Source organism: Ascaphus truei, chromosome 4, assembly GCF_040206685.1.
Source record: "Ascaphus truei isolate aAscTru1 chromosome 4, aAscTru1.hap1, whole genome shotgun sequence".
NCBI lineage: Eukaryota > Metazoa > Chordata > Amphibia > Anura > Ascaphidae > Ascaphus > Ascaphus truei.
Window position 1 is genome coordinate 4,121,697 of NC_134486.1, and position 72,089 is coordinate 4,193,785.

The 72,089-nt window shown below is 44.7% G+C and overlaps 1 protein-coding gene and 1 long non-coding RNA gene across 2 annotated transcripts; both read left to right on the forward strand.

Moving 5' to 3' along the window:
- The first annotated feature begins 4,422 nt into the window (after nucleotides 1-4,422).
- On the forward strand, nucleotides 4,423-47,161 carry LOC142491883 (extracellular calcium-sensing receptor-like). Its single transcript, XM_075594703.1, has 7 exons — nucleotides 4,423-4,541; nucleotides 7,665-7,993; nucleotides 28,045-28,309; nucleotides 34,658-35,500; nucleotides 36,208-36,426; nucleotides 45,276-45,399; nucleotides 46,243-47,161. The coding sequence occupies exons 2-7, from the start codon at nucleotides 7,788-7,790 to the stop codon at nucleotides 47,151-47,153; spliced, it is 2,568 nt and encodes an 855-aa protein (XP_075450818.1). The 5' UTR covers nucleotides 4,423-4,541; nucleotides 7,665-7,787; the 3' UTR covers nucleotides 47,154-47,161.
- Nucleotides 47,162-56,697: 9,536 nt separating this feature from the next.
- LOC142491884 (uncharacterized) lies at nucleotides 56,698-58,437 on the forward strand. The gene is made up of 3 exons (XR_012800569.1): nucleotides 56,698-56,997; nucleotides 57,387-57,479; nucleotides 57,900-58,437. It is a non-coding gene; the product is annotated as an uncharacterized LOC142491884 (long non-coding RNA).
- The last annotated feature ends 13,652 nt before the right edge of the window (nucleotides 58,438-72,089 follow it).

The window sequence follows — 72,089 nt, forward strand, 5'->3', positions numbered from 1 at the left end:
GCGCGCCTACCTAATAAAACACCCGCAGAGGCATGCCTCTGGCACATCGACACGGCTCCTGCTCACGCTGGCGACGCACTGTGCTCCTCCTATGTGCACACGCAGCACGGAAGCTGATCCCAAGAAAGGTATCAGCTGTCTCTCACCTGCAGCAAATCTCTCTTCCTCCTATTGGCTCATAGCCTATGTCTGATGTCACTCCACTGCTGCCTCCTGGTTGGTTCCCACCTTCTTCATTTACCCTATCTGTTCCTGTGCAAGTTGCTGAGCATAAACTGATGTTTATGTGCTGTGTTCGCTGCTTCCTGTGTTTTGCCTGTTTTTGTGCCTTTCCTGACCTGTGTTGTGACCCCGGCTCGTACCTGGACATGTCTCTTGTGTACCCCTGGACTTCTGCATGTTATTGTACCCCTACACTCTCCTCAATTCGACCACATCTTACAGATATCAACTACTCTTCTCTCTCCAACCCCGACCACGGCAAGTTTCACGACCTACCCGAACTCTCCTACCTGACCCGGCTACACGACTCTGACTCTGCACTCTGGACCTGGTCCCATTGCTGTAGGGCGTCGGTTATATACATCCCCACCAAAGCCCCGCGGTCTAGTCCTGTTTGTGGTGAGCGCAGCGTGACAAAGGTGTGCGGGGTGGGCATTGTTTATTGATAATAATTAAAATAACCCCATGTACCTGAGGGCTTCTTTTACCCTGGGGTTACCTTAGCAAAAACAGATGCAGCCACCGGTATCAGAACCTTTCCTGGGAAGTTCTGGGGCAGTCTCACAGTAAATGCCTCAACATTGTCTGAACATTGCCTCAACATTTCAGGGAAATTCTTAATGGCTCACTCAGTTTGAATGGGACTGCAGGGACCCCCGCTGTGTTAATCTGATGGGCCATTAAGAATCTCACAGAAATGTTGAGGCATTTTCTGTGAGACTGCCCCTTAATCCCCCAGAATGTCCCAGGTAAGTGTTCTAATACTGGTGGCTGCATCTGTACCTTCTATCACTCCTGTAATAGGGTAATATATGTCAATGGGGCAAAAAGAGAGATGGGTGGATGGAGCCTGTAGAGGAGAAGACATGCCAGAGGCGGAGTTTGTGGAAAAGGAAAGGACAGATAGCACAATATCTCTGGTTATAACGCACAATATCAAAGACTTTTGGAGTAAAATATCACAATACTGTATACCCTAAAATATTCCACCTAAAGTAATGAAATATGCACACTTTTCTCACTCGAAATTTTTGAAATTCACCCGTTTTTTTTTCTGCGATTTCGCTAAACACTAAAATGTCCCTGGAAAATAAATTTTCAATTTACTATTAAGAGGATCCAATGTTAGGGCTCTTTAAAAGCCCATCTGTTTCCTTTCCTATCTTCTCACTCTATCTCCTGTCCTCTACCCCTCTCCCTCCTTCCCTCCCCATCCCAGACCTAAGCTGCCTTGGGAAAGCAGCCGAGTCAAGGGTCTCCAATCCAACAGCCATGAAATGACTAATACAACAACATTAAAACTTATATCCATGAACGTGAAAGGTTTAAACTCAGTGGGGAAACGAAGATTAGCTCTGCAGGAACTGAATAAGCTCAAAGGAGATATCCTTTTCCTGCAAGAGACACATTTCAACTCTATTTCACCCCCCAACACTTTTAATAACACGTATCCTCAGGCGTACTACGCATCAAGCTGCAAGAAGAAGAGAGGAGTGGCCATTTTATTTCGTAGTAACACTCCTTTTGCGATAGATAAATCCGTTGCAGACCCGGAGGGAAGATATTTAATCCTATTGGGTTCTCTTTCAGGGGTGCCGATCACCATGGTGAACATCTATGCACCAAATGAAAACCAGGTTCCTTTCCTCGAGACAGTGTTGGAGATAGTAAGTAGACACAATCACACATCAGTAATACTTGCAGGTGATTTTAATATGATCAGTTCCCCGGAACATGATAGAGCCAATGCTCATGGCACAGTCCCACCCAAGACTACTATCCTTAATGCTAAGAAATTTAAGGAAATAATGAAAGATTTCCCACTGTTTGATATCTGGAGGTCCCAACACCAGGGACAGAGAGATTACTCCTTCTTCTCAACCCCACATCAGACCTACTCGAGGATTGACTATTTTCTAGGTACCAGGGATGTTCTCCAGGCGTCCTCCCAGTCGAATATTGGCTCAATTTCTTGGTCTGACCATGCCCCCACTATTAATTTTTTATTTAACTTCATTGAACTTTAAAAAAAATAATAATATTAATAATAGAGGTACTAAATAAAAAAGCAAAATAGTGACCCTGTTACATCTGTACCTGACACACTCATTATATTATGTCGGAATATGACAGGTATCTCCATATGCCCAATGTCTGTAGGTCTCTTTTCTTACTCAGCATTTTCCCTTTAACTGTCCCTCCTCCCCATAATGTTACACAGTGTGCAGATTCCATCACTATTCCCCTAAGAAATCCCATCTCCCCCGATGTAGCGGGACGGAGACCCTGTAATTAGGTGAGGGCGAGCCTGTAATTACTGATCCCCTTGGTACAGTTATTCACTGGACGTGTTGGGTCTTTGTGATGCCCAGAAGATGTGAGAGAAGGAAACCAACCCCACTAATTATAATGTTACAACCAACCCCACTAATTATAATGTTACAACCAACCCCACTAATTATAATGTTACAGTGTCCTCTGAGTACCAGGTTCTCACCTGCTACCTGAGATAAACACACATACTGTATATATACATGGGACATACTGAGAGGGCAAGCACAGAACTAGGATACTCTGTAACACATATATATATACATGGGACATACTGAGAGGGCAAGCACAGGACTAGAGCAACAGCACTGATTGTTGGTGGAAGGCGTCCATTATAACCATATATATATAGGTAGTTATAACTATACGTGTGACTGCGAGACCCAGCTATAAGAAGCTCAGAGACAGTGAGATATTTCAATGTTAGCATGTAACTGACAGTGAAAGATGTATCTATTAGGAGCTCAGAGACAGTCTATAATTCAGCTTTATGGGCAGCCTGAGAACAGGCATTAAGCAGCTCAGGTAGAGAGAGGCTGGCAGTGAGATATAGGCAGCCTGAGAACAGGTATTAAGCAGCTCAGGTAGAGAGAGGCTGGCAGTGAGATATAGGCAGCCTGAGAACAGGCATTAAGCAGCTCAGGTAGAGAGAGGCTGGCAGTGAGATATAGGCAGCCTGAGAACAGACATTAAGCAGCTCAGGTACTGTAGAGAGAGGCTGGCAGTGAGATATAGGCAGCCTGAGAACAGGCATTAAGCAGCTCAGGTAGAGAGAGGCTGGCAGTGAGATATAGGCAGCCTGAGAACAGGCATTAAGCAGCTCAGGTAGGGAGAGGCTGGCAGTGCGATATAGGCAGCCCGAGAACAGGTATTAAGCAGCTCAGGTAGAGAGAGGCTGGCAGTGAGATATAGGCAGCCTGAGAACAGGCATTAAGCAGCTCAGGTAGAGAGAGGCTGGCAGTGAGATATAGGCAGCCTGAGAACAGACATTAAGCAGCTCAGGTACTGTAGAGAAAGGCTGGCAGTGAGATATAGGCAGCCTGAGAACAGGCATTAAGCATCTCAGGTAGAGAGAGGCTGGCAGTGAGATATAGGCAGCCTGAGAACAGGTATTAAGCAGCTCAGGTAGAGAGAGGCTGGCAGTGAGTTATAGGCATCCTGAGAACAGGTATTAAGCAGCTCAGGTAGGGAGGGGCTGGCAGTGAGTTATAGGCAGCCTGAGAACAGGCATTAACAGCTCAGGTAGAGAGAGGTTGGCAGTGAGATATAGGCAGCCTGAGAACAGGCATTAAGCAGCTCAGGTAGAGAGAGGCTGGCAGTGAGATATAGGCAGCCTGAGAACAGGCATTAACAGCTCAGGTAGAGAGAGGCTGGCAGAGAGATATAGGCAGCCTGAGAACAGATATTAAGCAGCTCAGGTAGAGAGAGGTTGGCAGTGAGATATAGGCAGCCTGAGAACAGACATTAAGCAGCTCAGGTAGAGAGAGGTTGGCAGTGAGATATAGGCAGCCTGAGAACAGGCATTAAGCAGCTCAGGTAGAGAGGGGCTGGCAGTGAGATATAGGCAGCCTGAGAACAGGCATTAAGCAGCTCAGGTAGGGAGAGGCTGGCAGTGAGATATAGGCAGCCTGAGAACGGGCATTAAGCAGCTCAGGTAGGGAGAGGCTGGCAGTGAGTTATAGGCAGCCTGAGAACGGGCATTAAGCAGCTCAGGTAGAGAGAGGCTGGCAGTGAGTTATAGGCAGCCTGAGAACAGGCATTAAGCACCTCAGGTAGAGAGAGGCTGGCAGTGAGATATAGGCAGCCTGAGAACGGGTATTAAGCAGCTCAGGTAGAGAGGGGCTGGCAATGAGATATAGGCAGCTCACCTGGAGACAGAGCTTTGCTTTAAGCCGCCCAGATAACCAACACCTGGATAAAGGGAACACGCTGAGAATCATCTGGCTTCTGGCTTCCTGTGTCCGATAACGCAAAGGAAACAAATCTGTGTGAGTAATGCAAGTACATCCGCTGATATCTGACTTAGGGTCGTTAACTGTGTAATAACCAGACTTTAATATAACCAGATTTGTTTATTCTATAACTCTGGCAATGAGTCCCCCAAAGAGCTCACACTCTAATTGTGGTTTCTGATGCACAGGGAGATAAAGTGACTTGTCCAAGGTCACAATAAGCTGACACTGGGGTTTAAACCAGATGCACCCACTTCAAAGGCTGTGCTATTACCATTATTACTCCTTCAGCCCATATCAGATTGGGGCCATATTACTAAGTAATGTTATGCCATCAGTCGCGTTCTAGCTCCGGGAGACACTTTAACACTATTCCCATGAATAGGTGACAAGGTGTCATCTTCACCACAAGGTTACACAGTTACATAGTTACTGTACAAAGTTATACAGTTACACAGTTACATAGTTACACAGTTACATAGTTACACAGTTATATAGTTGAACAGTTACACAGTTACATAGTTAAACAGCTACATAGTTACACAGTTACATAGTTACACAGTTACATAGTTACACAGTTACACAGTTACATAGTTACACAGTTATATAGTTGAACAGTTACACAGTTACATAGTTAAACAGCTACATAGTTACACAGTTACATAGTTACACAGTTACACAGTTACACAGTTACACAGTTACACAGTTACACAGTTACATAGTTAAACAGCTACATAGTTACACAGTTACTTAGTTATATAATTACACAGTTACAAAGTTACACAGTTACATAGTTACATAGTTACAGAGGCTCAGGTTGAAATAAGACATATACTGTATCAATCAAGTGCAACCTATGCTAAATTTAGACACCAGATATTTATTCTATATTTACAATATTTTGATCTAAAGGAAGCAAACACAAAACCCCAGTGAAGGTGCCTTATAGAGTAGCAGCGCTTTGTAAATATGCCCCAAAAGTCTGCAGATGATAGCTTGGTCCTCAGGCCTATCTGTGCTGAGGGGCCGGGGGGGGGGGGGCTTAGCTTTAAAATCTCTCCTAGAATTATTAATATATATTATTAAGTATTATTAAGAATATAATAATATATATTAATGTTATTGAGGTTTTCATTTGCTTTTGCACAAGTGCAATCATTATAACAAAGCTGCAGGAAACTGAGAGGTAACAGCCCCTTTGTGAGGGGAACTCATGAGAAGCCAGAGAGACGCGTCTTTTATTAACTTCAGCAGGGAACTTCAGGTAGTAATTACAGCATTATTCTGAGTGGGGCTGGCATAGTAACTGGGGGATACATGCTATATCTGCCTTTAGGGGGGCAGTTATTGGGCATTGCTGCTTTAAGGACTTACCACCTTGCTGGGGTAAACATCTATTGCCACCATACAGCAGCGGTGCAAGTACAATTGCCCAAATAGGAATCTATTTACTGAAGCTGCAAAAACAGAGTCTCTCTGTTACTTTATTTGTGCTGGGATGTAGTAAGAAATGCATTATTATTATTATTATTATTATTATTATTAGTAGTAGTAGTAGTAGTAGTATTAGTATTATTATTATTATTATTAGTATTATTATTAGTATTATTATTAGTATTATTATTATTTCTAGAATAAATAAAGATGCTGCCTTCCTTTACATCATTTATCAGAATAAGAATAAAGTCCCAGTAATATGTTTAGGAGTTTTATACATTTAGGATCAACATTCTATTTACTAATGTCTCCCGGCTGCAAAACGTGGGCAAAAACAGAGCCCAAAACAGCCATTTCCATCAGAGAATAGGAAAAGGAATCCCATTGGAAGCTACGGGAGATTTTGCAGATAAATCTAGCGCACAGATTTAGCGCAGACTTTGTCCCAGTTTTGCAGCTGGGAGACATTATTTAATATCCCCATAGGATATAAAATACCTGCTGCTTATCCTAACGTGGGATCTAATGTACTAGCAAATTACCATTAACATCATTCTATCTAGCGATTTAGAGCTATTTGTGGCATTTAACTTTGTCAAAAAACTCCTTATTGTCTCTGGTGGAATAATCTCTATAAAGGAGAAAAACCGCTCATCCATATATGTATGTGTAATCATGTAAAAACAGGTGCTCAGAGGGAAAAATAACTAGTATAACAGAGTTGATCCCAAGAGGATCAAAAAAGACTCCCTCATACAAAAAGCACTCAATGTGGGAGTACAATGAGTAGACTAACAATGGTCTAACAGGTAAGTGCTGTCGATAGGTCAGAATAAGCCTATCATGACCGGAAAGAGCCAGGGAGAAAAATAATAACATTTTATTCAAATATTTTGGTTAAAAACACATATATCACATTCAAACATTAAAATAACCCCATAATGAAGTGGCAAGATAAGCAATATATTAGTAAGTATCCTGATGATATATCAAGTCAATTGCTATCAGCAAGCGCCTAATTTCTAAATTCAAATATTTTTTGATAAGCAGGTAAGTATCACTCAAAGCCTATAAACAACAAAGTCTCAATAGGTGCAATTAAGGCAAGAGAGCATCAGATCTGGTGGAGTAACCCTATTATCTGTGTCACATGTAGGACTAAGTATGTGAGTAACTGCTGTGTCTCTTACAGGCAGTGAGATTACTGGCAGTGATAGTATAACAGCTTCTCTTTGCCTGGGACACAGGACTAATAAGAGGAAGGTCCCAGTTACATACAGAGACACAGCAGAGAAATGGATTATAACAAGGGCTGCAGCCCCCATCCCTACTATAGGGGACAGAGAGAGGTTTTTGTGTAGGTGAATGGGTAAAGTAGCTTCAGTCCAAGTTTTCCTCTTTTCATTGAATTAAACTAACCCTTTTCCCTCCTGTACAGAAGCAAAACGTGAGAGCGTTGTACTGAGGAAGTCAGGGAGATACAGGGTCTCTGCTCTGAATGTATTTCTGCTGCAGCTTCTGGGATAAGTCTGTGCTCATGCAGGTTACAGAGATGTTATTTCTGTAATTAATGCCACTAGTTTCACTTGATAGGTGATACTTTGGCAGAAACATGTATTTGTGTTGTGTGTTGGAGTAGAGACAGCAATTTATCTTCAAATTATCCTCTGGATGGAAATAATAATAATAATAATAATAACAATAATGCTCTTGTTCTATCAGCTGGTTCTAGTACAACGTGCTGCTCCTGCCCTGGTCACTGACCCATCCTACTGTCCTGCACCGGAAGGATACTGTCTGCAGGAATAGTGTGATCCTAACTGAAAGGACCCAACACCAGTCTCCATGAGGAGGTTCCTCCAGGTTCTGATGCTGCTCTCCTCCCTGGGCGAGGGGCATCCACAGCAGGGCTGCTGGCTCCAGGGCTGGAATATGGAGTCCTTCTCCCAACCTGGGGATGTCCTCATTGGGGGGGTGATTGTTGTCCACTCTGGCTTTGACATCCCACAGCTGTCCTTCCAGGACCCGCCTCAGGCTGTCTCCTGTAAGAGGTGAGTGCATGGGGCTCTATGGGGGTAATGTCATTTAATTATCCAATAGAAAGTGTCCGGATATAACGTCTAATTGTCTGTAATGCAAATGCATAGAACCTGTGCTCCTCCCTTTAGGAGAATGCAGCCGGTAGAAAGATTGGCCTTATAACAAATATACAATTCCAGCACAATTCCTCCCAAATTGTCCTGCAATGTATTAGTGATATTTCTACATTTAGAGCCGAAGTCTAATAATAAAGGAGACATTTAGTTGTCTCATTGTCTGTAACAGAAAAGAAGGACAGTGGTCTCCTCATATTACAGACGTACAAATGGTAAAATACTTCTCCCCCACAGTCGCTGCACAAATAGAGGTTTTATAAGATACAGGAAACAGAAAAGACACATAACTGAAATATCACATAGCGACTTCCTGACCCCGAATCTAAAGACTGATGTATCCATTTTCATTGCAAAAGAAGGCAACCCCAATTGAGTTATTTGAATTGAATGCGGTACTGGATAGACCGGTACTGGGACCCCCACCCAAAGAAGGGACAGTGGGTCGCGAAACGCGTTGTGTTTTGTGTGTGAAGGATTATCCTGGTGACCCTGTTCTATCACTAGCACATTCACCTCTCTGCATTTCACGCGGGAGTTTATTTTTCTGCGCTCCTCCCTGTGTGCTGGTTCCCCTCTTAGGGTATAGATGTGTAGAACGCCAGTGCATCAGATTAAACAAGTCCTTTGAAGATTTAAGCGTTGTCACGGTAGCTAGTAACAGGATATAATATACACCAAAATATCTGGGTTGAATTGAACACGACTTCGATATAATAAATATAGTTTAATCCTTTAAAGAAGGTGAACACACAAGATATACAAATAACAGACAAGAATTAGCACTTACTTAAGGGTTGGACAATGAAGCCATCAGGATACAGGATTGGCAATTCATTCAGCAATACAGGTTCAAATGAAGACATCACGAAAAGACACGAAAGACACTGAGTATAGAGCTTATACTCGTTTATATGGAGTTCCACTCTTATACTTTGGGATTGAGTGCAAGTCATTGGAGAACAATTATCTGCACCCAATTCCTCCTTGCCACCTCACTTGAGGGGCACCGTAATACCTGCCCACTGGGTGGATATTATTCTAATCAGGGGCTTATTTCCTTAGCCCCCCTCTCACAAGCCTGGCGTCTGAATGTCTGCTTTGGCCAGGAAACCCTTTGTCCCAAGGTGTAAATACAATACACTCTTTAATATCTACACATATTAAAATAATCCGTTCTGTGGGTCTGAGCGTGCTGAAATTTGCCAAGTCCTCATGCCCGAGGACCTTTACCAAAGTGGCCAAGTTTCAGCCTTCCACGACCCCCAGAACCGGAGATACAAAAAACAAGGTAAAATCCCCTATTAAATTTAATGTATGATTCTCCGCTATTGCTAAAAGAAATCTCTGCTTTTCACTCTCCCATTGAAATCAATGGGCTCTGCCGCTATACACTGGCGACACACTTTATTCGAGCTTGGCTAGTCCCACGAATTCGGGTATACCCGGGTGTATTGAGGTTTGTGACTGTTTTCTGCCCGAGTGCATTGAGGTATTTTCCAAGCAGGGATTGAAGCATTTTATTCCCGCTGGCTGCAATAATGCACAGTATATATATATATACTGCATTACAATTCATGAATTTATGCCATCTGGTAGACACGCGAAGCATTGCAGCCTATTAAATCCTAATCATTATCATTTAACAGATCAGCCGCCCATCAGCCAGGCATGAACCCAGGCTGGGAAGGCAAATGCAACGGGGCTTGTCAGAGGTGAGGAGTGGCGCATTCCAGGTATCTGCCAGGTACATACCGGGTATTTGCTCGAATAAAGTGTGTCGGTGCAGTAGGCTTTCAATGGAGCAACTCCGCCGTTGAAGTTTATAGGAAAACCACAATTTTTTTACATTTGCCCATGCTCTGTCTGGTTGATCGGAGAGGGCTGGAAATGGTCATGCAGTCATGCCGTAACAGTGACTACATGCAACCCAAATCCCAACCCTCTGGTCCTCACAGAACCAGAGATATGGGCTTACACTTTTTACCCTTTCGGTCTTAGCCGTTTTAAAGCCACGTGGCTTTCCATTTGGAATCAATATGGCCAGCGCTGCCATAGGATTCAATGGGACCACCGCTCCCATTAGAGTCAATGGCGTGACTCTCGTGGCGAGCGCGACCCTTTACGGTGGTCCATCATTCTCGGACCCGGTGATGGTCGTGTGTGGGGGTTCCTAGGGTCTAGGGGCAAAAATTATTTTATTTCTGGGTAACCTAGAACCTTAGTTTCCCACACCAATTGTCGTTGAACTTGAACTAATGTGATCAAAGCTCTTTTTCAGATATTGTATCCGCTAATGCGGTCTGCGGTTTGGATGGCTGCCGACCTGTTCCTGGAGGTCGGCGTCGAGGAATCCCCATTGAAATGAATGGCTCCATTGACTTACAATGGGGAACCGCTGCTCCTCCTCTCGGGCGCCACCTGCATGTCTTCTGGTGAAAATGGACCGAAATTGCCAGTTTCCCCATAGGATCGCATTGAGCTGCAATGGCGACCTATGGAGAGCTGCAAAATGGAGCCTGCAAAGGTGGGAAAATGGAACAAAGGGCTATAATCACTCCTTAACTATTAACCCTTTCCCTCCCACATCAATCCCAGTTTATGTGTTGGTGCAGACACTGGAATGGGAACAATACACATTTACAGGGGAATACACATTTGGATGCTGAAGCAGGGTAAAAACACATTACTGGACCGCTGTCGAGTTAACCCCTTGCTTTCCAAGTGAGAGCAGGAGGTGGCCAAATGGGGTGTAACCCTTTAATACCGGGCCAAAATCCCCTCTCCCATGACACCTCCACTGCTCAATGGGTGCCTTGTGACCCAGCTGCCCACCCTGGCACTGGGACACCACTGGCATCCTTGAAGCACTTGATTAGTCATGAGGGGTTGGCCTGGCAAAATTGTCCTCTGGCATTGTCCAGTACATTGTCCTGGCCACATTGGATTGTGAAGTACAGATCCTGCTGAGCAGGGCTCCAACGTGGCCGCCGGGCATCCTCATTTGCCCCCCTCTGCCCTCCACCCAGTGCCTGGTGAACCAAAACCACGTGAAGGGGCACCTCTGCAGACCAGGCTGCATACTGCCCAGAGACTGGCATGTCTCTGCACCAGCGAGAGACCAGCTATCAAGCACAGACCGTCGCTTCTCTGTCAAACCAGTCTGGGAAAGAGCTATGTCACAATCCTGTAGGGATCCTACCTGCCCTGGCCCTGTGCCCACCTGTATCTGCTCCGCTATACCCATGCCTCTCCCTGGCTCTAGGGCAGTCCCCACCCCGAGTGGCATCACTTCTGGATTCCAGAAACCACCTGGGATGCTGACTTCTACCCTCTCCTTTGCCTCCTTTGACAAGGCAATCCCCCAGTACCCGGTACTGGGGTTCATGGTACCCAGATGCTTTGCTCCTGCCCTCTCAAACCCGAAGGTCAGGAAGCAAGCACCTGCTACCACCACTGCTGCTAGGGCCAGCATCTCTCTTCTCCCCTCCACTCTGCTGTCCTTCCTCCCTGCAACTACCCTTGGCTGCCCTGGGGACAGAACCCTTTGCTGTGCCCCCCTAGCCCTAGCTACTGCTCCTGGGTGCCTACCCCCACACAGCCCCACCTCTGAAAACCCTGGGGAATCTGTCCTGGGGGTATCTCCTGGCACGTCAGAGCAAGGGACCTCCTGCCTTCCTAGCCCATCCCTAGCTTCTGCCAGCCCACTGACACCCCACTGACCTCCTATCTCCCCCAGTGAATCCCTGCCTAGCTTCCCCTAGGCTCAGCACCTCAGCCACTGCTGATGACTCCTCTGACACTGCTGCCTACCTCCCTGCAGCCCCCCTTCACTCTTCTCCCCCTAGGCAATCCTAACCCAGGCACAGGAACTACCTGAGTGCACCTACCTCCCTGACCTTGTCTCCCCCTTACCAGGGATGGGCTTAGGGGCATCGCCTCAGATGCAATCTCTTTAGCTCTTGGCTGGCAGGTATCCCTGGGGTGGCACAAGCTTGCCACTGCCCATGATACCTCCAGCCCATAGCCAGGCTGCAACAGGGGGTTGCTGATCTGAGATACCCCATGAGGCTCCGCCAGGGCAATGGGGAACTCTATTAAAACCAGAGACATAACATAAAACACAGACAAAGCTCAGTTTTTAGCACATCTAGTGAGACTCATACACGGTACAGTGCCTAAATATATATGGATAAATATCTAATAAGTAAATGGTCTTTTAGTTTGACATTTTTGGCCAAAATTGTTGTAAGCCCCTGAGCCAACGCCAAGGCAGACCACATATCAGGGGTCCCTAACGCTAATATAAATTCTTAATAACCTGTTTAATAACAGGAAGAATGATTTATAGTAAATCTGTCAATATTAGCTGCAAAGTTCTGTCTGACTGAAGCTTTTATTAACCTGTACATTACCAGGAAAAGCACTCTGTATTAGAGATGTCACAGCCAAACTGCAAGCAGGCAAGTTCCCCTGAGTGGAAGATGCTATGGAGTGAGCCCATAACCATTTAAATGTGGGAGGGGGTGAGCTTAAATTAAGTAGGAGGTTGCCAACCTCCAATCAGCCATGACTAGCTGGACAAGATGCAATGGGGAACTCTAGCTGCCAAACCTGCTGCTTTTCCTCCCTGGCTACCACTAGCCCTTCTCCTACTGAGACCTTGTGCTGGCTACCTACCTGCAGCCTTCCCTCACTCCGCTTCTCCCTAGCTAGTCCTAACCTGGATCCTAAGGACACATGAGTGAGGCCATATCCCTGACACTGCCTCCCCATTACCGGAGAGGAGCCCAGGGGCACTGGTGCAGAAGCACCCACCTTGGCTCCTGGCTGGCAGGTAATCTGGGGGTGGTCTAACTGTGCCACTGCCCCTGATACCTCCAGCCCATACCCAGGCGACAACAGTGGGGCTCTAAACCAAAAGACCCCCTGAGGCTCTGCCAGGGTAATGGGGAAATCTAGCTGGCTCACTTGCTGGCTCACTTGCTGCCTTTCCCAGTTCCCACTGGCCCACTGTGATGATGGGGAGGATTTGGTCCGGGATTTAAGGGGTTACAACCCCATTTGGCCACCCTCTACTCTCATCAGGGAAGCAAGGGGTTAACTGGACTGAGGTCCAGTAATGTGTTTTTACCTCGCTTCAATATCCAAATGCTTATTCCCCTGTGTAACTGTATTGTGTTATCCTAGTGTTTGCACCCACACATACACTAGGGTTGCTGCGGGAGGGAAAGGGTTAATGTTAAAACAGTGATTCTAGCCCTTTGTTTAAATTACCCTCAAAGATGCCTGCCTACCTAATTTTAGTATTACACGGTAATATTTAGTCTCATTGGGAGCGTCATGCGTGACGGAATGTATTAATATGGCTCGCGCGCGTCAGTAAGTATTACTGAACTGAAGTTATGAAGTTATTTACAGTGTATATGGAATTTTGGTTTTGTTCTGGAAACTGCAGACTCCCTCTGTTATGGTAATGAGCAGGAAGGACATCCTGCTAGAATTTACATAGCCTGGTGATCAAAGGCTAAATTGCCTAATTGTTTATGCTGGGCCCAGGAACTGACTAGTTTAAGTGTGATACTTCACACTAAACAATGGAAGCCCAAAATCTGCTTCAAAGACTTTTTCTAGCCTTTTCGGCATCTAGGGTTAAGAGATGAGTTTGACATGGTATTTAAGTCAGAGTCACCCTTTACTCAAATGTCCTTCATGTGTATTCATGACCTGCCTGTCTTGCTGTGATGTCAACTGAATTATGGAAGAAATGGCCCATCCTGTATCCTGATGGCTTTCTTGTCCTAAACTTTAAGTAAGTGTCCATATTTTGCCTGTTATTTGTATATCTCGTGTGTTCACCTTTATCAAGGAATAAATTATATTTTATCATATCTAAGTCTCGTCCCAGTTCAACCCAGTTATATATATATATTTTTTGTGTATTATTAATAGCCTGTCACAAAGCTACCCGTCACACCCACCCAACCCTCTCCCAGGCAATCCTACCCTAGAGCTGGGTGCTAACGGGGCTAGCCCTCTCCCTGAAGCGGTGCCCCCATTACCGGAGGCGAGCTCAGGGTTGCTGGTGCGGATGCACCTGCCTTAGCTCCTGGCTGGTAGGTAACCCTGGGGTGGTCTAACTTTGCCACAACCCCTGATTCCTCCAGCCCATAGCAAGGCTGCAACAGTGGGGCTCTTAACTGAGAGCCCCCTTGATGCTCCACCACGGTAATGGGAAAGCCTAGCTGCCCTACAAGCTGCCCTTCTTTCCCCTCCCCTGGTACCCCTATCTCCTGCCACCCACCGTTCATTCCTACAGGGTACAGTCATAGGACAAAATAAGTCAGGGTCAGTCTGCGACTTGATCTGGCTTACCTCACTGGTCCCTGCAGAGACCGCCGCCTTCGTATGTCCCGATTGCAGGGGGACTTGAGTGGCCGTCGCCGGCGTCATCTTGGCCGGGAAGCAACGGAAAACTGCAGCAACAGCTACCGGGTTCGGCACAGGGAAAACGATGCAGGACATGGGTCCCAGGTCCTCGTGGAGAAACTCGGCTCCTTTCAAACAAGGTGAATCACCCTCCTCCCGCATCCCCTGTCCATCCCCCCACTCAGAAAGGGCTCCGGCGCTTTGCCGGAATCGCGTCTCTTCCGCCGCCGCCGCCGCCGCTACAGGCGAGCTCCGGGTGACTGCCGTAACAGCACCCGGCTTCGGCACAGGTTTGCCACCGTAGATGGTGGGGCTCCTGTCGCTTCTGAGGAGCGTTGACTCCTCCAAACAATGCCAAACACCCACCTCCCGCACACCCCGATCCTCCCCCCAAATCAAATCAGCTCCGGCAGCTTGCCGGAATCGCGGCTTCTCCGCCGCCACCTGCATCCCGCGTCCTGGATGCACTTCCACTGGCCGGACCATATCAGGTCGTGCCAGGGGTATCACAGCACCTTGCTGTAGCGAGCCGACCACTTGCCGAGCGCTGCTGCTGATGACTGGAAAAGATCTGCTCCGGCCGCCGCTCCGCTATTCTCTGCCGGGATCAGATGGATGGCCGCCGCTTTCCGCCGCTGTTGCCGATGCAGCCCGGCCAGGTTCTCCAGGGGACGTCCCGTGATGGGTTGTCACCCCAGCTGGGCGGTAGCCATCGGAAGATGCCGCTAAATTGGTCACCTTTTCCGCAGCTCGTGAGCGCTGGCCCTGAGGGGCTTCTTCGCCCGACCACTCACGGTCCGGGCATCAGGCTTTGATGTGGCCCGCTTTGTTGCAGTGGTAACACCACCACTTCTGCCAGCACTCCTCCGCCGCCAGTGGATCACCTACCGCAAGAGGCTGCAAGGTCCAAGACGGAGTTGTTGGAGCCCCGAGCTCGTTCCGGAGTTCCTCCGCCGCCGGGGGATTACCTCCCGCAAGAGGCTGCCGAATCCAAGGCGGAGTTGTTTGAGCGCCGGGCTCTTTCCGGAGCTTCTCCGCCGCCCGTGGACTACCCCCTTGCAAGGGGCTGCTGAGTCCAGAGCGGAGTTGCTCGTGCGCCGTGTTCAGGGAGGGGGTAAGCGGGTCGGGACATCGCCAACATCTGGAGCTCGTTCCGCTCTGCCTGGGACAACGTCTCTCCCCACGGAGACATCAGTGCTAGCTCTTCCAGGGAAAATGGAGTGGCCACCGCAACGGCCGATACCTCTCCGTCTGCAAGACTCCCGTGGTCTCCGCAATCACCCGCTCCCTCCTCAAGTCTCTGCCGTACCCGGAGCTGGGTCCATTCCCTGCTCTCCGGCGGTTTGGTGGTTACAGCGGCTGCAGCTGTGGTTCTTTGCTCAGCCTGCCGGGTTTCGTGTTCTTCGATCGCCGCCTCTCTCTCAGCTCTACCGGCTGCAGGCTCCCGCTCGGACTTGATACATTCCTCTGGTCTCGGTTCCCGGCTCCAGTCAGACGGATGGCCGGCACTTGTACTCCGGAGGCAAGGCTTCCCACAAGTAGGGGAACAGTGAGGTGGTGCCATATCTTGTATTATATGTTCTCACTGTGTGTCCAATATCTTTAGCCTTAGGAACTCACAATTCACCCGAGTTTCAACTGTATTACAGAGTCCCGCAGTAAACTATAATACAGGTTCAATGCTGCCACCAGTTTATTATAGAGCCTGTCACAGTAGCTAGTAACAAGGTATAATATACACCAAAATATCTGGGTTGAATTGAACACGACTTCGATATAATAAATATAGTTTAATCCTTTAAAGAAGGTGAACACACAAGATATACAAATAACAGACAAGAATTAGCACTTACTTAAGGGTTGGACAATGAAGCCATCAGGATACAGGATTGGCAATTCATTCAGCAATACAGGTTCAAATGAAGACATCACAAAAAGACACGAAAGACACTGAGTATAGAGCTTATACTCGTTTATATGGAGTTCCACTCCTATACTTTGGCATTGAGTGCAAGTCATTGGAGAACAATTATCTGCACCCAATCCCTCCTTGCCACCTCACCTGAGGGGCACCGTAATACCTGCCCACTGGGTGGATATTATTCTAATCAGGGGCTTATTTCCCTAGCCCCCTCTCACAAGCCTGGCGTCTGAATGTCTGCTTTGGCCAGGAAACCCTTTGTCCCAGGGTGTGTAACACAACACTTATCATGAAGTACCCACTTCCTGCTTTCCTTTGTGATAGCATACAAAAGCAGGGTGGGGGAGTCTTTGATCAGGGGTTTATTGTAGACCACTTGTCTTTCCTCCTGAGCATTAACATACCATATGGGCTCTGGGTTTTTCTACCAGACCCAAAATACAATACACTCTTTAATATCTACATATATTAAAATACTCCGTTCTGTGGGTCTGAAGTGGCCAAGTTTCAGCCTTCCACGACCCCCAGAACCGGAGATACAAAAAACAAGGTAAAATCCCCTATTAACTTTAATGCAGGATTCTCCGCTATTGCTAAAAGAAATCTCTGCTTTTCACTCTCCCATTGAAATCAACGGGCTCTGCCGCTATAGGCTTTCAATGGAGCAACTCCGCCGTTGAAGTCAATGGGCTCCGCCGCTATAGGCTTTCAATGGAGCAACTCCGCCATTGAAGTCTATAGGAAAACCACAATTTTTTTACATTTGCCCATACTCCGTCTGGTTGATCAGAGAGGGCTGGAAATGGCCATGCAGTCATGCCGGAACAGTGACTACATGCGACCCAAATCCCAACCCTCTGGTCCTCACAGAACCGGAGATATGGGCTCACACTTTTTACCCTTTCGGACTTAGCCGTTTTAAAGCCACGCGGCTTTCCCCCATTGGAATCAATATGGCCGGCACCACCATAGGATTCAATGGGACCTCCGCTCCCATTACAATCAATGGCGCGACACTCGTGGCGAGTGCGACCTTTTACGGGGGTCCCTCATTCTCGGACCTGGTGATGGTCATGTGTGGGGGTTCCTAGGGTCTAGGGGCAAAAAGAATTTAATTTCTGCGTGCCCTAGAACCTAAGTTTCCCACGCCAATTGTCGTTGAACTTGAACTAATATGATCAAAGCTCTTTTTCAGATATTGTATCCGCTTCTGCGGTCTGCGGTTTGAATGGCTGCCAACCCGTTCCTGGAGGTCGGCGTCGAGGAATCCCCATTGAAATTAATGGCTCCATTGACGTACAATGGGGAACCGCCGCTCCTCCTCTCGGGCGCCATCTGCAGGTCTTCTGGTAAAAATGGACCGAAATTGCCAGTTTCCCCATAGGATCGCATTGAGCTGCAATGGCGACCTATGGAGAGCTGCAAAATAGAGCCTGCAAAGGCGGTAAAATGGAACAAAGGGCTATAATCATTCCTTAACTATTAACCCTTTCCCTCCCGCATCAATCCCAGTGTATGTGTTGGTGCAAACACTGGAATGGGAACAATACACATTTACAAGGGAATATACATTTGGATGCTGAAGCAGGGTAAAAACACATTACTGGACCGCTGTCCAGTTAACCCCTTGCTTCCCAAGTGAGAGCAGGGGGTGGCCAAATGGGGTGTAACCCCTTTAATACCAGCCCAACCCCCTCTCCCATGACAAGCGTCTGCAATAGAACAACTCCCAATAAGCTGTAATGTACAATAAAGTCCCCTAATAGGGTTTGAGGGACTAGTACTTAATGCCACAGGCACCAATGAATAATAGTACAACCATTGTCCCATACAGTGAGAATAAAGGGTATGGCAACCCCCAAATATAACTCACTTTTTGAATTCCAGGATCCAGATAAGTATTCCACAGCAGGGATTAGTAGCATTCAGTCCACCAGTGTGAGGAGCAGGAACAGGTAGAAAAAAGGCAGTGCACTGTCTAGAAAAACAGGAGGAGGCTCACGGAAGCAAAAACAGGCATTTATTTCATTAAAAGAACAGACAAAGGTCTACCCACCTCCTCTACCCCCAACAACCCCCCCCCCCCCAATACATACAGTACAGTAATGGGTAAAATGACAATTATCCACATATGGATAATAGCTCATTTGTCCATTTTAAATGCAAAAATTAGCCAGCCAGCATAAATAATGTAAATAAAACTTTCTACTTATCCCTGCCATCATGAAGGGCGTCCTCGTCAGCTTACTCCAGGTCCATGTCCTCTGATGCCAGCAAGAGTAAATGAAAAAATACAATCTAATGGCCCCTAACACCTTAATCAACACATAGCAATTAATAACCGCTATAGTAATAAAGGGGTTACTGTATGAGTGTGTATGTGTGTGTGTGGGGGGGAGGGGGGCGGTGGTTTGTTTGGGGTAGAGGACGTGGGTAGTAGAGTTATTGTGTTTTTGAATGTTTATTGTGGGTAGCGAGGATGGGTGAAGTTGGTATTTGGCCCTTGGTGGGTGTTTATACCTACCGGTTGGGTAGGGAGGGGGGGCGGTTAACCGCAAAGGTAGTGAAGGGGTTAACTTCAACTGCAATCCCCCGCAAGGCTTAAACACCCACCAAGGGCCAAATACCACAATACCACCTTCACCCAACCCTGCTAACCACAATAAACATGGTACTGGTAGTGAACCCCTTCATTGCCTTAGCGGCCAGCCGCTTAGGTAATGACATTGCCTGTAAATGCATTTTTATTGCATGGGATTCATGCCGGGGGCCTCCAGTGCTGATATTAAAGGGTTTCAGCTCCGGAGACTCGGGTATCCACCCGATGCAGGAAAACACATTTTGTTCTATGTCCTCTCTCATCTCATTCTCAGCAGCTTCTCCCGAAGCTTACTGAATAGCAGTAGCCATTTTGGCCAAAAAGGCCCCGATAAGTGGCTTATCGAGGTTATAGAATAGGCCCCTTACTGTTTTATCGGTATTTTTGGATAACTGAGAGGTGGATATCCAGGAACTTCAGCTCCAAACAGCAGTATTTCCTATAGGTGGTGAATGCATATTAGATATATGTTTTGTCTAATAATCTACTCACACAGGTTACGTTTATTAAAGATCACACAAAGCCTTATATATTAATGTCTCTCAACAGCTAAACTTGTTTAAAGGCCGTACAGAATTTATCAAAGGAAGAAAACCCCAAAAAGCAATTTATTTCATTATTATGATGATGCGAGAGAGTGCCATACATAACCTCTCCATGCAGGAGGCCTATGGCGGAGCTTGTCTCTGATAGGAAATGGACCCGCAGAACTGAGGGAGGGGTATATCATCCCCAACCAGAGCCAGAGGCCAGAGTCCTGTTAGAGTGGTCATAGTTGTGATCCAGGCAGGGGTCAAGGCAGGCGGCACAGGTGCAAGGTTCGGTTACAGTTTGGGGTCAAGGCAGGCGGCACAGGTGCAAGGTTAGGATACAGTTTGGGGTCAAGGCAGGCGGCACAGGTGCAAGGTTAGGATACAGTTTGGGGTCAAGGCAGGCGGCACAGGTGCAAGGTTAGGATACAGGTTGGGGTCAAGGCAGGCGGCACAGGTGCAAGGTTAGGATACAGTTTGGGGTCAAGGCAGGCGGCACAGGAGCAGTGGTCAGGTCACAGGCTGAAGTCTCAACTGGGAACCCAAAAGAACATGCCAGTCTCAGGAACAGGGCAGGAACAGGGCAGGCTCATGAGCAGGGCAGGCTGAGGATTCGTAACACAATGGGGCCAGGAACACAAGGAAAATCATACCATGTACATATATATACATACATGCTCAAAGCTGTGACCATGCAGCAAGCTTAAGCCTATAGGGAACCGTGTATAAAATGGTTTTTGAAGCAAAAAGTGGCACTGTGTGCTCATTTGCATGTGATTTCCCAGAATCCCTTGCTGCAGTGGAAGTGCTGTGTGCTGGGTGATAATGGTGAAAGGCGGGGTTGCAGACCTGCCTAAGACATGCAGATGAGCATACAGTATATTTCCATTTGCTATATATATATATATGTATATATACATTCCATAGCTTGCACTCAGAGTAGTTAAATGTAAGGCAGGTGCTAGTCTCAAGCAAATAATATAAACAATATTACCATTCTGGTGTCCGGTAAGAAAAGACTGCACATCGGGACCGAAATGTCGATTTGGGCGGCCTATTTTTGTACCTTATGCCTAATACAGATCCTTTGGAATACTACACCTGAGTGCAGTCTTTTCTTACCAGACGCAAGAATGGTAATATTGTAGGTTACACTTCAATTTATGTCCGTGTGCTTCTTATAAGGTTGCTTATCTCTCTGTTGCTTCTATATATATATATATATATATATATATATATATATATATATATATATATATATATATATATATCTTTTGTTTGTATAGTAGGATAGCATTCCCAGAGTTACAAATGACTGCCTTGTAAGGGTTCCAGTCCAGGGTTTTTCTGGAACTTGCCCTTACGTGGCTGTTGTGGCCATCTTGGTTCCTGCCAGATCTCTTCCTGGACTTAGTCATTTGCTGCACCTGTTCCAGGACTTAAATTGCAGCCAGGGACTCCCAGCCCCTGCCTGAGCATAGCATGTGTCACGGGAGACCAGGACCTTTAACACTTCTATACCGGGATCATTCACTAGGCAAATACAGTAGTGGAATAAATTGAGGTTTATTCGTGTAAACCCGCGTACACACCGTGAAATACAAAGATCCAGGTAAAGTACACGCTTACTGGGGCGCTGGGGGTGACATCTGGCCTACATGGGCGCCAGCTTCGGAAGGCTTACCCTGACCGGGATACCCACCCGGGCTTCCTGGTCCTCTTTTCGGTTAGAAGCTCTAGCTGCGACTGCTGCGTGATAAAACGAGAACTTTGACCTTGCGTCTGACTTAGCCTAAGCTAGGCCAGCTTTCTTAGCTCCAAAAGTGAAGCCGGTTGCTCTGCTATTAGCGACAGAGCAACTTTGAAAAGTTCACCTTTGCATCACCGGCCCAAGACACTGGATCGTCTGGTTCTCTGACTGGGGCTTCTCATTACATACCTTCCGCTGTTCTATGTTCAGTATGGAAGTAGGTGGAGCAACCAATAAGAGCGTGGGAATTCCTCCCTGACAGTCAATAGGAATAGGGGCTTGTCCTTTGGCTGACATCAGAGGAGGGGGCATGCCAAGCCAGCAAGGGATTCTTGAAGAGATAATGGGTGAGCACATTAGTTACAAATCCTTTGCACATTTTTTTCACATGAATCAAGACTACACAACGTGGCGAGAATTTCATAAAGAGGTGGCAAAATATCATGCTTCCTGTCTCGAGGGTCTGATAATTGCGCAAAGGGGAAAAACAAAGTTGCTGAGAGAGTGGAGATGTTCTTCGAAAAGAGGCTCCAGAGGAGAAAATTGTGAACAAGATAATGGAGGTCATCCTTTCTACAAGTTTCCCAGTTTCTGACTGAGCAAAGGAACTGTTAGTGTTGATGACAGCTGACCCTGAATTGTCCGGCACCACCAAACTTCTCCTGGAAGACAATTCTTAGACTCTGAATGTGCACTGAGGGGAAAAAGTACAGAAGCTATCACTGCTGAAGCAGAGCTACTGTTTTCACAAGAGATGCCCAAGTTGCAAGTTATTCCATAAAGGAAGTTGTTCACAGGATCTGGTTTAAAGAATCTTCCAAAAAAGAAGCATAAAGGAAAGAAGGAAGGCCTTACAGCCTGGGTCACTCCTAAAAAACATTTAAGAAAGCCTTCTAAAAGTGATAAAAAATATGTTCTGGTAAAGAAATATTGCATCAAGGAGAACCAGGTCGATGGATCGAGTCAGAAGTTGGAAAGTCTGTAAGACACAGGAAAGACTGGAGAGAAGTTTAAAAACTTTTTCGATTGGAAATCGAAAAATAAAAAATAAGGAAAAAGAGATTGAAGTTAAATGTCTCCAACAGTGATGCTGGTTCGTGGTAACGGTGCACAGGCCTCTGCACAGGACAATGTTACGCTGGTGAGGGGGATATGTGACAGGCTCACTGTCTGTGTAGACTAGAGGGAGGTGCAGAGTATATAATTTCCAGTATACAGGCGGTTAAAGTCCCCTGGAGACGCTAGCTGTAGGTGCAGATAATTAAGGCAGAACCCCTGACTGAAAAGGGTTTAAAAAGACAGTCAGCCATCTGCCGGTTGAGAGACTTTCCCCAACCAGGAAGGATAATGGTTGGTATTGTTCCCCAGGCCTGCTGGCCGCAAAGCCTGCTGGGACACCTGAGACCCACACCCAGCAACAGGATCTCCGTGAAAGTGAACAAGCCTGCTGGACGCAGGGCTTGTATTCAAGGAACCAGTATCAACCCTGCTGAGGGAGCAAGGCTGTCATGTCTTTAAGGTGACACAGTATCCAGGTGGATTGTCTGGATTGTATATATATATATACAGACAAAAAGACTGCGACAATCAGGATCTATATGAACCTACAATATCTTATAATAATGACTGTATTGTTATAAAGAGCAAAGATATATCAATTAAAAAATATATATATATATATATATGATTGATGAACAAATATACAAAATATAATATCCTAAATAATAAAAATAAATATATAGCTAGTGTCTATGGGTATGTATTCCAAAAAATAGCTGTGGTTGAAAAAAAGTTGTAAAAGTCAATATAAAATCCAAAAAACCATGAGTGTGTGAATTCTTAGTAAAATATATTCAAATCATGGATGGCACTCTTTTCAGGATACTGGCAGCCTTCTACGTGGACCCAACGATCTCCCAGTAGATTTATGAAAAATGAAAAAAGAAAGCGCCCGATCCTAGTGCAATATGTAAAAAATATACATTTAATATGACCAATTAAAATCCAACAAACTAAAACTCACAAACAACATTGAATAAAGAGCATGTTATGAGTAATACTCATGCACCAAACGCTGGAACTCTGCTGCTCTGCTCACACACCTCTCTGTTGTGTACGGTCAGAAACCATCCCTGAGTTCCTGCTGGACGGTGGCTCGGAGGGCTTCTGACCGTACACAACAGAGAGGTGTGTGAGCAGAGCAGCAGAGTTCCAGCGTTTTAGGGACTTGGGTCCAAAAGGTGAACATTTAATAGTCAGTTCTAAATAAAAACCAGATGGATGAAGAGTTAGGTGGGAATCAGCGAGACCAGCAATAGGGTCGGTACCCGCCGAATCCACAAGCAACTCAACTCAACTCCTCTGGTGGAGTTGTCACTCAAATCCCCAATGGGGTCTTGTTCCATCAGAAGGGACGTTAACAAACAGTCAAATATGGACTGGCAGTTCATACAGCAATCTTGAAAATCACAAAGACACGAAAAACAATTGAGTAAGGGTTGTGCCTGGTTTATATACCATCTCAGCTCTTACTCTTAACCCTAGGCGCCGAGCTGGCTAGGAAAATCTATTTGAAGTAGATTCTTCTTCCCCTGCAAGTGTGAACTAGGACACTTACAAACCACTCAGCTTCTTTGTTCTTTGCCCCAGTGTAAACAGTCAGGGCGGTTAACCTTTGATCAGAGGGATTATGCTAAACCATCCGGCTGCCCTTCTTGACCTATTAGCATAGCAGATGGGGTCTGCATCCTCATCTCAGATCCAAAATACTATACACAGTTTAATATCTTCACATATTAATAGGTTCCGTTCTGGTGGGTTCAGTGGGTCGAAAATTGCCATTTTTTTATGCCTACAGTGACTCTACATAGTGGCCAAATTTCAACTCTCTGCGACCTCCAGAACCGGAGATACATAAATGCACTTTAAAACATTTTTAAAATACAGGATTCGTCCCTTTAAAAATGAATCTCTGCTTTTCACTCTTTCCCCATTGAAAACAACGGGCTCCGCCGCCATGGGCTTCAATGGAGCAACTCCGCCGTTGCAGTCAATGGAGTTCCCCGCCATAGACTTTCAATGGGGAAACCGCCGCCATTGAAGTCTATGGGAAAAACCACAAATCTTTACATTCGCCCATACTCCGTCTGGTTGTTCGGAGAGGGCTGGGAATGGCCATGCATTAAAGCCGGAACCTTGGCTACATGTCACCCAAACCCCATCCCTCTGGTCATTCCGGAACCGGAGATATGGACTTACATTTTTCATCATTTCACACTTAGCCGTTTTACCGCCACGTGGCTTTTCCCCATTGGAATCAATGGCTGGCGCCGCCATAGACAATGCATGGGCACACGCCGCCATTAAAGTCAATGGCGAGACCCTCCTTCTCCACTCGACCCTTTACAGGGGTCCCTCATTCCCGGACCCGGTGGGGGTCGTGTGTGGGGGTCCCTAGGGACTAGGGGCAAAAATAATTTTATTCCCAGGTGCCCTATAACCCCAGATTCCCATGCCAATTGTCGTTAAACTTGACCGAAGTGATTAAACTCTTTTCAAAGACATTGTACCCGCTTTTGCGGTCTGCGGTTTGATGGCTGCCAACCTGTTCCTCAAGGCCGGCGTCGAGGAATCCTCATTAAAGTCAATGGCCCCATTGACTTACAATGGGAAACCGCCGCTCCTCCTCTTGGACGCCACCTGTTGGTCGTCGCTGGAAAATAAGTCCAAAACCGCTACTTCTGCCATTGGAATACATTGAGCCCCAATTGCGACCTATGGGACTCTGCAAAATGGTGCCTGAAAAGGCGGGAACATGGAACAAAGGGCTATAAACACTAAGTTAACCTTAACCCTTTCCGTCCCGCATTAATCCCAGTGTATGTGTTGGTGCAAACACTGGAACAGAAACCATACATTTGAACAGGGGAATATACATTAGGATGCTGAAGCAGGGTAAAAACACATGACTGGACCACAGTCCAGTTAACCCCTTGCCTCCCAAGTGAGAGCAGGGGTGGCCAAATGGGGTGTAACCCCTTTAATCCCGGGCCAGACCCCCTCTCCCTTGACAGTATGAGATGAAAGGTTAAATACCGTATTTTTGTGGTTCCTCCTTTAGCGATTTATAACTTTTCTCTTTGGCAACGCTGCCCTGCTCTTGTTCCTCTGAACTTCACCTTCTTCTTCAATTTTGATCTTGTTTGGACCCTTGGTGTTGTTGTTTCCCCCAAAGTGGGTATGATTTTCTCCTCTGCATACCCTCGCTTTGGGCCCGGTCTAAAAAAGAAGAAGAAGCAGAAGCCGAGGAACAAAAAGCAATGGCAGACTCCGCTTCAGTTGTATATTGCGGGATCTTACTACCATCACTGGTCACTACTTTGGGTCTAATTGCTCTCTTATCATCACCCTGAATTAATTCTTCATGGTCAAATGTAATAGATTCATCCAGTTGAAGTGGTGAAAACCTATTCTCAGTGGGGCACATGTGAATCAAATTAGTATGTGCATTGGTATCTTCATATGTCCCACGACTCCTTTCCTCCCCAGTCTTGTCTGTGGATGAATGGAGTCGCTGTTCTCTACTAAATACCTGAGTAGGCTTTGACTCAATGGTTTTAGAGCCAGTGCCCCCAGTAGGGTTAGAATTAGCTTCATTTTTGTAGTTCTTTGTATCTCTTCCCCGCGAGGGAAATCTCCGGGAGTTTTTCCTCCAATTAGTGACCCTACCATTAGCATAGTCTTCTTCATCTCTAAGTGATTTAGTGTTTTTCCTATTAATGATTATGTGTGATTTTGATATATGGCGTGGGGGGGGGGGGGGGGGTTCTAAGGTATTTGTAGATGGTTAGAAATCTACTTGAAATTCAATACTCTAGATGGTTGGTATATTTCAATGTAACAAGATTATTTTTAGTATATTTCCTCTTTGTTAGTTGTTATCCGCACGCTTAGGTGTATTATATGTTGCCCTGCATGTAGATCAGGCTATATGTTAATAGCCGTAACAACATGTTTATATCACTGTGTGGATATTATTTAATGTCAATTGATAATAACACTTTTATTATACACTTTTTATACTATGTAATATTAATTTCGTTTTAACTGAGTGCTTTACTTATATATACAAAATATATATTTTTTTACTTTTTATGTATAGTTCACATTTTTTATGCTTTATGTTTTGTGTTATATGTGTATGTATATTCATGCAATTTCATTTCCATGTATTCGTGTATCCTATTTCATTTCCCGCATGATCCATTCCATCTCTTTTCCCCTCCCAGCCCCAAGGTGTTAATTTATCATGACCCATGTGTCATGAAGTATCCAATTAAGCATTTGGCTATATATGTGGATTGTTAGCAGTTTATTCTTAGCCCCTGAGGAAGTCGCATGCAGCGACGAAACGCGTAGGGCACGACCTATTTATGGACTTTATCTATTTGGAAGTACATTTATTATTTCTTGGCGATTTCTCATCCCTCTGCTCCTCTATCTGAACACTTTGTCTGTCTTTGTATGTGGTATGTTGGTATTATATTTTGAGATCACTGTCAATTAGTTTTTTATCATTCTCCATAACTATACTTTCTTCTATCCAGGTTTCTAAGTTAGCACAGCAGTAATCTCTTTCTTTATATATATATATATATATATATATATATATATATATATATATATAAAGAAAGAGATTACTGCTGTGCTAACTTAGAAACCTGGATAGAAGAAAGTATAGTTATGGAGAATGATAAAAAACTAATTGACAGTGATCTCAAAATATATATATATTTATTTAATGCACATACTCTGTATTCATAATGCACATATACTGCATTCATCATATAATATAACATATGGCTGTGTCACATTTAAAGTGACTGGCAGAGTTAATTTTGGAGTTGAAATTGGAGGTGAAGATTTGAGGAAGATCGGACTCTGCACAACAACAACTCTGCAGCTGTGAGAACTTGACTTTCTAAAAGCTGTGATTCTTTGTACTCTTCCTATCCTCCAGTACCTGGGAAGTCTCTCCTTCTGCATCTCACTATGCCCTCCCTACTGCTTTTGCTGTTTACTGTTTCCTCGCTCCTTTGTGAATGTCTTTGTTCTCTCCAACTTCCCCACTCCCCACCGCAGCATTATTTATACACCCCTCTCCCAACAACTTCTTTACCCCTCAATAAAAAGCACCAACACAAATCCTCTATTCACACCCTCTATCTCCTCCTTCCTGCTGCTGGGGATCTCCCCTAAGCCTGAACCCAGACATACACACCTGATATCACCCACACCTCCCTGCCATCTCTTCCCCTGTAAATGGTGTTAACCTTCTGATTTAATACTGACTAACCTTAAAACTTGCCCCACAAATCCAGCATCCCAACAGCCTGCACTTATGGCTATTGTCCGACAGTCACTCCTACCACCCATTGTGACCAAGCACTGCCATCTACAGCATTTATTCCCTCACCTGCAGGCTCTGTAAGTCTCCTATCAAGTCTCTTAGATTGTAAGCTCTTCGGGGCAGGGATTTCCTTTCCTATTGTCTGATTTTGCTGCACTTAATGTATTATTATAATTCCCTGTACTGTATTCTTTGTGAAGCGCTCAGTACACTTTTGGCACTATATAAATAATGAAATACAGTACAATACAATATAGTATATTATTAGTATTGCCAATACCCTATAGTAACTGCTGTATTATTTCTTACAGGTTTCACATAAGGTTTTACCGAGATGTTTTGGGTATGATGTATGCAATAAATGAAATAAATAATTCTTCAGATCTGTTACCCAATATATCTCTGGGATTCAGTATTTATGACTCCTGTATGTCTCAGCTCCGGGCCATTGGGGGGACTTTGTCCCTGCTGTCAGAGAAGAGAAACCATTCCATTATGGTTGGGATCATCGGAGAGTCAATGTCAGATTTATCAATACCCATCGCCAGGATTCTGGGCGTCCTCCACTTCCCACAGGTACGGTGCACAGGGATGCAGATTTATTAATAGAGTGGATATAATTTATTCAGGGCAAACATTTATGAGAGAGAGAGAGAGAGAGTGTCGCTATCTGCTGTTTTTTTTTTAATATACATATTTTTATACTGTATATACAGTACCTGACCAGGCTGAAAAAAAACATCTTTTAAAATAAGAAATCGAGCCTGGAGCTCTGGGAATACCCCACATGGGACAATGTCTTCCATTAAATTAATGTCACTTAACGTCAAAGGACTCAATTCAGTAATTAAGAGGAAGCTAGTCCTTCAGGACCTAAAGAAATCGAAGGGAGACATTGTCCTCATCCAAGAGACTCACTTCAATTCCCCAACCCCACCCAACACATTCAAAAGCGTATTCCCCCAAGCATATTTTGCATCCTCGCCAAGCAAGAAAAGAGGAGTAGCCATCCTTATACGGAATGGCGTCCCTTTTATTTTATCCAAGTCACTCCCAGACCCCGATGGTCGGTTCCTGATACTACAGGGTGTCACGGTAGCTTGTGACAGGTTGTAATTTACACCAAAACTATATATAAATATATATACCTGGGTTTAAACTGGGACGAGACTTAGATATGATAAATATAATTTATTCCTTGATAAAGGTGAACACAGCAGATTATACAAATAACAACAAAATATAGACACTTACTTAAAGATTAGGACAGAAGGCCATCAGGACACAGACTTGGCCACTTCTCCCAGATTTCAGTTGACATCACAGCAATACATGCAGGACACATGCAGGACATGAAGCCTTTGCATGCAGGCATCAAGACATTTGCATCAAGACAATGAAGAACATGAACAACATGGATAAAAGGGTGGCTCTGACTTATATAACATTTTAACCCTTGCATCCCAGCTTACGGCGCCGTGCCATCTAGTAAAATCCCCTTTGAAGCTGACCAGGCTTCCAGGGTCCAGTGTGAAAAGTCACACTTACTCTGGTTAATTCCTTTTGTCCGTTGGGCCAAGCATAAGCAATTAGCCACTTAGCCTTTGATGACCAGGCTTGTAAATTATGGCATTCCTGCTCATTATCATAGCAGGGGGTTGCAGTTTCTCAGAACTCAACCAAAATTTCATATTTACTGCAAATCACCTCATAACTTGAGTTCAGTAATACATACAGTCAGGTGAGATATATTAATACAGTCCGTCCCACCTGACGCTCGCAGAGAGACCCAACATTACAGTGTAACATGAAAATTAATAGAGATATTAATATCTGGCAGCCACTAAGGGCCAGATATTAAGTGTTTGTAACGGTTTGTGGCGGGGAAGTCCCACGAATACAAATATGTAATTCTTATCCTTTTCAGCCAAGGACATCTCATAATATTCTTATATTTAATAAGGTTACTCCTTTTGATTCCCTTCTTGGGTAGCTCCACCCCTACCCCCATCAATAAAACCTTTTGAAGTAGGCTTGTAGCTTCTCGCATAACCAACTAGGTAATTACCTGTTGATCCTTTCTGGGTCTTGCATAGCAATTCCCCTGTGAAGCCAGGCTAAATTCTAGCAGGATGTCCTATTTAGCATCCAACTGGCCAATTCACACCTCCTTTTTGGATATGCACTTCCAGAGAGGAAGCTTGCATATCAAACGTGAATAGACTCATGAGTCAAACCATTTTGTCCTGGTACCCATTACAAAGGCAGGCAGAGGTAGTTAGCATTTGGCTTGTACATTGTAAGACTGCAAAAAGTCACTTTATCAAAAATATATGTTCCTCTTATGACAAAGTTATATTTTTAATATGTATGTACTTGGGGGGTGACCCGGAGGCTGTACCCCAAGGCTCAGGGTCCTGGCTTACTCCGTTACCAAATTACCAGTTTTCAGGTAACTGTTTATTCAGCACTGCATATAAGATTAACCCCTTAAGTCCCAGTGGGTGGGTTATGCAGACACTGACCCAGCAACAATACATTTTACACAGGGGAATAAGCATTTTCATGTTATAACAAGGGTTAAATCACATTTCTGGACCTCAGCCCAGTTAACCCCTTGTATCCCTGGCGAGGTTAGAGGGGGGCCCTTGGGGATTAACCCCGTTAATCCCGGGCCAAACCCTCACTATCGTCACACAGGGCACCCTGGCTGGCACCCCAATCACACTTGTAAATGTCTATGCCCCCAATGACAACCAACTCCCTTTCCTAAGAACACTCCTCCAATCCTTAGAACAGCAATCCTCCTCATCTCTGATTATCGGAGGTGTCTTTAACATGGTTGCCTCACATGCACTAGACAAATCGAACCCCGCCCCCACCCTCCTCCCATCCTCTCCCACTCCATACACCATCCAATCCCATAAGAAAGATAAGAAATACTCTCTAGTGGATATATGGAGGGCACAGCACCAGGGTCAGAGGGACTATACCTTCTTCTCCACCCCTCATCAGTCCTACTCGAGGATCGATTACTTTCTAGGTACTAGCAACATCTTCCAGGCGTCCTCCCAGTCAAACATAGGCCCAATCACCTGGTCCGACCATGCACCAATTGAACTTACCCTATCCATACCCTTTGTGTAAAACACCCAATACAGATGGAAATTAAATGATTCCATGTTAAACTGCCCTGACACAGAAATGGTACTCCGCCAAAAGCTATCAATGTTCTTTCAAATTAATGCAGGTTCAGTCTCCGCCCCAGCCATGCTCTGGGAGGCCCATAAAGCCTCCATCAGAGGAGACCTGATTTCAATCGCATCACACAAAAAGAAAACTAAACTCAAGCTCCAAAAAGAGATCTTAGACAAGATCACCAAGCTAGAACAGCAGCATAAAACCACGGCATCTAAAAAAACGCTTAAACAACTAAATCTAGCGAGATCTGCCCTCAAACAGACCCAACTCGAGGAAGTAGAGAAGGCACTAAGGTGGTCGAAGCAAAAATTCTTCGATAAAGGCAATAAAGCTGACAGGCTTCTAGCCTCAAAACTCAGGGGCACGAGAGTCAAATCTCAGATAGCCCGCATACAGACACGAAACGGACAGACCACATACATAGAAAAAGAGATAGCACAGGAATTTGCAGACTTTTACTCGGACCTTTACAACCTTCACCCCCCAACCCAGGACCCGGTTAGCCTTAACACTATCTCACAATACCTAGAGCAATGTAACTTGCCCACCCTATCCCAGGAAGAGGTAGAGAAGTTAAATAAAAATGTCTCCCAAGAGGAACTGTCTGAAGCCATTAAATCACTCAAATTAGCCAAAACCCCGGGCCCTGACGGTTTCTCAAACTCTTATTATAAAATGTTCATGCCAATCCTTTCCCCATACCTATTAGATATGTACAACTCCTTCCTCCAAGGGGAACCAATCCCCGCCACGATTACAGCGGCATATCTGGGTATAATCCACAAGGAGGGTAGAGACCCGCTCCTCTGCGGCAACTATAGGCCCATTTCGCTGTTAAATACCAATCTCAAAATCTACAGTAAGATCTTGGCAAACAGGCTAAATCCAATTCTCCCTAGACTCATACACATAGATCAAGTAGGTTTTGTGTCAGGAAGACAGGCCTCCGACAACACCCGCAAAATCGTGGATATAATAGACCACGTGCATCTCACCGGATCCAAAGCAATGATTCTGAGCCTCGACGCTGAAAAAGCGTTCGACAGAATCAAATGGTATTTTTTAGACCAAACAATGCTGAGGTTCTGCTTCAGTGGCCCTTTTCTAGAGGGAGTGAGAGCCCTCTATCAAAACCCAACAGCGTATGTCAAACTATAAGGCGGCTTCTCGGATCCAATAAAAATCAGGAACGGGACCAGACAGGGCTGCCCGCTTTCCCCCTTGTTATTTGCCCTAACCATTGAACCTCTTGCGGCCAAAATTAGAGCCGAAAAAAGTATCAAGGGGATCCAAATTGCGGACCGAGAGTACAAAATTTCCCTATTCGCGGACGATGTGATTCTGACCCTTGATGACCACCTTTCCTCCCTTCCTAGCCTTCAAAGGCATCTGACTCAATTTGGGCAGGTCTCTGACTATAAGGTCAACATAGACAAATCGGAAGCCCTAAATATCTCCCTCCCTCTCCAGACGTGGAAACTTATCCAAGCCCACTACAAATACAAGTGGAGCTCCACCTATATAAAATATCTGGGGGTCAAAATTTCAAACTCGTATAACTCACTTTATCAACACAATTACCCCCCCCTATTTGATCAGATTAAAAAAGACTTGGAAACGTGGCAAAAACACCAAATTTCCTGGTTCGGAAGAATAGTGTCCGTAAAAATGAACGTCCTCCGAGGGTTACTATATTACTTCCAAACCCTCCCCATCGTAGTGCCACGCCTGGCTCTAAAGAACATCCAGTCACTAATACTCCAATTCTTTTGGAACGATAAGAGACCTAGGGTCCCAAGGTCAGTGATGCTCTCATCAAGAGCAAGAGGAGGCATGGGGGTCCCCGACTTAGTCAGATATTACCTCGCAGCACAATTGAAGCAGGCTGTAGTTTGGAATTGCTACCCGGCCTCAGCCTGTTGTCTCGCAATAGAGTCACATTACGCACAGCCTCACTCCATCCAAGTGGCACTCTGGACCACAGGAGGGAGAGGGAGTGGGCCACAGATGTTCGGCCTCGGAGCAATGAGATGCACGTGGGACGCATGGCTCAAAAGCAAAGGGAAGTATGGTCTGCTAGCTTCTCCCTCCCAGCTCACCCCACTCTTTGGGAACCCCAACTTCCCGCCTGGGTGTTCCACAAGACAATTTGACCAATTCCAGGGTCACAATATTAGGATGGTTGCCGATCTACTGCAGAAGGGAGAGATCCGAACTTTTCAGGCATTAAAGAACAAATTCCAGATCCAAGACCTTCATCTATTTAAATATCTACAACTTATTCACTTCCTACACTCACTGTCCCCAACCTCCAAATTCCCCCCGCTGACACGATTTGAAACCCTATGTCTCAAAGACATACTGCACCGACACACTTTATTCGAGCAAATACCCGGTATGTACCTGGCAGATACCTGGAATGCGCCGCTCCTCACCTCTGACAAGCCCCGTTGTGTTTGCCTTCCCAGCCTGGGTTCATGCCTGGCTGACGGGCGGCTGATATGTTAAATGATAATGATTAGGATTTAATAGGCTGCAATGCTTCGCGTGTCTACCAGATGGCATAAATTCATGAATTGTAATGCAGTATATATATATATATACTGTGCAGTATTGCAGCCAGCGGGAATAAAATGCTTCAATCCCTGCCTGGAAAATACCTCAATGCACTCGGGCAGAAAACAGTCACAAACCTCAATACACCCGGGTATACCCGAATTCGTGGGACTAGCCGAGCTCGAATAAAGTGTGTCGCCAGTGTATACCAGAGAGGCCTGATATCACAGATATACAAAAGCACGGAACCGACAGCAGACCCCCCGAAACACCGCTATATGCAAAAATGGTCGGACGAACTAGGTCTCCCAATAGACCTGGAAGACTGGGAGGATATTTGGGAGCAAGCCCCTAAAACCTCAATTTGCACGACAATAAAAGAAAACATCTATAAAATTATATTCCAGTGGTACCTGACCCCGGCTAGGCTGAGCCAGGTCTACCCCGGCACACCGGACCTGTGCTGGAGGGGATGTGGTCAAAAGGGAGACATGGCCCACATTTGGTGGTCATGTCCGGAGATCCAGAAGTTCTGGACCTAGATCCAGACACTTATCTACGGTGCTGAGCAAACCCATTGACGACCTCCCCCCACCAATGTCCCGGCTGATCAGAGCCATGCTGACAGCGGCCAGATGCTCTATAGCGGCAGCCTGGAAACAGATTAAGGCCCCCTCGAGAGCCACAGTAGTGAGAAGGGTTAACAAGGTCATGACTATGGAGAAGCTTACGGCCATGCTCCAAAAGAAAATGCCCCAGTTCTGGAACACATGGGACCCCTGGATCGAGAGATAAACCCCCAAAAATTCAAAGCACCTAGGTCAAGCAACCACCCCCAAACAATTGGAGAGCTACACCGGGACACCTCTGGGCAAGCCCACATTCCCCCCTCCCTCTCCCCCCCCCCATGTTTGTCTCCCCCTTCCCCTCCTCTTCCCCTTACTCTTTTTCCCACTGAAAACGGAAAACTGTTATTGGTCCTTCTCTGAAAGTAACGAGCAGAAATGTTGTAGGCCCACGACACTATTGTATGTAAAATTATCTTTGACTGTGACCAATAAAAAAAATTGTTACAAAAAAAATAAGAAACCGGAAAATAATCAGGGAATGCAAGCTTTTGGTTAATATATACACAACCTGCTATTAATACAACATCACCTTTTTCAGATCAGTCATGGAGCGATTTCTTCAGAGTTGAGTGACAAAGTAAACTTCCCATCTTTCCTACGTACAGTGCCTAGTAATATGTTTCAGAACATTGCTCTTTCTCGGATCATTGACGTGCTTGGTTGGACTTGGGTGGGAATGCTGGTTGTGGACAATGATATGGGGGTGCAGGGTGGGCAGGTTATCCAGGCTGTGATAGAGAAGAGTGGAAGCTGTGTGGCTTTTCTTGAGAAGATCCACATGAGCTACTCCCAAAGAAAGATCCAGAGAGTGGTTGATGTCATTAGGCAAAGTTCTGTTAATGTGATAGTCCTCCATAGCCCTGAGGTCCATGTAATTTCTCTGCTCGATGCACTCTATGATGGGGGTGTGACTGAAAAGATCTTCATATTATCTGCTTCATTTATACTTACTCCTGGGCTCTTCTCCAAAAAGGCCTGGAGTGTGTTAAATGGGACCATTGGTCTGATTCCCAAAACAGGAACCATGCCGGGCTTTGAGGACTTTCTCCATAACCTGCACCCATCCAGGTACTCTGAATATCCCTTCATCAGGCTCTTCTGGGAGAGAGCGTTCAACTGCAGGTGGCCAGAAGAGGAAGCAAGAGAGGACACCTTAATTCCAATATCAAAGCAGGAGTGGGTTCTCTGCACCGGGGAAGAAGAGCTTGGGGAGCTGATCCCCTCTTTATTTGAGATAAATGATCTCAGCTATACGTATCATGCCTACCTGGCGGTGTATGCCTATGCACATGCTCTGCACACGCTCCTCATGTGCCCGACAGAGAGAGGATATTTGCAGGAGGGAACATGTGGTAATGTCAATGACATCCAACCTTGGCAGGTAAAGGAAATATCAGACATTCCAAATACACTGTTGGGCTATACCACAAGCATCACCGACTGTGCTCCGTCATCCACACTTACCCCGATCCATGGAATCCTTTACCCTGCTCATTAAGCTGTACCTATGTAATACTATATAAGTGTAGTCTCCTATAATACTCAAAAAATACCTATTTAACCCCTTTCTGTGGTTTAATGTGCTATTGAAGCATTTACCAGTTAATTTTAATATTTTCTTTTAACAATTACAAATTAAAACCAAACAAATTGAGTTTTAGCAAAACCAGAAAAAAATCCAAAACGAACATTTTTTTTTAGAACTTAAACAAAAACATGAGTGAAAGTTCCCAGTACAGGACAATGACTCTGTGTCATCTATAGCTATACGTCTCACAGAATATATTTAGTGGGTGGCCTGTAGTCCTAGTGTTACTGTCAGTGATTTAGCAAACAATGGTTTCCCATTGGTTATCTCTATAGTACAGTAAGTCAGTCCCGATTCTGTACATCTCTGTCACATCTTGCACCGTACAGGACATTCCCTTCTCTAAACCCGCTCCAGACTCATCCGGTCCTTTTTAAGTGAGCAGAACAGTAATAAAAGTTTGGCTGTGTCATGGATTTATACAATCACTGCATTATACTTTATATTCTCAGAGTCATTGATCATCATTGATCATTATTGGTGTCATTATATTTATTCAGGTCCTTCACTCTCTGAAGAAAGTCGATTTCCAAACCAAGACCGGAGACAGAGTGACTTTTGATATCAATGGGGACATCCCTGCTTCCTATGACATTGTGAACATTCAGATTCTCAACAGAAGCTTCAACCTGGTGAAAGTCGGGAGATTTGACCCAGAAGCACCTGACAAAATTACTATAAACATCAGCGCCATTCTGTGGAAGGAGAAATTTTCCCATGTGAGTGTTACCAAGCCTCATCCTCCATTTCTACTGGATATGATAGAAAATACTTGTTATTTCATTAAAGACTCAGGGACCATGACATTATTTCCAGTGAATCACATGTTATAATGATAGATTTATTTTGTGTAACTATGGCATTCTGGAATGAAAGATACAGATTAAAAGGCCTATAGGTCATTTCCATATGTGTCACCCTACAGAGAGAAGTATGATGGGTCATAGGATGATTCTGTATCTGTGTCCCTGAGGTGGGAAGGGCAAACATCTATTACTGGGGTATAGGAGGCAGAGAATCCGTCCATGTTACTATGGAGCAGAATCACAACTCCATAGTTCCCTCCATTCTCCATGCCATTGTGAGGTGAGAGGAACAGACTCAATACACTTTCCATTATACGGGTTGAGTGTTTTATTAGCAGAGAACACATACAGTATTCTGCTCCTGAGCTTTGGAGACCTAGGTACGAAACACATGATTTTACACATTTTGGCATGAAATTGTAGTTAAAGACGCTGTTGGACATTCCTCCATAATACCTGTGTAACACCCCTTCCCTCCTCCTAAGGGAGATTTGTCTGCTTCAGATGTTATGCTACTAACCTGTTAGGCTTATAAGGGCCTGAGCCTCCGCGCTTGGCGAGCCTGGGTTGGCTGGTGCAGTGCCTCCACCCGTGAGGATCCCAGCGATGGCGGGATAGCCCCTCACGGGAACAGGTATACCGATATGGTATACCTCAAATAACCACAAATCAAACAATATATACAGTATGCAACACACTTTACTATGGTCCCATAGCACTCTCGGTAATACAATATACAAATGTAACAGGGTATGTCCCATCTTACCTGTTTTTCCCCACATACAGTGGCGGCCGAGCTGAGTCTACAGCTGTGGGGGAAATGTGCAGGCAGACAGCGGCTTGTTTTGTTTTTTCCCTGGCGCGTGCCGCGTGTCACTGTGGCGCCGGTCACACGTGCCAGGGTTCCCCGGCATCCCCGAAGGCTGCAGAGGAAGCAGGGGTAAGGGGGAAGCTGCGCAAAGCTGCGCGAAGCAGAGGAGCAGCCAGGGGGAGCAGCCAGGGGGTCGGAAGGGGAGGGGAACAGCATTATAATTTTGCACGCGGGGAGGGGAAGATGCGGCTGGCGCGCGGCCAAGTTTGGCATCAGCCGGGCACCAGCCGGGCGCCAGCCGAAAAAAGCCCCGGTCAATTACGGGCAAATTTTAGACTCAGATGTGCCGCAGCAGTAGGATAACAACTACATAAGCCCTGATAAGTTCCAGACCGTAGTGGGTTAATCTATGGGCAGTAACCCCCCCTTTTCTTTCCTAGAAGAGGAAGGAAGGAAGGTGGTGTCTCATGGCCTGTGTACAGCCCCTTGAAGGTGGGTACAGTCCATGATCCCACCCCTTCTAGATTCTTCTAGGGAGGATCTAGAGTCAGTCTGACTCTACCTTCCAAAGGGTGAGGAAGCAAAGGAGTCTTGAGCTAACCTCTGAAGAGAGAGGAAGCAGAGGTCTTGCTCTACCCTCCAGAGGGAGAGGGTGTGAGGTGAGGAAAGGATGAAGTCTGGCTCTTCTCCCTAAGGGGAGTAAGAGGGCTATGTGCCTTCCCCATCGCGGGGCAAGCATGCCATTCGAAGCCGGCTGCCTTAGACAATACCCAGATGGAGTGCCCCAAGAGATGGAGCCTGCACCATCAAGAATGTCCTGCACTGTGGGAGATTAAAAGGAGAAGTGGAGAAAGAGAATGACAATAAAAGCTACTTATTCACCAGACCTCTGCCTGGGTGTCGGTTACTGGGCAGGAGGGCAAGAAAAAAAGCACAGGTGCGCCCCAAGGTAAGGGTATAATAATGTAATATAACAACAATAATGTAAAAACTTACATATTATTAAAACTTAGTTCATCTCCAGGTCTAAACGATATCCTCATCTGTTGGGCTCCACTGTAGATCAGGCAGGGGGGAGGGGCAAATCCAATTCCTTACAGGTAACAGTCCCGCGCGCTGGGGCTGGCTGTGTAGCACTCACTGCAGTTTCACCTCCGCGTGTATCGGCGTGGTGTGTAACGAAGTGCGCATGCGTGGAGAAGAAGCTCCCTATAGCCGTCCGTGGATGCCAGTCTATTTGAGTAATCGCGACCGGAATGAAAACACTTGAGTGTATGCCAGCCACCAAGATTAAGGTAAGCTGGTTAAACAATTCGCGACGCGTTTCGTATAACTGGTAAACTTAACAGGCGATGCCTTTTGCACCTATGAGGGGTCTTATATATATGTCAATCACGCTACATTAGTGGTTGCTCCTTTGAGGAAACAGACCAATCATGAAGGTGGGAGCGGTGAATACATGAATCTTAAACACTCCTCTTTATTATCATAAATCAATCTGCAGTTTTAATGATTGCAGTAGTAAGGTGATAGCCTTTTAATAGAAATAGATGGTATTAATTTCTAAATAGAAAAAGTAATGATCTAATGGCAAAATTGAATGCAGAATTTATCAGATATAGACATATAATGTCGCACTGATAGGTGGCCATAGTTATCAAGTGTAAGAATGGATTGATAAGAACATGATCATATATAGTAATATGAACAACATATAAAAACATTGAATAAAAAACATATAATAAACATATAAAACATAAATAACAAAAAACATTAAACTCTAATGAATACTACATGAAAGGGGGGAGGAAGGGAAGACAAAAGGGGGGGTGAAAAGGGGGGAAAAGGAAGGGGAAAAGAAAGGAGAAAAGAAAAGGGGGGTAAAGGAAAAAGTAAGATAACATAAGTATCGCCCAAGGATCCAATCCCCTAAAGGTTTACACATATAGTGAGTGACAGATTCAAAATATATAAAGAGCCAATCAGAGTTGGGATGGAGTTCCCACGCTCTGATTGGCTACCGTACCAGGTGAGGCTGACCATCTTTCTTTTCATGACGTCATCTTAAAGGCAATTGAAACACAGCCATTCTGATTGGCTGTGCTTTCATTGCCTTTAAATGAGGTCATCATTTTTTTTTTCTTGGCCAAAACACATGGTTTTCACGGCCCAATCAGGGCCGTGGGAACCATATGACGAAAATGTGACATCATAGGCCTTTAAAAGCCTATGTCGTCTCATTTTGAAGGCAGACGCCGAGGAGGAAGGACCTCCGGAGAAGAAAGAAGACCAGGGCGTGGCCGAAGACGGGAAGAAGACCCCGGAAGAGAGCGGAAGAAGATACAAGAAAGAAGAATACAGATGAAGATGGATAACAAATAGACCAGTGGATTGTTTTTGTTTATTATTTTATTGTTTATTAGATTATGGTTTATTATTTTATGGGTTCCTGTGCGTGGATTGGTTCGAGAGTAAGCTGTTCAACGGGAGTCGGTGAGTGGGTCAAGTAATGGTAAGTGAACAAAAGAAATGTATTTTATTTAACTTGTTCATTTTTTTGTTTTTTTACAGTACATGTGTATTTTTTTTTTTTTTTAATCATTTCTTGCCACTGTATGTATGTATGTCTAGATCGATATATACATACAGGGTAAGAAATGGTTTTGTATGAAATCCTTGTATTGCTGTGTTTAAAATGATTTTGGCTATGCTGCTATGGATAAATGTGTGTGTAATGTATTTTGTAATTAGATGTAATTTTTGGTCTTGTATGGTGTACTTTAGGTCAGGATGAGGCTTGCTTTTGTATATTATATTCTTGTTGTTACTTATATTTTGTCTGATGGTAACTTGTTCGGTTTAACGATAGAAATAGTTAATTGTTTAATTGTTATGGAATTTAAATTGTTTAGTGATTTGATTAATGAATGCTAATTGATTTATGGTTACTTGATTGGTTTAAATAGTTTACTTGTTTGGATGTATTGGTATTTTGTTTGGAATATGTTATTGTTAACATTCATTGGCAGAGTGTACATGGTGCATAGATTGTATGCATCATGTATACAATGTAAATGGAATGTATTGATTGGCATTTGAGGCTTTTGATTGGAAGATGAGATTGGATTTTTTTTAGGAAATATGATTTTATTGTACTGTGTCTGTATGGAGAAGTGGTATTTGTAGTAGAGCATGTTTTTGATAACCCTTCTACATTTATTTGTATATTGGTTCATCATGTGTGTATCTCTCTCTCTCTCTCTCTCTCTCTCTCTCTCTCTCTCTCTCTCTCTCTCTCTCTCTCTCTCTCTCTCTCTATATATATATATATATATATATATATATATATATATATATATATATGTGTGTATAAATATAGTTGCATGATGAAGCCACTGTACAAATGAATGGGTGAAGGGTGGGTATCGGGCCAGGGTGGCTTAACCCCTTAATTACCTTTGCGGCTATTATCCGATAAGGTGATTAAGGGGTTAATTGATATCTGAATTTAATTGCAATGTATTGGCTATGTATTTTGTTGGCAACGGAGGACAAGCATTTTGCTGGCGACGGGGGCTTCTTATTGATGAGGTCAGTAGAACTTTATTTATGTTATTATGCTAGTTAATGTGTTTAATAATGGGCAAATAATGTATTATCCATATCTGGATAATAGTTATTTGGCACATTATTGTACTGTATGTGTTGGGGGGGGGAGTGGATGTATGTATTGAATGTATAGGTCAGGTTTATTTATTTTACATACAGGGTTTGTTCCTTTGGTCTGCGTGAGACCTCTGGAGACCACCTGAGGTATCCTCTGGTATCTCACGGGTACCAGGCTGCGTGGTCCATGGGGGACACCTGCGGGGAAGAACCTGTGGCCCCACATCTGTGGGGGCACCGCGGACCCGTAGTGCCCACCCGTGGGTCTCCAGACCCCCGTGGGAACCACCCGAGGCCCCTCAGACACCTGTGGGTCTGACCCGGGGCTCCCAGACATCCGCGGGCCTACCGTGGGGACCCAATTGTGACTCACGGTGACCCGCGGAGACCCCCGCGGGGTCAGCCGGGGACACCCAAGTGACCGCCTGGCTCACTCGGGGACCCCCGGGGGGGTCAGCCGGGACACCCGCCGGCCTGCTGTATGGGTTTTGCACATGCAAAAATGAAAAGCAATATTTTTTTCTAAGTACAGATTTCTTTGCGTCTACTCTGACCTGACGTGTTCTGATCAACGCAACTTTCACGTACGCTAAGGTTGCATTGCTTAGTGTATCCCGCTTAAGGGCAGAATTTAACGCAAACAGGGTTACGAACGAGCAAAGTTGGACTTAGAAAAAATTCCGGGAAAAGCGCAAAGTGCCTGTTTGCGTTGCTTAGTGCATCGGTTTGAGCGCAAAATCACGTTCTAAGAGCACTTTGCGCTCCAAAAGTGACTTATCGGAGCTTAGTGCATAACCCCCTTAGACTGGAGTCTGAGAGTCCCCTCACAACCTTATATATGGTTGGAGCACCATGAACCCTAATATAGGTTCTGGGCTACAGGGCATTAGCTGGGGGTATCTCCCTTAACCTAGTGACCCCTTATAGTTACAGGGACACTTTTCATCCCTTTGCCCCATTCATCTTTCTGGGCTACGCTGAAGCAGGGAACCCTAGTGGTGTCATGCAAGCGTTTTCAAGGGGAGATATTGCCGGGACAATCTGCATACATGTATCCGAGAATCAGACATGATTTACCGGTACATTTTTAGGGGAACCGACAACTCCAGACCCCAACTACCTAGGCACATTCTGACAACAATTTCTCTGCAAATTCCCCTTTAAACTCATACCCCAGCAATCCCTGCTCGCTTGCACGCCCGGAAACTCATACCCTAGCAATCCCTGCTCGCTGGCACACCCGGAAACTCATACCCTAGCAATCCCTGCTCGCTGGCACGCCCGGAAACTCATACCCAGCAATCCCTGCTCGCTTGCACGCCCGGAAACTCATACCCAGCAATCCCTGCTCGCTGGCATTTCTGGAAATGGAAAAACATAATTCTTTATTGCCGCATATTACAGGTTATGCATATAACGTTTCTGGGCTCAAGAGCTGACTCTCTTGAACCCTTATACTCGGATAAGAGGTAACCAAAACAGGGCTTGACATTTATTAAGAGCCGGGTTACCCCCTAACTGTCACACAGTAACCCCTTAATTACCTTAGCTGTTACTACCACTAAGGTAATTAAGGGGTTACTGGTGATTAAATTGGGTGTGTGAAGGGCGTACTGTAGTTTCCCCAGGGCGGGTGGTTAGGCCTCCCGGGAGTGTAGCAGGATGGGTAACCCCTTAATTACCTTAGTGGTTGTAACCGTGAAGGTAATGAAGGGGTTAACCCCTCCCGCAACCCTCCCGGTAGGTCTAACCACCCGCCCTGGACAACTACCCCAAATCCCTAATCCCTCTACTCCCATACCCCACCACCCCCATCACCACACAAAGAAATGGGCAAAAGCACTAGTAGCCAAATGTCTCATTGTGCTTTTGCCCATTTGTATAGCAAAAAAACAAAAATACACAATTAAATAAAATAAATATTAAAATACAAAAAAACCCATACTACCCAATACACCCATTGATTTCCACTGTGGTTACCTACAGTATGCCCTCAATGAAAGCACTGATGACTACAATGGCAATGAATGGGCACACTACTACCCATGAAATAATGGCAGTGCACGCACTCTAATACATAGGTGATAGTGGGGTACTTAACCGCCGGTGCGCTCGTCTTGGGGAGCTCCTGAAGTCCCAATATGATCCAGTGAAGAAGAAGAATCAGGCACATGGTCTTAATCATCAGTGAAAGGGGTTTATGGTGCCAAGAAATCCAACGTTTCGACAGTAATACTGCCTACACATTGATTAAGACAGTAATACTGTCTACACATTGACAAAGCCAGTAATACTGCCTACACATTGAGAAAGGCAGTAATACTGCCTACACATTGAGAAAGGCAGTTATACTGCCTACACATTGAGAAAGGCAGTAATACTGCCTACACATTGAGAAAGGCAGTAATACTGCCAACACATGGAGAAAGACAGTAATACTGCCTACACATTGAGAAAGACAGTAATACTGCCTACACATTGAGAAAAACAGTAATACTGCCTACACATTGAGAAAAACAGTAATACTGCCTACACATTGAGAAAGGCAGTAATACTGCCTACACATTGAGAAAGGCAGTAATACTGCCAACACATTGAGAAAGGCAGTAATACTGCCTACACATTGAGAAAGGCAGTAATACTGCCTACACATTGAGAAAGGCAGTAATACTGCCTACACATTGAGAAAGGCAGTAATACTGCCTACACATGGAGAAAGACAGTAATACTGCCTACACATTGAGAAAGGCAGTAATACTGCCTACACATTGAGAAAGGCATTAATACTGCCTACACATTGAGAAAGACAGTAATAGTGCCTACACATTGAGAAAAACAGTAATACTGCCTACACATTGAGAAAGGCAGTAATACTGCCTACACATTGAGAAAGACAGTAATACTGCCTACACATTGAGAAAGGCAGTAATACTGCCTACACATTGAGAAAGGCAGTAATACTGCCTACACATTGAGAAAGACAGTAATACTGCCTACACATTGAGAAAAACAGCATTACTGTCGAAACGTTGGATTTCTTGGTTCAATAAACACCTTTCACTGATGATTAAGACCATGTGCCTGATTCTTCTTCTTCACCACACTACTACCCACCCACTCTACCCCCAACAAACATGCACATTAAGTACAGTAATGGGCAGAAGCCCTATTATCCAGATCTGGATAATAGCACATTTACCTATTACAAATAAAACATTACCCAGCCAGTATATAGTAAATAAAAGTTGTACTTACCCATGCCAGGATGGAGGCCATCTTCATATTTGGCATCTGTTTCTTCATCATCTTCAGTGGGCAAATAACTACTTGCCTGTAACCCCTTTATCACCTTAGGGATTATTAACCGCTATGTAATTAATAAATTAACCCCACTCCTGCTACCCACCTGAGAGGTCTAAACACCCTCTCTTGGGCAACTACCCCCATGCTCCACCGCCTCTATCCATTGATTATCACTGTGGTAAACTATGCCCACACTGGGGCAATGATTACCACAATGGCAATGAACTGTCAAAATAAAAAAAATCCACAAATTTAAATACATCATATTGCAAATAAATGTTTAAAAAAATAGCCAGTAAATCCATTGATTGTCACTGTGATAAACTATGCCTGCAAAGGTGGCACAGATTACCACAATGGAAATGAATGGACAATTAAAAAAAAATCCACAAGATAAACTACATTACAATTACATAAAAACAAATATTTGCCAAGAAATGCATTGATTGTCAATGTGGTTATCTATACCTGTAGATAAACACATTGCCAATCAATGGGCATCCTAAAAAATACACAATTAAAAAAAATACAATCAATGTGTTTCTTACCTGTGCCGGGATGATGATGCATCCTCCTCATCCAACAGCAGAATCAACTGTTGACCAACTAAGCAATGATCCTCATCAGCACGATGTGAAGAAGTCCACGAGCCTCAGTTTGTTGCATGTGCTGTGGCAGATTGGAGATACAACTGACTACATCTGTCTACTAAACCTTGATGCAAATGCATGTGTCACCCTCAAATACAGGGTTCCCTTTCATGCCATCTGTAACGTTAATTGTAGAGACATTAAACATTACTTATCCCAGTACAGATCTCTTGTGTCCTCCACTGATCATCTTCCCCTCCTCTGTGAGATCTCCACTTCCCACACCTGTCTGTTAGGTACCCTTCAGTCAATACCATATCCATGTAACCCCCTTACAATCCATTCCTTGTTAGTGTTTCCCTAATACTGGCCTGGGTGTCACTCCCTTGCAGGTGCCTCTCTCTGTCTGCAGTAGCAGCTGCCGCCCAGGGTACAGAAAAGCTGCTCGGGAAGGACAGCCGATTTGCTGCTTTGACTGTGTCCCATGTTCTGTGGGGGAGATGGCCAATGAGACAGGTTTGTTCCACCGCAGAAAAGCAATTCAGATGTTTAAACATATTAACTCTGAAAAGGGAAGGGTAGTTTTGTCAGTCCAAGTTATTTCTTTGTACGATGTATGGACTGTCCCAAGTATTATTTACTGTTATTGTCTTACAATGTCTTCTGTGAGACTGTTTCATACATCTGTTACACTTTAATTAAAGAAGTACTTTCTTACGTTTCCCCTGAGGTTCCTATCCCCAAAATCAGAGCATGACCTCGTGTTCCAACATGTGCTCCTTATAAAGGTTTAGATAGCAAACTGTATTGATTAATAAAGTACATTCTGGGAATTTAAGATTGTATTACACCCCCATCTCCAACATTTTTATCTTTTGAATATATTTTGTTCCTCAACTGCCAGTGTGTATGTTTTGCTGTGTTGTGTTATTTTTATTAATATTAGCACAAATGATAAAGGCATAGCTATTATTTTATTTGTATATAGTTAGTGACAACTACACCCATAAATCCTTACAGTAGCAACAAGATAAAAGAGAATTACACTGTAATACAGAAATAAGAGCAGAATACAGAGAAAATAGTTACAAGTAAATCCTTGTCCTAAAGAAATAACAAATTGGTAAAAGTCAGGACATGCAACAAAAAGTAGAACTATGTTGGTAATAAAAGAATTTAACACTGATAGGAGGAGAGCTCAAGGGGTAGTATTTGAGAAAGCCTACAGGTGCATGTCAGTGGTAGAGACACGAGGGACTAAAAATAGGCAACACCAAGCACAGTACAAGCACAGAAGCTGCAAGAACTGTAATGAGAGATGCAATCATCTACAGTAATTTAATTTGTGTTCTTTCTTAGATGTAGTGGAGTGTCTGAGATGCCCAATTGACCACTGGTCCAATGAAGAACGGGATAGATGTGTCCCCAAGGTGATAGAATTCCTCTCATATCAGGAGCCATTGGGCATCATGTTGGCTGCTCTGGTCATCATCTTCTCCATCCTTACTATTTGCATCCTGTGCATCTTCATCATACACCATGACACCCCGATGGTAAAAGCCACCAACCGGGAGCTAAGCTACATTTTATTGGTGTCCCTCATCCTCTGTTTCCTCTGCTGCCTGGTCTTCATTGGTCGTCCATCTACTCTTACGTGCCTCCTCCGAAAAACTTTATTTAGTGTGGTGTTCTCCATCAGCATCTCCTCTGTCCTGGCTAAGACCATCATGGTTGTCCTAGCATTTAAGGCCACCAGACTTAACAGCCCCTTGAGGAAGTGGCTTGGACCTAAGGTCCCACGTTACGTGGTAGGACTCTGCTCCATGTTGCAGGCTGGTATTTGCTCAGCTTGGCTTCTCACCTCCCCTCCTTTCCCAAAGCTGAACACCGAGTCTGAGAACCAGAAGATGATATTTGAATGTCATGATGGACAGAACCTCTTCTTTTATATGACAATGGGGTTCATGGGCTTTCTGGCATTGGTCAGTTTTCTAGCTGCCTTCCTTGCAAGGAACTTACCTGGTAGTTTTAATGAGGCCAAACTGATCACATTCAGCATGCTGGTGTTCTGCAGTGTCTGGGTGTCCTATATCCCCGCATATCTGAGCACTAAAGGCAAATACATGGTGGCAGTGCAGATATTTGCCATCCTGGCCTCCAGTGCAGGACTTCTGGTCTGTATCTTTGTTCCCAAATGCTACATAATCCTGCTAAGACCTGAGAGGAACAACCGGGAGCATTTATCAAGCAGTAAAAAGTTTGGACATTAAACACATTGGAGTTCAGATACAGTATACGTGATTTTGATTAGGTTCAAATTATTATTTTTTCTTTTGTGTATGTATATATGTATGTATGTATGTATGTATGTATGTATGTATGTATGTATATATGTAAGTATGTATATATGTATGTATGTATGTATGTACAGTATGTACTGTATGTATGTTTTTATTTATATAGCGCCTTTAATGTAAATAGCGCTTCACAGCAGTAATACACGTAACAATCATATAAATAACAAATAATACAAATAACAGATTATTGGAGTAAGTGCTTCAGACAAAAAGTAACATTTATGAAATGAGTCTCTGCTCCTAAGAGCTTACAATCTAATTGTTAGGTAGGAAGAACGTACAGAGACAGTAGGAGGGAGTTCTGGTAAATGTGTCTGCAGGGTGCCAAGCTTTATGTATCGTGTATAGTATTAGCCACGGAGCTACTCATATGCTTCGTTAAGCAAGTGTGTTTTAAGGTGGGTCTTAAAGGTGGATAGAGAGGGTGCTAGTCTGATATTGAGGGGAAGGGCATTCCAGAGGTGCGGGGCAGTTAGTGGGGAAGGTTTAAGGCGGGAGAGGGCTTTAGATACAAAGGGGGTAGAGAGAAGACACCCTTGAGCAGAACACAAAAGTCTGGATGGTGCATAGCGAGAATTCACTATTCATTAGCTCACGCCCTTTTACACAATAGATCTTTAAATCAATCTGCATTTGATTCCAAATAAATAATACAAACCCATAATTGTTATTGGGAAGAAGTATGTGTAGAGCCAGTTAGCAGGTACTCATTTCGTGGATTATTTAAATTGGTGTAAAGACAGTTTACTTAAACATCAACACTCCGAGAGAGAGAGAGATAAGGAGAGAGATGGGGGTAGAGAGAGATGGGGGAGGGAGAGAGATGGGGGAGGGAGACAGATGGGGTAGAGAAAGATGGGGGGAGAGAGAGATGGGGGGAGAGAGAGATGGGGGAGGGAGAGAGATGGGGGAGGGAGAGAGATGGGGGAGGGCGAGAGATGGGGTAGAGAGAGAGATGGGGGGAGAGAGAGATGGGGGAGGGAGAGAGATGGAGAGAGGGATGGGGGAGGGAGAGAGATGGGGGAGAGAGAGATGGGGGAGGGAGAGAGATGGGGAGAGAGAGATGGTGGAGGGAGAGAGTTGGGGGAGGGAGAGAGATGGTGTGCTGAGCTGCACGCACCTTCTCGGCAGAATTATTCACACCGTTATTTATGTTGCAGTTCAGTGCACGGCCTGCAGGTGACACACTGAATATCGTCGCCTATGATATTCTGAATGGTACATTACTGTTCATTAGTAACCTCACAGGTGTCTGAAACAAGATGAAATGCAGACACCTCTTGGTCTAATGACCTTATACAGTACATCTCTACTGTTGCAGGTTCATACTTTATTAAAAAACACTACAAATTTACCAAATCAGTCTCTTAGCATTTTTACTGTACTGTACATGGCATGGGACATAGCGCTTTCTCCATGCCACACAAGACCGGCGCAGTTATACCTATATGATATACAGTACTATGCAATTCAAGTCGGGACAGATTAGAGTGTCTCTATCTGAGATCTATCAGTGTATCATTAAGACATACCCATTCTACGAAAAAGCACCAAACCGAAAAAGCTGAAAGAATTCTATTCTACACAACGTAAGCATTAAAGCAGATCTATACCATATAACCATATACAATATGTGATGTGTATATTTTGATGCATTTATGTTATAATTTGTTTGTAAATTGTAGTATGTACTGTATAGAGTCCTCATATAAATTGTCACATTGCTTATGTAACGGTGTTTTCCCTGGGCCCTACAAATCCTGACCCATATGTAGAAAATTCCCCAATTACATGGATGTGTATTGTGTGGTGTACCTGCTGGCTTACAGGACTCCTGCGGCAGCAGGGGGGTGTTTCTGATGGGGACCTCCTCTGTGGTACCTCCTTCTGTAGAATGACTCCACACTCACACAGAAGGATTGTAGTGAACAAGGGCATCTTTATTTGCATCATCCTGGACAGACTGCCCCTCATCGCGGTCGTGCTAGCCGCTCATCCTGTTGGAGTACATTCCTTCAGAAGGTTCCTCCTCTCTCAATAGAGTTGGTTCACCTCTCCCCCAAAGGAGATCACCATCTGTGTCAGGTCCCTGAACACAGTGTGTAGTCAGCTAGCACTTGGATCTGACAGCCTGGGACTGCTGCAGACACTCCACCTTGAACTCTTTAACTAGAACTTGCACACTAACTTTAGGCAGTTCTGTGTCGTATACAGACTCAGAAACAGACACACCTCTTGTGTCACTAACAGTGAACACAGAGCATGTTGTCACTTCCCTTGTTACATATGACACCTCACCAGGGTGTGAGGGCAAACCTCCATGATTGTTGCTGGCAATCCTGCATACTTACCAGGTTTACTGCCAGCATGAGAAAGAACTGTATACCATTTTTATACATGGCTACATTTACATTTTCCTGCGTCCGGGCACCATGTCTCCCTACTGCAGCCCTGTTTCCCCCCTCCTCTGGGAGATTGTACAGTCTCCTGCAGGCCTGCACAACTCGTAAAGTGGGAAGGGCTGAACTGCTCCAAGGAAAAAAATTTGGGCCGCACGGGTAAAATCATCATGATCATTTCTCCTCCAGCACCTCTCATCATCATCAATCTCATATCTCCTCCAGAACCCCTCACTATCATCCTTTACGATACTCCCCATCTAGCTCTCATACCCACCTCTCTCCCCCTCACCCACACAATACTCCCCCTCCACATCAAACACACAATACCCCCCTCCACATCAAACACGCAATACCCCCATCCACATCAAACACGCAATACCCCCCATCCACATCAAACACGCAATACCCCCCTCCACATCAAACACGCAATACCCCCCATCCACATCAAACACGCAATAGCCCCCTCCACATCAAACACACAATCCCCCCTCCACATCAAACACGCAATACCCCCCATCCACATCAAACACGCAATACCCCCCTCCACATCAAACACGCAATACCCCCCATCCACATCAAACACACAATCCCCCCTCCACATCAAACACGCAATACCCCCCATCCACATCAAACACACAATAGCCCCCTCCACATCAAACACACAATCCCCCCTCCACATCAAACAAACAATCCCCCCCACATCAAACACACAATCCCCCCCTCCACATCAAACACACAATCCCCCCCCCACATCAAACACACAATCCCCCCTCCACATCAAACACACAATCCCCCCCACATCAAACACATCCCTCTCTGCACCTCCCATCACTCTACACCCCTGAACCTCACATCACTCTCCCCGCTTGCACCTCACATCACTCTCCCCCCCTGCACCTCACATCACTCTCCCCCCCTGCACCTCACATCACTCCCCCCCCCCCCCCCGCACCTCACATCACTCTCCCCCCTGCACCTCACAAGGAAAACAGAGTCGGGCCGCACGGGTAAAACAGCATTTCTTATTCTAAATAACACATTTATTTACGATGTTTACTTGAAACAAAATTACATTTAAAATACTTTAATTCAAATTAACTAATTTCCTAATCATCCATGTCAGCAGCCCCCCACCCCAAGTCAGCACCCCCCCCAAGTCAGCACCCCCCCAAGTCAGCATCCCATGTCAGCAGCCCCTGCCCCAAGTCAGCACCCCCCCCACAAGTTAGCATCCCCCCCAAGTCAGCATCCCGCCCCCCATGTCATTTCAGCAGCCCCCCTAGCCCATTTCATCAGCCCCCCAGCCCATTTCATTTCAGCAGCCCCCTCAGCCCATTCCATGTCAGCAGCCCCCCTGCAAGTCAGCAGCCCCCCCCCCCCAAGTCAGCATCCCATGTCAGCATCCCCCCCAAGTCAGCAGCCCCCCCCAAGTCAGCATCCCATGTCAGTAGCCCCCCCAAGTCAGCATCCCCCCCAAGTCAGCATCCCCCCCAAAGTCATTTCAGCAGCCCCCCAGCCCATTTCATCAGCCCCCCCCCAGCCCATTTCATTTCAGCAGCCCCCCCAGCCCATTCCATGTCAGCAGCCCCCCCCAAGTCAGCATCCCCCCCCCAAGTCAGCATCCCATGTCAGCAGCCCCCCCCCCAAGTCAGCATCCCATGTCAGCATCACCCCCCAAGTCAGCATCACCCCCCAAGTCAGCATCCCATGTCAGCAGCCCCCCCAAGTCAGCATCCCTCCCCAAGTCAGCGTCCCCCCCAAGTCAGCATCCCATGTCAGCAGCCCCCCCCAAGTCAGCATCCCAAGTCAGCACCCCCCCAAGTCAGCATCCCCCCCCAAGTCAGCATCCCATGTCAGCAGCCCCCCCTAAGTCAGCATCCCAAGTCAGCACCCCCCCCAAGTCAGCATCCCCCCCCAAGTCAGCATCCCATGTCAGCAGCCCCCCCAAGTCAGCATCCCAGTGTGACCCCTAGGCAGCGTGCCCCCCTCCTGTTTTGCAGACTAGCCCATTTTGCAATGAAAGTGCCCCTGACGAAGAGAACATAGTTCTCGAAACGCGTAGGGCTGACATTGCTCTGGTTGCTGTGCTGTTCTATACTGGTGGGAGCTGGCACTAGGTTGCTGTGAGGTACAGTTTGCGGATAGCAGAGTGCCTGAACCGCCGTGTTTGAGGAGGGAGCCGAGAACCACCCATAGTTCTCCCACTGCTCGATGACCCGCGCCGACGTCACGCGTCAGCTGACACGGAAGTGAAGTCCGTCGATCGTGAGGAGGAGAAGGGCCAGGACTCTGGGACCCCTGACAAGCAGCCGGAAAAAAACATCTCTGTTCCTGCGGTCTGTATACCAGTACCGATATGCCTGTTCCTACTACATTGTTGTAAGTGTTTTTAACCGTTTTTGATCACTCATAAACTTGACTATACTACCCTATGGGCCTTGCGCTTTTTTCTCCTTTTTTTTTCCCCTTAGTTACGGTGGAGTGTTTGGGACAAAAGCCAGATTGGAATTGGCTAGGGAAATTTGTCTTGGTGTAGCAATCGCTTAATTGGGAGTGGACACATTTTTCCATGACTTTGGATAGAATTGAGAGAAGTGAGATTGGCCTGTAGTTTGAGACAGTGTTTTTGTCCCCACTTTTGAAGATTGGGACAGCTCTGGCAGTTTTCCAGGTCTTAGGGATATGGCCTGCAGACAGGATAGAGTTGACTATGGACGCAATTGATTTGGCAATGGCTGGGGCACCAAGTCGTAGGAACCTAGATTGTAGTAAGTCGGGTCCGCATTGGCTGCTTAGTTTTAGTTTAAGGAGCGCTTGTGTAATCTCCTCTTCAGATACTGGGCCAAATTGAAAATTGTGGGCAGTATTGGGAGGAGGTGGGACTATAGGGGTACTCCCAGGATGAGATTCAGGTTTGTGGTTTGGGCTGTGTTTTGCTAATAAGTTAGTGGCAGACCCCACAAAGTAATCATTGAATGCATTTGCAATGTCAGTGGGATTTGTCAGAGTAATATCCCCCTTAGTGATATTACTTGTGTTGTGTGTTGTGTGTTGGAGTAGAGTCAGCAATTTATCTTCAAATTATCCTCTGGATGGAAATAATAATAATAATGTTCTTGTTCTATCAGCTGGTTCTAGTACGACATGCTGCTTCTGCCCTGGTCACTGACCCATCCTACTGTCCTGCACCGGAAGGACACTGTGTGCGGGAATAGTGTGATCCTAACTGAAAGGACCCAACACCAGTCTCCATGTGGTGGTTCCTCCAGGTTCTGATGCTGCTCTCCTCCCTGGGCGAGGGGCAACCACAGCAGGGCTGCCGGCTCCAGGGCTGGAATATTCCAGGATTCTTACTTTTAGCTGGCGAAAAGTTTTTCCCACATACATTTTGTTGCATGAGCACGTAATGATGTATACGACTCCTTTGCTATTGCAATTTATGAAATCATGGATTTTAAATGTATTCTCTTTTTTGTTATCTGAGAATGATTTTGTGGGAGGCATGTGGGTACATGCCTTACACCTTCCACAAGGAAATGATCCCTGCGGTTTGTGGTCAAGCCACGTCCTATTGGGTATGGGTTGATAGTGACTCTGTACCATCCTGTCTTTTAGGTTTCGTGATCTTCTACTTGTAAGTGTTGGTAATGGATTCAATACTTCTATCAAATCCTCATCCTCAGTGAGTAAGTGCCAGTGCTTAGTAAAGATACGTTTCAGATCTTGCCGCTGTGTATTATAAGTGCCAATAAAGCGTATTACTTCTTTCGTGTCAGTCCTCGATTTATTTTTAGTCAGAAGCATGTCTCTCTGTGTATATTTGGCTCTTTTGTATGCTTTCTGGACTACATTCTTGCTGTACCCTCTATCATAGAACCGCTGGCTCATTTCCCCTGCCTTGGTTGTAAAGTCTGCCAATGTGGAGCAGTTACGCCGAAGGCGGAGAAATTGTCCCGTGGGTATATTTTGGACAAGATGGTTAGGGTGGTGGCTGTCCGCCTGTAGAATGCTATTAGTAGCTGTGGGTTTTCTAAATAGTGTGGTTTGCAGATACCCATCAGCTTCTTTATAGATGGTTATGTCCACAATAACAAGAGCCATCTAATCAGTTAATTAGACTGAGGGAGACCAACCAATAGGGACTCCGCGTTACTATTCAAACGCCCCCAATCCCGCCCCCAGGAGGTGTATAAATACATACTATAGAGGAGCAGTGGTACACTCCTCCCCCCTTGAAGAAGCGCCAGGAGGCGTGAAACGATCGTCGGGTGTCAGGCGACGCGCAGACCGATGACGTCAGCCAGTTTCTGTCTTGGAGCTTGAAGACGGAGCGGGAGGCATCCCCAGTAACTGACGGGTTACATCGTGAAAACGGGTGATATTTAGCACACTATAGACACGTTGCACACTCAAGGAGTACTATGTCCCATCTTTGAGGAGTAAACACATTATGGGTATATAGATGCAACCTGTGTAGTGACGCATCGGAGACGGTCTTGGGCATATATTAGCCAGTCCTAGTGCATTAAGTGTATTTAGCTAGGCATACCTAAGCCTATTGCCACACTGTTTACTGTACTATATACAGACTTATATTGATTAGTTCTGTATTAATGCACTTACACCAACATATAGGACCGTCGTGACAGTATATTGATTACTAACATTTGTCCTATATCTATACACCCACACCAGGGTTTGCTGACTTGCTCCGTCGCTGCTTTCTTTAGAGAATTTTAAGATAATTTTTATATATAAGATAAAACTTTAAATATATTTCAATTAGAAGTGTAAATTTATGTAATATTAAATAATTTTTTGTTTTGTGTTTTAAACCTTCTGGTAACCCATGTGGTTTGTAAATTAGTTCTATTTACTCAGAGTTATAATTCAGTTGAGTGCAACCTTATAGGGATTTCTTCTCTGTTGGTCATCTTAGACCATTCCTACACACAATGTAACTATTTCCCATGCACCACTTTTTACTTATGTGATTTGAATATTAAGGTTGAGCAGTGGTTATACATTACCTAAACATTGTATCCAAATTAGATTACTGAGTGTTGCGTAAATAAGTGGTATATGCATTGTAAATTCCATAAAGAGTATGGGGCCTATGCAGATACGTTTTGACTTAGTAAATCTCCAAGTGCTCAAAATCTCAAAATTTTGGCGAATTTAATACAACATATGCAGAGAGGTGGGAAACTTGAATAACAAGGCTAGAGCTGAAGTGGCGAAAATGTGTCCGTTTTAATCTCGCCATGTTCAGCGGAGCGGAGTGACTGTGCATTAGCGATTTTTCCTTCTACTTGTGGCACTGTCCTCGCGCAACTCTCGCGCAACTTTTTTTTTTCTTCTACTTGTGGCACTGTCCTCGCGCAACTCTCGCGCAACTCTCGCGCAACTTTTTTTTTCCTTCTACTTGTGGCACTGTCCTCGCGCAACTCTCGCGCGACTTTTTTTTCCTTCTACTTGTGGCACTGTCCTCGCGCAACTCTCGCGAGACTTTGAAACCATTTGCCGCCGAAAATTAAAGTTACAGGAATCCATTCCAGTCACAGCGTCTCTGTGTTTATGCTGAAGCATACAGAGATTCCTGTGACACTGAAACGTCTCGCCTCACAAGTACATTGTACTACACTGAAGGCACATCTACACATATTTTCAAACAGCTTTTGTTTTTACTGAAGTTGCTGCTGCATTTCAGGATGTCTTTTGGTCAATTACCAAGTAATAGGATAAGGGGGGCACATGCAGGCACTAATGTTGCTCGTGGTGTTACTTCACACAAACATGAGCATGTATTTTCAACTTCCTCAACTTCTGTTAACGAAGGTGCAGGAGTTAGTGGTGCAATGTTTCATGTACGAAACAATGATACTGTTACGCAGAGTGCAACAATGTCTGCTGGTGTTACATGTGTTCCTAGTATGGCTGCGCCTGATGCCAATGGTGTGGCGAGTATCTCAGCAGGTGTGACTGATGGTGTGTTTACCGAGAATGTTCGTGACACTGTGAGTGTTCGTGGTGTTGGTTGTTTGGGTGTTAGTGTGCGTGGTGCTGTGCGTGGTAGTGTTCGTGGTACGGTTGGTGGTATTGTGTGTGGCAGTGTTCGTGGATTAGTGCGTGGCACTGTGCGTGGTACTGTGCATGACAGTGTTTGTGGTAGTGTGCGTTCCGAAGTACGTGGCGGTTTACGTGGCGGTGTACGTGGTGGAGAACGTTGCGGTGTACGTGGCGGTGTACGTGGTGGAGAACGTTGCGGTGTACGTGGCGGTGTACGTGGTGGAGAACGTCGCGGTGTATGTGGCAGTGTACGTGGCAGTGTACGTGGCAGTGTACGTGGCAGACAGTGTAGTAGTGTGAGCACAATGCATTTTCCTCACGACAAAACTAATGCTAGTGTGTCCGAGTCAGGCAGTGAAACTATTAGTGCAACAACAGTGACCATGTCAGCGGTTCATGAACAAGTGTGTGCAGGTGCAGATGTCACCTCAGATAATGTTGAGGCTGACATACACATGGGCAACATTGGTTTTCAAGAGGAATACATGCCCGAAAATTACATATGTGATGCTGTCAGTCCACTGGTACAACATGCTAAAAAAAGAAACGTTAAATTTAGTGACGAGGAGAATCAGGTGCTAGTTGCGTCAATTTTGGAACACTATGAGCGTCTGTTTGGACATCTGGTTGGTACGTTGTACGCATGTTATAAATTTGCACTTGGAATCATAATGTCAGTAAATGTATTCACCTCACATACGTAACACCATGTTAATGGTTCCCAATAACAGTACAGTTACAATGCTGTGTTTGCTCCTGTTGTTTCACAACAGCAATTATGTCATGCATTACAATACACAATACACACAGTCAATAGTCATCGTTGTAGTTAAATTGCACATTCTCTAATTTGGTCATAAAGTAACATAGCACTTACTGCAATTGTCCATGTAGAAAATAAAAATCACACATGTTATATTATAAAACAATGTTAAAATTACAAATCTGTTTCTCTCTACTGTCATTATGTTTCTTAACAGTTAAAACCTCCCCTGTGGTGAAGAGACAATTGTGGAGAAATATCCGTGACGCTGTGTCAGGCTGTGGAATTCAAGTGCGCACGCACGATAATTGCCGAAAACGGTTTGACGACATAAAAAGAAAACTCAAAATAAAATTACAACAATACTCCAAGCATGCCAGAGGCACAGGTGGAGGCCCACCTGCTACACCATTGAACCTAACACCTTTTGAGGAGCAGTTAAGCGCAAAGTTACCTTCTATACAAATACAAGGATTTGAAGGAGATTTTGATATTGGAGTTCATCAGGATGATTTTCAGCATGGTAAATTGTATGTGTTAAATGTTCGTAATGTGAATTAAGTAATATGGAGACAAACATGGCAACTGTGACAGGAAAATTACTATAATTGTTGTTCACGTATACAGTATGTGCTATGTCATAGTTATCAAATGAAGTTGTTTATAAATGTGACGTGGTTTTTGGCAAGTTATTACTTTATGAAACATCTACATAGTTGTCACCTTTGCTACTGTTGTCTAAGTTTACATAATAGAGTAAACGGTATGTCTCACTAATGTCATACAAGTTAATTTTTAATTTTTACTACAACATAGTTTACAATTTTATGTACAAAGTATGTACTATGACCCATGTAATGTGTATACGCATTGTACAGTAACTATATATTTTTCATATTTCTCCGTCTACAGAGTTACATTATGCAGATGAGGAATCTACAGAAGCTACTGACAGTATGGAAACACAATTGAATGTAACCCAGCACTCTGATGCAAATGTGGAAGGTGAATATTGTACTACTGTACATTGTAATGTTGAAATTAAATTAAACATCTGGTTTTAACATGTAGTATCATAAAATTATGAAATTAACACATGTTTTGCAGTTATTTTGTGCAACAGTATGCTGTGTTACATGAAACTGCAACACATTTATTAATCACGGCTACTGATGAAACCTAATACTGATTTATGCAATAAGAATCATATCATAAGGCCATTGTTGAAGTAATTAAGTATCTATAACACGAATTATTAATTTTAATTAATAACATCTCTTCATTGTTGCAAAATTTAAGTATTGTTGATGCGAATTAGAATGGAGTACACACAATTGAAATTTATGTAGTGTATAAAAATTACTTTAGAATACAAAAATACTTATTTTAATACTTTACAAATGTGACAATTCTTTCTTTTCATAGACATCGAGATGGAAGGGAGCTTGATGGACACGAATATTGTGCATGATGATTGTCCAGCTGACTCAGAGGAAGGAACAGCTACTAATGAGGAAAGGATAGATTGTGAAAATGTCCAATGTGAAAATGCCCAACATCATCAACTCATGTCAATACAGGATGCTGAAGAGCGTTCAATAAAAAACAGTTCTGACAATCACATTCAAATAATGTGTGTACAGGAAAAAATGCTGGCTGAAATTACTGAAGTAAAAGACATTCTGCGCTGTACAGTGTCCGAATTACGGAAACATAATACTCACATGGAGGCCATAATAACATGCTTAATGAAACATAATGAACTACAAAGTTCTAATGTTATACCGACTTTTTTGCCCTCCACCTATGTTGCAACATTGGAGGCAGCAGAGTTTTTACCAAACAGTAGCGATCAACTATTTGACTCAATCCCTACTATTGTTACACAACTGCCAGGGTCATGTGAGGCACATGAAAACAATGTAACTGAAAATGACATGCAATCGATTCCATTACAAAATCAGAGTTCTGTGCCATGTGCTGAACATATTGAAAATGAACATGCAACAAGTGCACCAATAAATGTTCGCACAAACACATTATCTACAACAATTAGTGAAAATAACACTTTGATAAACATAACTGACAATACTGAAAAATTTGAAAACACTGTTCTCAGCATTGGTGTACAGAAAAATGTTTATAAAAAACAATAAAGGTCTAAAAAGAAACATTATTGCAACTAGCACTGGCACAGGTCGAAATACTCGTTCAAAGCACCCAGTTAATGAACTGTGATGTACTATTATCCTGGAGCAAATTTATACATTGTATTGATTTTCATGAAATGTTTTGTATGTTATTAATATTGTTTCGTGTGCATTTGTAATGCTAGAGCATATTCACACATGGTGGAATTTTGCATAACTATATAAAAATGTAAACATTTACATTTACTTTGTGTATTTGTAACTTACAATACAATGTAATATGTCCTATACTATAAGTCCAATTGTCACCATTGTGTCATGCAACAGTTCTATAATATATAATGACACAAAGATTAACAATTGTTATTACTTTATAAGTAGTTTTAGTTATAAAATGTTTATGAGATAAATTCTTATTCATGCTTACATTGATGTTTGAAGACATTAATTTCAGTTATACTAATAGCCATTGTTCATATTGTTATGTCCTGTTCACGAGAAAATACATTTTTAAAACTAAACTTTTCAGCCTGTTCCATTTCTATGTAAGGCCACATTGAACATCTGTGTTTGGGAGGTTTGAATCCTTACACATTACCCTTTGTATTTTTACCTTGAAAACTTGATAACTATGATAAAACGGCTAGTTGGTTGTATTCTAAGCAAAGAAAGCAAAGTGAATACAGAATAACACACACACACTGATCATTATAATTGCTGCAATTTCTGGTCAGAATGATAAAATAGCCACAGAACAGCAAATTTATGCGTATGCAGAAGACCAATATGATTATTATAAATTGCATCACAATTCACATACATACTTCATTCGAACAAGTAGTCAAGAAGGACAAAAGAACACTGCTTGGAAATTGAATTCGTGTTTTCATGTTGAACCTGAAGCTGCAATTTCAGGAATGTGGAAGGTTATATCATATACTGATATTTAAATACTTTACACAGTGTTTAAATTTGATTGCTATATGTTTATTCACACATGTAAAATATTGTGAAGATTTTGTTAAACTTTTTCATATTGGGTTTCTTTAAAGTGAAGGAATTTTTAAATAAATATAATGCAAGGTGTATGTCAATTTAAAAATTATAATTCAGTATGTTACATGTAAAAACTTATTTATTGCAGTGGAGCAAAATTTTGTCTTCATGAACAATTGCAATGTTTGAAATGTGTTTATTGCATGCAACAGTTAATTAATTAATTGCATAAGATAAGCATGTAAATATGCTGATATGTTTTCATTATAGAAATCATCACTTTTGCCGAGTAAATGAACTAAATTGTGTTACAGACCATTGTAAATTGCAGTACACTTTAACGACATTCAGACAATTAGTTATGCACGTGTGTAAAGTTCATTTTTACTCATGTTGTGTTGCAAGTGTAACTGAAAAGCATTTGAAAAGCATTTGTTTCAAAAAAACTTTTACCAATTGACAACGTTAAATATAAGACATCTAAATAGACGTTTACTCCATTATGTAATTAATGCAGTACATTTTAAAATAGATTTTAAAATAGGTGCAATGTATGCATGCATTTAACAAATTAAATAAGCAATTTTTTCATTTTCATTGCAAGTACATGAATGAGTACTATTTGAAAAAAAAAAAAAACCATGTATACAGCAGTGTGGTTTAATGACCATCGCTTTTTCCAACATTTGCCCCTCACAACACCACCCTATCTACATCCTTCCTTCTCCCCCCTCCACCCGCTCAACACAATCGCTCCTACCCCCTCCACCCGCTCAACACCATTGCTCCTCCACACCGGCCGCCGTCATGCTTCTGTATCGGGAACAGGGGGGGGGGGGGGGGGGGGGTGGAGGTGGTTGACGGGACCACCGTGTCGCCTGCTCTGACCCCGGTTCATCCAACGTTTCTCCTGCTTGCTGTCCACCTTCACCCCAGCTGGCCTGACTACCTGTTTTCACTTCTCCTCCCGGAAACTCTCTGTTCCCAGTTGCATCTGCACTCCAAACTCCAGCATTCCATGATTACCCCAGGTGATTCTACACTACTGAGGTGGAGGAAAGCAAAGGTGTTGAGGAGGGGGGAGAAAAAGATGAACGGAGAGAGAGAAACACAGAGATGCATTTAAACACATCTCAGATATTTGGGAGTTACTCCATTTGAATATATTTAGCATTCTTTCTCACGCTCTCTTCACATTTCTGGATGAGGGCAAATCTGGTTGATTAGTACCCTGCAAACATGGATAATTTTGCAATCTTTTTCCGTGAACAAAAAAGTGCACATCTCACCCGGTTCGCAAACTTAAGCAAAATGCTTGCCATATCTTATCACTAGCCAGTTTCAGTTGAATCGTATCCCTTCTGTAAAGAAGTGTATTTGAAAAGGGGAAAAACAAGATATCTTTACTTACTTTCATCTTAGAGCATAAAGAACCCGTGAAATCTGATAAGATGAATGATTTGGCCCCTTTTTAGTTAATGGACTTTGAGGGTTAAGCGCAAAAATTTGTTACAGGTGTTGTTGCATTTTAAAGATCCATATTTTATTTGGTCCTGGGCCAGGGATGCCACTGAAACAGTGGCTGTAGTGGAAGTGGGCAGCCCGTACGTTCGGGCATCACATACGTAAATACAGCTTTCACACATTAACCCTTGTCCCTTATTTTCTTTGAAACTTGAATGTGATTTATCAGCATCACACATGGAACTAAGAAAAGCTGAAAGGAGGAAATATTCTAATATTGCAAATGTCATTGGTTACAGTTTCCAAGTAAAACTTTTAAACGTATCTCCTGAAACCCATTGAGCAGCTGTTAATATGAAATGTATCTGCTGTTATTCTCACATTAATTTAAAGGCCAATTGTACTCTATTCATTGCTTAACAGCCAAACTCGGTAGGATATATACGGAACATTGTAAGTGCACACGGGATTACTGTACATGAAACGAAAAATACAATTATATTAGTTAATTAAACACAAAAAAACTGTGAGTCTTAATAATTTATTTTACCTTTTCCTTACTCGGAATTGCACGATTATCTATTCTAAGTTTATGATGCATACTATGGGGCCTATGCAGAGAGCAGCGAATTTTAAAATTGGCGAATTTATTAAAAAGTAGCTTTTTTGGAGAGTTTTATTCTCCATATGCAGAAAAGTGCGAATTCTGCTATGTTTAACATGGATGCGTGTGGCGAGTTTAAATTGGCGAGATGCGCGCTTCAGAAACGTGTAAAAACAAATTCGCGCCTTTTTTTTCCCTTTGCAATGGCCGCGAGCGGCAGCTTCTTGCCAGTTTTTTCTGGCGAGGCAAAAAGGAGACAATCGCGCCATTTTATTGGCGCGAACCGCCGCTAGATGCCGTTCGCGCCTCTCTGCATACGGATATTTTTAAAACTGGCGAGATTGAGGTTCTCGCCAGCCGCGAGGCGAGTTTTACAAATAGAAAAGAAAAATTGGCGCGTTTTTCGGAACTCGCCATTTTCTGCTGCTTTCTGCGCGATTTTCTCCAAAAAATGGCGAATTTCGAAATAGTTTTAAAAATATCCGTATGCAGAGAGGCGCGAACGGCATCTAGCGGCTGTTCGCGCCAATAAAATGGCGCGATTGTCTCCTTTTTGCCTCGCCAGAAAAAATTGGCAAGAAGCTGCCGCTCGCGGCCATTGCAAAGGGGAAAAAAAGGCGCGAATTTGTTTTTACACGTTTCTGAAGCGCGAATCTCGCCAATTTAAACTCGCCACACGCATCCATGTTAAACATAGCAGAATTCGCACTTTTCTGCATATGGAGAATAAAACTCTCCAAAAAAGCTACTTTTTAATAAATTCGCCAATTTTAAAATTCGCTGCTCTCTGCATAGGCCCCTTAGAGTTCACAAGTGCTATATGTTTCTTTCACACCTCGCACGTATTCAAGTCACGTGACATAGGGCCTCATGCAGTAAGCGCCGAAAAGGCTTTTTTTTCTGCATTTTCTCGCCAAAATTGCCTTCCTGATTCAGTAAGCGTCGAAAAGTCGCCAAAATCGGCATTTTTTTCCCCGATAAAAACTTTTCGGCATGCGGGTGCCGATCAGCCACTTTTCGGCACTTTTCGCCATTTTTTTTAAATTGGCTGAATTCCAGTACCCCCGATCAGCTTTTTCGCTGCTGATCGGCACTCTAGAATTGAGATTTCTACGTCAATTCGTCCCGCCAACTAAAGTTGGCAAGTTGCAGGGGAGAAGTATCGGCAAGGTTGCCGGGACGGCACTTAGAAAAAATAGCTCATCTCAACATCTCTGGAGTCAGTGGAGCGGAAACTTATAACTTTATATGAGTGTTTACGTGCTATTGCTCGAAATAAAACTTTACTTGCCATTACAGTGTCGATGTTATTCACTTCATTGTGTCACCGCTTACGTTCATTATTGGCAGAACATCTTACTTATGAATGTTATTATGTTTTGCGTGTCACATGACTGTTTATGTTATGCTGTGTCAAGGGAAAGTCCTATAGTAAACTCTTAAAGGAACAGTTCATATAATCTGAAACATTTTAGTTAAGTGTCCTGGATTTGATTATAGGATCTAAAATATTTGACACATAGCACCGATCATGCGTTTAGTAATGTTGATCTATAATAGGACATCATTTTGAAATTATTTTAACATAATCAATTGCAATTCTCCAGATGGCCTTTAATGATGCATATGCACATTATAATTAGTTCATGTGAACATGTGACAATACCATGCAAACTTCAACATGTTGCAACGTTGTTTTTTAAACGTTTTTTTCATGGTTGTATCCAAATGAGATTACTGAGTGTTGCGTAAATAAGTGGTATATGCATTTAACATTCCATAAAGACTTTGTATTAATTATTTGTATAAAGCTTAATGTGACATCATAGTCAAATATCATCATTGACAAATTAACACACAGAATGAATCCGTATTATTTGTACATGATACACGCTTGGAGTTCAGAAGTGCTATGTGTTTATTTTACACCTTGCACGTATTCTAGTCACGTGACATCATCACATAGGTATTTAAAGGAGGGCAATTACCTGCGCATTGACAGCTACAGACCTGAAGATACTACGATTGTTCATTAGAAGGCGGAGAATTCTATTGGAGGATAGGATAGCAGAGGGGCAGGATGTCCGAGGGCCAGGAGAGGACAGGGACAGGGGACCGGAGTGGAGAGATAGAGGGAGAGGGAGAGGACAAAGAGACGAGAGGAGAAGAGAGAGGAGAGAGGGGGTGCCTCGTCCACGTGTGTACCGTGAGTGAATGATTTTAGATGGGATGAATGAGGAGGAGATCATCCATCGTTATCGTTTGAGTTCAGCAGCAATCTTATCTCTTTATGTAGAGATATACGTAGATTTAGATAGTGTAACAGCTAGAGGTCGTGCAGTCCCTGGTCTTGATAAAATGCTGTGCTCATTACATTATCTTGCTTCCGCGTCATTCCAGACAACTGTGGGCATAGTGGGCGGGGTCTCGCAAGCGTCATTCTCGCGGGTCTTTACCCAGTTTCTATGTGCACTGAATAGACGCACTAGGAATAATATTCATTTTCCTACAGAGCAGACAGAGTGGCTGGAAGGGAGAAATAGCTTTTATACCATAGCCGGGATACCATGTGTGATGGGTGCAATCAATTCCACCCATGTTGCCTTGATCCCGCCTAGTCAGAGTGAGCATGCTTACCGCAACCGTAAGCACTACCATTCCCTGAATGTCCTGGTGGTATGCGATGCCACGATGAAGATTATGCATGTGGTAGCCAAATTCCCTGGTTCCAGTCACGATTCCTCTATCCTGAGAAACTCATCAGTTTTCCATGCTTTCGAAGAAGGCTATTTTGGAGCTGGTTGACCGGTGGGTGAGTACATATTATGAAGTGTTACCAAACCAAAATGGTGTAGTTTTGAAATGTTGCATGTTATAATGTTTACACATTGTATAATGTTTGTGAATGTTTGTGCACGCTAGATTTTAGGTGACTCAGGATACGGAATTAGGCTTTGGCTTTTGACACCGGTGCCTAACCCTGAATCAGAAGAAGAGGACCGATATAATGTAGCACACATCTCTACAAGATCGGTCATTGAGCGGACATTTGGCCTGCTCAAAACAAGGTTCAGGTGCTTAGATCGAACTGGTGGGGCACTGTCACGGTAGCTAGTAACAGGGTATAATATGCACCAAAATATCTGGGTTGAATTGAACACGACTTGTGTGTTTGTTTTTTTCTTCTTCCAAAAGCTGGTTATTTGTAATTGTTCACCAATCTTTCTTTTGCGTGTCTCATTTGCAGGTATCTGTTCAATATTTGGAACAGATGATGGCAACGCTTGTATGTTGACAGGGACCTGCACAGAAGTTACACCAAGTGTACCTGAAACATCCAGAAGTGGTGAATGAAGAACTGATGGGTCGGAAATATCCATCCTCTGATGGGTTAATCTGGAATTCGTGCTCTCTTGCTGTACTCCTAAACTGATTGGCTTGGCTTACATTCAGCACTAGTGCTTGTAATGTGTTGTTGAGATTTTGGAGTTCTTTAGGAATTTGTATGATGACATTTTTTATTTTTTATTTGTGTAATTTCTGATATCATCCTTTCATGCATCCTTTCATGCAGTGACATCATCCTTTCATGCAGTGACATCATCCTTTCATGCAGTGAGATCATTTCAGAATGGCGACGATTTTCTTCACCCAATATTCATTCTTCCGAAGCTGCAATTGCAGAGAAAGTGTCACGAGCAGGAGGACTTGAATGCTGTGTTAATCCAGGAGTGTCAACAACTTCATGGTCACTTGAGTCAATTTGTCCCTGAGCGGAAAGATCTGGTTGTAAAAAGAAAAACATAAATAATCAACTCACATGGAACATTAACATTGTTTCATGCAATAATGATAGTGGTTCTCATAGTGTAACACATTGCATGTTGACAAATTATGTATAATTTTTTGACAATAAATGATTTACTCTTTTGCCCACAATTACAAACGTCTCGAGTCAGTGTGAATGATGAATGAATGGAAGATTGTTGTTACATCACAACTCATACTTGGTACTTCAAAACGCACACAATACATGTTGTGTAATGAAACCGTACTGTTACGCCGATGCTGCCCGCAGACCAGACCCGTCCCCTGTGCTGAGGTGGGACGTAGGGATACACGCACCCGCAGCAAAGGGAGAAGCAGAAGCGTCGACCTCCAGGACGAAGGGAAGTTCGATGTTGGGATGACGGAGAATAGGTGCGGATATAAAGGCTTCCTTGAGTGTCTCGAAGGCGGAGATAGCCTCGGGTGACCAAGCAGAAGGATCAGCTCCTTTTTTGGTGAGCACAGTGAGGGGTGCCACAATGGTGGAAAAACTCCGTATAAACTTACGATAGTAATTAGCGAACCCTAAAAACGTTGTATGGCCTTGAGAGAGTTGGGTCTTGGCCATTCAGTGACTGCTTGAAGTTTACCTGAGTCCATCATAAACCCCTCATCGGAAATTATATACCCCAGGAACGGAGTAGAGGTCGTATGAAAGGTGCACTTCTCCAGTTTGGCGTACAAATGGTGTTCACGGAGACGGGAAAGGACGTAGGAGGTGTGGCGTATATGGTCCTGGAGATCTTTGGAAAAAATCAAGATATCATCCAAGTATACAATAACAAAAATATTGAGTACCTTACGAAAGATGTCGTTGATGAAATCCTGGAAGACAACGGGAGCATTACATAAGCCGAAAGGCATTACTAGATATTCATAGTGTCCACTACGCGTGTTGAAGGCCGTCTTCCATTCATCCCCCTTCCTGATGCGCACCAGGTTATAGGCACCACGTAGATCCAACTTGGAAAAAATCTTGGCCCCCTGTAATTTATCGAACAGTTCGGTAATAAGGGGAAGGGGGTAACGATTTTTAATAGTGATGTGGTTTAAACCCCTGTAGTCGATGCAAGGCCTCAACAACCCGTCCTTTTTCTTGACGAAGAAAAACCCAGCCCCTGCTGGGGAATTGGAGTGACGAATAAAGCCTTTCTTGAGATTCTCCTGGATATATTCATCCATAGCATGAGATTCTGGTAACGACAAGGGGTAGGTCTTGGACTTGGGTAGAGAGTAACCTGGAACTAGATCGATCGGACAATCGTAAGTCCTGTGTGGCGGCAAGAGGTCTGACTGTACCTTATTGAAAACGTCCCGGAATTGATGGTAAACGGAAGGTAGAATAACTTCGGGAACCGAGGTATTGGCCAGCAGTTGATGAGTCTCGCCTGACCTCGGCCTCCAGGAAATGGGGGCAGAGGAAGTCCAGTCAATGAGAGGATTGTTAAGCTGTAGCCAAGGAAGACCAAGGGTGATGGGTATCCCAGGAGCGTGAATGGCATCGAGAACTACGATCTCCTTGTGCAGATGTGAGGACAGAAGCAAGGGAGCCGTCTCTAAGGAGATGTGGGCCGGGGTAAGAGGACGTCCATCGATACCGACGAGTGCGATGGGAACCTTCTTTCTCACGAGTGGTATGCGGTTTAACCTGGTGAATTCAAGATCCACAAAGTTTCCTCCAGCTCCTGAGTCAATGAAAGCGGCGGTAGAAGTCTTGAACTTATCGCCTGAAAGGGAGACTGGAAATGTAAGTTTCTTAGGGAGTTCACCTTTAGAAAGGGGACGTGGAGACATTACACCCAGAGAGAGCCCCTCTGTACTCACTGGGTGTTCCCGTCCCGGACGCAGTGGACACTCCCGAACCAGATGTTCCATGGATCCGCAGTAGAAACACAATCCCCCGGCGTGGCGGAACTGCCGTATCGGTGTGCGGATGCGTTGTACCCCCAATTGCATTGGCTCTGGCAACTCCAGTGCAGGACGAAGAGGTATGGTAGCACTTGGGGGAGCAGGAGTGTTGCTGGGAGTACTGGAGAACGGAACTTGAAAGTTATGTACGCGAGTGCGCTGACGCTCTGAGCGGCGTACCTGGATACGTTGATCCACTCGGACAGCCAAATCAATGAGGACCTCCAATTGATCCGGCCTGGATTGGCGAGAGAGTTCTTCCTTGATGGGATCTGCCAGGCCTTGCCAGAATACGGAGACGAGAGCCTCTTGTCCCCAGTTAGTCTCGGCTGCTAGAGTCCGGAATTCCACAGCATACTGTGTCACCATCCGCCGTCCCTGAGTGATCTGGAGGAGAGAAACAGATGCCATCTCCCGACGAGCGAAAGAATCGAACACTTGTTGAAACTCGGCTTTAAATGCCGGGTAATCTTGGGTAAGGTCAGAACGTCGCTCCCAAACCAGGGAAGCCCAAGCCAGGGCGCTGCCAGTGAGGAGGTTATAAATGTAGGCTACCTTCTTGCGATCAGTATTGTAGAGATGGGGGGCCATTTCAAACTGCACCTTATACTGGTTTAGGAAACCCCTACAATCTTGCGGTTCACCTGCATAAGGCTTGGGGGGAGGAATCCTTACATCTCAGCTGCTAACTGCGCTTGCGGAGTGGGGGCTTACATCTGGCGGGGTCGCGGTCTGTACCCTGTCTGAGAGTACTGCGACCTGGCGTGTAAGTGTCACAATTTGATCCGCCATGGCCTGGTTATGCTGAAGCAGATTAGAGAGAAACTGTTGAAGTTCGGTCTGGTCTGCGTCTTGTGGGCTCGACATAATGTTACGCCGGTGCTGCCCGCAGACCAGACCCGTCCCCTGTGCTGAAGTGGGACGTAGGGATACACGCACCCGCAGCAAAGGGAGCGTGTCCGGAGTGTGGTGTTAGCGTTGCCAGGCCAGGGATAGTAAGGAAGACAATACTTGCCGGTACATGTAGTAGAGGAGGAGTAGTTATTGCCGTTGCCAAGATCAGGGATTGGAGAGTTGCGGATGATCGAAGGTATAAGCCGTGTTACAGGGATGCCAGAAGTCACGAAGTCCAAGTAGAGCCAAAGTCGAGAGCCAGAGGGGGTAGTCGTCCAATCCGCGTCAATACCTGAGGAGTCACTGAGAGAGTAGTCAAATGCTTCCATACAGAACTATGTCGAGCGACGAGTGATGGGAAGCACAGGCATAATAAAGCTGGGCAGGCCAATGGGAAAAGGGGGCAGGCCTGGAGGACTGCAAGGAGTCCTCCCTGATAGGAGGGAGGTGTTACAGCCCAGCTGAGTGTAATCATTGATTTGCATGGAACTGTGTGATGCTTGGGGGCGACGCCTCACTGCGGGAGCAGAGGTTAAAAGTGCTCTGTTACGCGTGTGCTCTGTAAGCTGGGAATGCATGCACATAACGTCTGGGGCTGGCGTGCGTGTAGGTGTGCGTGCAGGAGGGCGTGGGCGCGCCCGGCGCTGAGCAGAGGAATCCCCGAGTGGAGTGATCCCGCGACGGCAGCAGGGGCGAGGAGCCGTGGAGGACGGTAAGGCAGGCTTGTTTTGTGGGTCCAGGGGCTCCCTGCGGAGAGGGGGTGCTCTGTGTGGGAAGCGAGGAGAACGCCGATTCCTGACACGTACATCTCCTCTGTTTCATTCATTAACTATTCATTAGTTCATCACATGTGAAAGTCACATCTTGTAAACAATGTAATTTGCTATGGAAATGTACATATTATATTGTGTGTACGTCAGACACTCACCTTCCATTCCTGCTGATGACACTGAGGATGCAGGTGAGGACACGCGTTGTGTCGGAGCTGGCACAGGTGACCCAGGAGATGGCGGCACAACTATATAGAAGAAAAACATCAGAAGCTTACTTTATGTGAATTAGGTACACATGTCAGTATCTGTAGTGGGAATACTGGTGTAAAACTATCAGCATTATTTCACGAGATAACAATGATATGCTTAGCTCCATCTGTAGATGATCCATCTTAACACAAATGTACATGTTAACATGATGAATATACATCTTATTTTAAGCGCACAACATACATACTATGTTAATGCAGATATGTATGAAGGGATGTGTAGTCCAATTCACTGGTCTGTTCTCCATACACTGGATATGTTAGGTATTTTTTATAGGCACAATAAGTGACATCACTGCCATGAATGAAAACAATACACTAAACACATTGAAGGTTAGCACTGCATAAGGATATTGCATAATTCCCACACCCACCACCGTGTACCCCCACACCGTGTCCACAGAATAACCCCCCTTGTCCTGTGGTCAGCGCTGCCACTATGTGAGAGTACTCTCGTGTGTGCACGTGCGTAACGTTACCTGCCCAGTGCGACGGCACCTGGGCGTTAAAGGGTCTTCACAAAGGATCAGACGAGCTTTAGAGTGATGTCCGGTTCCTCCGGTGAGAAGATCTGTGAGGGCGGTCCACCCTTGGTGCGGTTCCGCTCTCTCTGCTGAGCAGGCTTGATCCCAAGCCTCTGGATGGAAGCGCAGCGCCTTTCACCTGGTGATCCCACCCCGTGTCCAGTAACCCAAACACAATATGTCCCTTCACGTGAGATAGATATGTGTGACTGCGCAGCCACTAGTCCCGTGTGAGTATAATATAGTATAGTTGGTGCACTTGGTGAAGATTACCTGCCGAGCACTCCAGTGCCCGGGCCTGCCAAGGAGCTTCACAAAGGATCCGCTGACCGCTGACCACAGGAACTACCTTCCGGGGTGATCCCACCCGGATGGCTGCTGCAGCGAAAGCGAAGGTCTGAGCCCAAACCTCTGGATGGACGCGCAGCGTCTGCTGTGTCCCTAACTGACTCTGGATAATAAGGGGCAGGGTCCCTAACCTGGGGCCTGTCTCTGAAACAACACAACGCTACTGGTGGCTCAGGGCTATCTGGGACGTAGGGGGGGGGCTGCTGGCCTAATGCAGGGAGTCACTGACTCCTGCACCCTACCTCCTTCCCCTAGCTGCCCCTGACGCCGACTGACTAACGTGCTCAGAGCCCGCGAAATGTATCAAATCTCCTCTGCAGGGAGATGCTGTAGCCCTATTGGCTCCCTGGGGTCATGTGGGGCGCTCCTAAGGCTCATGGGGGCTGGTGTCCCTGCTTAGAGCCCTCTCCCTATTGGCCAGCATTCGCGCGTTATCACTGCGCATGCGCAATGTCTCTGGCTGGCCGCCGCATGAATTGTGGCACTGCGCATGCGCAAACTAAACAAAGATGGCGGCGCCCTGCTCGGAATCCGCCGGGAATGCGGAGACGCCAAACGCACTCCCTGCACTGGCCCCCACCCTCCAGAAGTGCCGGCGGGTCTGTCGAGTGACCCCCGGCAGCGGAGGTAACGAGGGGGGGGGGGGGTCACGGGACTGAGGGGACCTGGGTACATTAGTATAAACCCCTCTTTAACCAACAATCCAAGTCTTTTATTCATTTATTGATTATGTGTTTAGAACTGTTTCTATTAACACCCTGCCACAGACATTTATTGGCATTAACACCCTGCCACAGACATTTATTGGCATTAACACCCTGCCACAGACATTTATTGGCATTAACACCCTGCCACAGACATTTATTGGCATTAACACCCTGCCACAGACATTTATTGGCATTAACACCCTGCCACTGACATTTATTGGAATTAACACCCCGCCACAGACATTTATTGGCATTAACACCCTGCCACAGACATTTATTGGCATTAACACCCTGCCACAGACATTTATTGGCATTAACACCCTGCCAGACATTTATTGGCATTAACACCCTGCCACAGACATTTATTGGCATTAACACCCTGCCACAGACATTTATTGGCATTAACACCCTGCCACTGACATTTATTGGCATTAACACCCTGCCAGAGACATTTATTGGCATTAACACCCTGCCAGACATTTATTGGCATTAACACCCTGCCACAGACATTTATTGGCATTAACACCCTGCCAGACATTTATTGGCATTAACACCCTGCCACAGACATTTATTGGCATTAACACCCTGATACAGACATTTATTGGCATTAACACCCTGCCACAGACATTTATTGGCATTAACACCCTGCCACAGACATTTATTGGCATTAACACCCTGCCACAGACATTTATTGGCATTAACACCCTGCCACAGACATTTATTGGCATTAACACCCTGCCACAGACATTTATTGGCATTAACACCCTGCCACAGACATTTATTGGCATTAACACCCTGCCACAGACATTTATTGGCATTAACACCCTGCCAGACATTTATTGGCATTAACACCGTGCCACAGACATTTATTGGCATTAACACCCCGCCACAGACATTTATTGGCATTAACACCCTGCCACAGACATTTATTGGCATTAACACCCTGCCACTGACATTTATTGGCATTAACACCCTGCCAGACATTTATTGGCATTAACACCCTGCCACAGACATTTATTGGCATTAACACCCTGCCACAGACATTTATTGGCATTAACACCCTGCCACAGACATTTATTGGCATTAACACCCTGCCACATACATTTTTTGGCATTAACACCCTGCCACAGACATTTATTGGCAATAACAC

Coding starts and splice junctions, on each gene's coding strand:
- LOC142491883 (XM_075594703.1), top strand. CDS start 7,788: ATGAGGAGGTTCCTCCAGGTTCTGATGCTGCTCTCCTCCCTGGGCGAG. Junction 35,501..36,207: donor ATGACATCCAACCTTGGCAG/GTAAAGGAAATA, acceptor ATATTTATTCAG/GTCCTTCACTCTCTGAAGAA. Junction 45,400..46,242: donor GGAGATGGCCAATGAGACAG/GTTTGTTCCACC, acceptor GTTCTTTCTTAG/ATGTAGTGGAGTGTCTGAGA.